Source organism: Vigna unguiculata, chromosome 7 (assembly GCF_037176805.1).
Source record: "Vigna unguiculata cultivar grain cowpea cultivar isolate G323 ecotype 2 chromosome 7, ASM3717680v1, whole genome shotgun sequence".
Classification (NCBI taxonomy): Eukaryota; Viridiplantae; Streptophyta; class Magnoliopsida; order Fabales; family Fabaceae; genus Vigna; species Vigna unguiculata.
This window is the reverse complement of record NC_140798.1, coordinates 2,114,004-2,186,092: the sequence shown is the minus strand read 5'-3', so window position 1 is coordinate 2,186,092 and position 72,089 is coordinate 2,114,004. Positions and strand designations below refer to the sequence as shown.

The following is a 72,089-nucleotide window of genomic DNA, read 5'->3' as shown; positions in this document are numbered from 1 at the left end:
AATTTTTTTTCATACAAGTATGGAGAATAAAAACTCAAGTCTCAGACTATTACATAATTTTTCCTATCATCATTTCTGTACTTTTTCTTTTTAAATAAAAACACACCATTAAACTTTTCGTTTTCTATTTTAGTAAATTTTTCTCTCTCTAAAGAACTCTCTCTCACACACACACACACACACACACACACACACACACACACACACACACACACACACACACACACACACACACACACACACACACACACACACACACACACACACACACACACACACACACACACACACACACACACACACACACACACACACACACACACACACACACACACACACACACACACACACACACACACACACACACACACACACACACACACACACACACACACACACACACACACACACACACACACACACACACACACACACACACACACACACACACACACACACACACACACACACACACACACACACACACACACACACACACACACACACACACACACACACACACACACACACACACACACACACACACACACACACACACACACACACACACACACACACACACACACACACACACACACACACACACACACACACACACACACACACACACACACACACACACACACACACACACACACACACACACACACACACACACACACACACACACACACACACACACACACACACACACACACACACACACACACACACACACACACACACACACACACACACACACACACACACACACACACACACACACACACACACACACACACACACACACACACACACACACACACACACACACACACACACACACACACACACACACACACACACACACACACACACACACACACACACACACACACACACACACACACACACACACACACACACACACACACACACACACACACACACACACACACACACACACACACACACACACACACACACACACACACACACACACACACACACACACACACACACACACACACACACACACATTATATGTACATAACTTATTTCTAAATTTATTTTGTAGGATATGATTAATTCAATGAAAATAACTATAAAAGCATATTGTAGATTTTTCAAAACGCGTAATATATATAGTTTTCTTTCACTTGTCAAACAAGTCGCTTTGGCCGAGTGGTTAAGGCGTGTGCCTGCTAAGTACATGGGGTTTCCCCGCGAGAGTTCAAATCTCTCAGGCGACGAATGTTTTTTATTTCTTTTTAATTTCTTTTACCTTTCAAAATTAAAATTAAAAAATAGATTAAGGCCACTACGAGAGAGAATAAGCTTGAGTTATCGGTTAACAAATTATTAATTACAAAACTAGTGTCATGTGGGACACATAATTATTTATCATAATATTAATTTACCCATAAATAAAATTTTAAGTATATTTTGAAGTTAAAAATAAAAGTAAATTATTCAACACATGACAAATAATCTACTTTTTTAATATCAGTAAAAACACGTACACTATGTGCTTATTTATTTATTTATTTTATTATAACTTGAAGAATAAAATCATTATTTTTATTATAGTTATAAAAGTAAATATGGATAACTTAATTTCATTGTAGATAACTTATTTGTTTCGTAGATAACTTTTTATTATAAAAATTTATTTTAATTTTAATACATGATTAAATTTAAAAAAACAGTGAAATAAAGAAAAAATTAATTTAAAACAAAGTATTCAAAATAATTATTTAAGAATAAATTTGTAAAAGAAATGTATAAGAATTTTCTTTACATAATATAATATAAATATAAATGTTTTAACAAGTTATTGTCCATATTATAAAAAATTATATCATGTTATCACCTTCTAATATAATTTGTCTTATGTTTTATGGAACAGAGACTTTACCATGCAAAATTTGTTACGTTGTTCATATTATTCGCAACTTTGTATTTCATGAACGAATCAAAAATACAGAAAAAAATGTTATTTTATTGGTCTGACACTATATATTTACCATTTGTTCCTTTGGATCTAATTGCAGATATATTTACACTTTTAGCTTTTATTTGTCAAATTCTCAATCGTACCATTATCAGTTTAAGGAAATATTAGCATAAGCTCATTTACTTGTTGTTAACTTTATGTTTATATATAACACATTTCTTATGATATTTTATACACAATTAATACTACACCATCTCCTTTATAAATATATATATATATATATATATATATATATATATTTTCTACAATTATATCATCTAATATGTCCAATTAAATACATGACTATTTTTCACGAAAGATATAATAAAAAAATTGAATAATTTGTACAATTTAGTTGAGTGTGTTAATTCAAACACATGAAGATAGATTGTTGAAAACCATGAAAAGACTCATGCAATTTACAAACTTAACGCACATTTGCTCCTCTCCCCCTAAGCAACAAATTATAGAGGTTATTATATGTAAATTTTCCTTTAGGTCAAACACGAAGAAAGACATTCTTGACATTTAATATTAAGCAGTAACTATAGCATAAAATAGTGAACATTTTTTTTGTAAAAGATAAAAAGTATGTATTTATATGTATCTTTTTAAAACCAATTGTATTTTAAACCAGACATATAACCCAACTTTGAAACATCCTAGTATTTTTTTCAACTTGCAATAGCAATAGACTCTCATATCAAGTTTTGGTCTTTCATCATTCACTACTTTTCATCAATCAAAGTTTGTTATCGTTAAGAATGATGAAATGTTTCACATACTTTTTAGAGATTTTAATAAAAAACACAAACAAAACAGAAGAACACAATGAAAGATTATAGATATAATAAAAAAATTTGTGGAACAATTATATTTTCAAATAACTATGGACAAGTAGGATCTTTGTTATTAAGAGTCGTAGTATGGATAGATAGCGTGTAAGACTTGAATTTGTGTCATTTTCTTGAATTGTGAGAAATGTAAATAACCCAAGTAATCATGCAAAAGTTTTAGGAGAATGAGATACAAAATAAAACATACAAGTTTGACGCCAAAACAGTAACACTGTAGAATCATGCATGACTTGATCGTTATCACACTCTTGTATAAAAACCAATTAATATCAGCAACTTACTAGACTAAGTAAAAATATTGTGCTTGATTACCTATTTTAAACTTAGATATTTCATGTAATTTTCATTATAAAACTTCTATTCACCTTCCAAATTTGGAGGCTTGGACTAACTTCTTAGAGTAACCATTTTAAGAGAACAGTTTTGTTTTAAGTATAATCGTTCTCTTACAGTAAAAACTTGACATATCCACAACTACCTATCCTCCTCTTTTTCCATAGTTTTTCCTTTAGATAGTACACATCGTCATCCGAACCACGAAACAATCGTTTGGATAAATCACACATGTTCCAAAATTGGGTTCAAGAAAATTGGGGGTGCAGGAAGCAATGGCCACATATGGGATTCAAAATTTCTTTTTTATTTTTTTTAAATCAACTTCTGAGAATATTTTCAAGCATTAAATCCTTTACAAATATACAATTAGTTTTTCTTTTTTCGTCAAAAGGAATTACAAGTTCTGAATGGTCCAAGTGTCCCTAACATTTGGGATTCCACATATTGTCACAGTTCATACATCTGTTCATCTTTGTCTGTTGATATTTTCCTGCAATTTTCTTTTCAACAATCATGGAAACTTGGCCCAGAATACAAAGCTCAACAAATTCATACTTAAGGCAGTTTCTTCTTGGACCTGTTCTAGATTATAGAAAGATTGTAGAAGCTGTAAGTCATTTTTTTTATTTTCGGATAGCTAAATGACTTCCAAAAAACCATTTTTTTTTTCGATTGTAGAATCCAAAAACCATTCAGATTGGAGATTGGAGGCAACTCCTCAAGAGGAATCTGCCTCCAAGACTGGTTGGGTTCTCCATTCCTCAGAAAAACAAGCCAAATCTGTTGCTTACTTGAGAGAACTACAAGAAACAACTGCAGACAACAATGGACGACAACGGCGTTTTGTGAAAATAGAGAGAATGCTTAGAAATTAATCATCTCTTACCCAAATAAGAAATTTATAAGGATCGATACTCAGGGAAAAAAAGGAATAATCTACACAGAAGTGACAAATAGGTAATACAGTAAAGATAAGTTAACATATTCTACCAAGCTAACTCACTCAAATATAAACAACCTACACATAACTGACAAATGGGAAATACAAAACAGACAAGTTCTAACAAGCTAACTCACTCAGATATGTTAAATAAATATGACAAGCAAATTCAAATTTTAGAACTGGCTTAGGATCCTAATAACTTATAATTCACGCTCCAAACATTACATGCATGCTTGCAATCTAAAAGTTCATGGAAGTTAGTTACTCTAAGATCCATTTGAGTGTCTAATTAAAAAACACAATGAAGCTGGAAATTAACACACATGCAACTGGAAATGTGTATACACACCAAGTATAGACTAATTTGAATATCCAATTTCAACTGAACAAAAACCACAACACACAGCTGGAAATAACAAGGAATTAACACATGCGACTGGAAATTAGCATATACTATGAAACTGTTTTGTAAATTGGGAGCAATCTAGCTCTATTTGAAATTATGACTGTTTTCATTGTACAACAAAAGCTAAAACAGTGACAAAAGATACCAATAAAATTAAAATAGTTGATGAATGATGATAAATCCCATTTTTAATTAAAAGATACAACCAGAAAGATCATTCAATCGAACAAAAGACACTTCGTCTTTTGCACTGGTCAATCCAATAATCTTTCCTTGTTTAAAAGTAAAAAGAAAACATAAATCCTTTGAAAGGAAAAAAAAAAAAAGAAAAATTTTACAACACAGATAGTATCCGGAAAACCTCAAATTCCAAAACCAAACATAGCCCGTATCCTTTGGAAAATGAGATCCCGCCATCCCCTCTCTGTGTTTTCCACCACAGTCGCATTCCCATATCTGCAGTTACAAGTAACCACATTACCTCGGTGCCAAAAACAAATTACAAATGAAAGTCAAAAGACCAAAACAACCAAACAGTGACTCACCTGTCTTCTTCAGGCACATCACTATGCGTGAGCTTAACAACTGTGACTCCACCTTCAGGCTCCTCAAACACAATCCTAACCTGCAAAATTCGGAACACACCTCAGAAATAAGCACTTTGTTCAAATTCAAAGATCACAAAACACCAGTCACAACACCTTCAGCATGTTAACTTCTGGGTACCTAATTTATGCTCATAACAATTACACACTTGATACTTTTTATAAACTCTTTCTAGTTTACTTCCATAAACTTCTTAATAAAACCTATAAAAATCTTCTTTTTCATTTCATTAGATCTCATGTCCAAATATGACAAGAGTTTATCATAAGCAATAAAAATCTAGCATCATAAGCTCAATCTTCTCCAAAGAGTAATGATATCTAAACGTCCCTCTATTACAAAGACTTCATTAAAACACATCATTTTCCTCCATTGGTCTCCTCTCATCCCATCACGTCATCATCATAATACCTACACACCTCTCAATTCTTTCTCTATTTCTTTGTCTGATAGCATTTCAGCGTCCATCCCTCATTTTCTTTTTTTTTTCCTTATAATAAAGAGAGCTATTTTGGTAAGAGATTTTGTAAAATTCATTGACACTTTTGAAATATCCTGCCCAGATTCATAAGAAAGCTCATCAAAATCGAATTTAATTGGACTTCTAATATAGTTATTTTAAATATCATATCTCACTGATGTCAGACCAATCACCATTAAACTGGCTGTGGCAGGCAGAAAAACTGTAGAAAAGGTTACTCAACGGGTGGATCAAAATTGAACTCACTAGAAAAGCATTTTTAGGATTCCCTACATATATTCTAATTCAGAGACATTTGTACATGACAGGAATTAGAACCTTAATTCCAAGTGATATGAATATCTAATCCCTTCCCCTAAGTCTACCTTCCGAAGGTTTTAACTATCAAACTTAGCTTTAGAATATGTTCTTATACCATTCTTACTATAAAATTCTGATTCCACGAAAATTAAATCACACTCTAAAACCAATCCTAAAAAAATAAAAAACAACCCTAAACTCAAATAAATCCACTTATTTCATAAAACTTACCGTGGATTGAATCCCATCAAGCCAGCTCCCGAACCTCCACCTCTGCACGATCAACTTCCCTTCCTGCAACTCCAAATTTCTTCCAGTCACAGACCCATCGAAAATACTAAATTCGCCCCCAACCTCCTTGCTAATCTTCGCATTGCTGTGTGTGAAACCCCTCCACCTATTCTCATCCATCAAAATCTCAAACAAATCCTTCGCCCTACAATTAAACCTCTCTGTCAAACTGATCGTTTTAAACCCCTTCTTCCCTTCACTCTTCTCATTCTTCTTCGAATCATTCTCATTATTACCATTAATATTAACATTACCATTACTATTAACACTACTAACGCTCTTCTGTAGCACCGCTTTCTTCGCTTCAAGGTCATCCTTCACGGGCCCACCCTTCGCCATGCTCTCCACCCAAACCCTAACCTTCTCCAAAATCACCGGTTTCACCTTCTCCACCACCACCTGCTTCAACCTCTTCCCAACCTCTCCGCTATCCTTCACCGTAACCCTAACCTCGGGATCCTCGTCGGCGTTCTCATCGGAGATGTATGGGATCTCGACGCCGCCATCGACCTTCTGCAGGAGCTTCCCGTCGGCGCCACGCACCTCGCCCTCCCACGCGAGCGTCACGCCGATCTCGTACCCGGGAATCACCTTCCCCTTGCGCACGTTAACGTAGGCCTCGCCGTCGAGTTTGTCCACCTTCTTGACGGTGACGGAGACGTCACCGTCAGCGACGTTGACGTTGGTGAAAAGCTTTCGGAAGAAGGTTCTGGACCATTCGAGACAGTTGGTCTCAGCCCAGTGCCAGTTGTGAACGTTGGTGCCGTCAACGCGGTCCGCCACGATCCAACGTTTATCACCCTCGCCGAACTTCGCCATCGTAACGGATGTACAAATAACGGAGTGTTGTTGCGTTGAAGGGAGGAGAACGGTGGTTTTAATAATAACGGTGGTGTTGGGTTCGGATCTAGAGGGTTCGGGTGTTGGAAGGATCTAGAATGCGATGGTGTTGAATGTGTTGAATTCCACCGAAGTGGGAAAAAAAAAAGGAAGAAAGGTAGAAATGAAAACTGAGATTGTTAAGACAGAAGAAGGATCTAGAAGACAGCGGAGACACGGGTTTGCAGTTAGAGGCCAGACAAGCCGCCAAAGGCCCACAACTTTCGGCCATCCACGTAAAAATACGAAAAAATGTATGTGATTTATAATATTTAAAATTTAAACAAAATATATATTTTTTAACATTAAATAAACCATGAGTGATGAATTAAATAATTAAAATTTTAATTTAACACATAATTTAATTTAAAATTTTTTAGATAGGTTAAAAGCTCAATCTAACACATTTCTTTAAGTTTTAGGTGAGTCAAAAAATTTATTTATTCTAAAATTTAGGTTAATTAGTTTTTTTATTTATTTTTATTATTATGATATTTTTTAATTTTTCGTATTATTTTCATTTTTCTTATTTTTTTAAAGATAAATTTGTATAGTCTTTGTCATGATAACAATGTTTCAAAAATAATATTTGACATAAACCATAAATAATATGCAAGTAACAAATGAGATTATATTGACTCAATTTTAGAAAGACTAAGACCAATTTGAAAACGTTGAAAATAGTAAGATGAAATTAAAAAAAAAAAAACTAATCATCACAATATTAAAATAATTAAGGTTATTTAATTTTTTTTCTTCTTTCAATCTAGTGTAATCCAAACTTGTGATGCTCAAAATTGATTGATCTAAAAGCTATTTTGAGTATATATATTATTTATTTATAGATAATATATAAATACACACGTCGATTTGTAATTTATACAGATGATCACTTTCATAATTTCAACTTGTATCTTCAATAAGTCAAGATATACTCAAATCTTCGTAAATATTTATAAGTTATTTCTTTATTTCCTCTAAAAAAAGTTAATCTTTTCATTTCAGTATTTATGAAACGAACACATGTTTCTATTTTTTTAATATAAATTTTATAACTATATTTTGAATGGCAATAACCATAATTTTTTCAAAATATTTATTTAGTTTTTCATTCTTTTAGACTTCTAATTTAGAAAAAAAAACATTAAAGTTAAAATTATATTTATTTTCATTAGAAAAAGGCAGTTTCACTAGTTAGATTAATTCTTCAATATTTTAAATTTTTTGAAAGTATTCTAAAATAATAATTTATAATTTTAATTTATATAAATATAACTAATTTTGGTTACATTAACTCATTATTTATTAATAGTTTGATAAAAATAATATATTTTATCGAAAACGTTATTGACATTACTAGATTTATATATCACTAGGTTATTTTTTAAACCTCGACCTAATTTAATTCAATTATTTTGAGTTGATTTTATTTATGATTATTAAATCCAATTCAATCCATTTTTATATAGGTTGGGTGGGTGATGGTTTAGTATACCCAATTTGAATCATAATATATGACTTTTCTTATTACTACTAGAATTTTTTATGTTTAGGAAGATTTTTCTTGTAAATTTATTATAAAATTTTATAAAAAAAAACTCTTTTTTTATATTTTTTTTATGAATTTTAATTGACAGATAATTTTTTGTAAATAATTATTTCATACAAATTTATAAAATTCATTCACAAGTATATTTTACAGAATTTTTTGCAAAAAATATTTTGTACAAAATATTTTTCAAAAAAATTAATAGCAAATTCTTGCAAACCCATTATTCATAATAAAATTTGCAAATATTTCTTAAAAAAAGTTTTAAAAAGAATTAGCAAAATATATATATATATATATATATATATATATATATATTTATATTAATTCGTGTATGCTTATTTCTTTAACCATTTATAATCTTTTATTTCAAATTTAAAAGATAGAGTATGTGTACATGTACCTAAAACTTCAAAAGTAAATACTGTACCTTTTATTAAAAGAAATAAATATATATTTATCGTCACAAATTTTTTTTCGTTTTTTTAACATTATTATTGACTTGATCTAAAAGGAAAGAAATTAGCATGGATAAAGTAAGTCAATAGAAATTATAGTTTTATATCTATGTAAGAAATATGTTATGTTGCATTGCATGAAAATGAGGATATTACCTTTTGATTTGTGGTGTGATGGGAAAAAATCATAGAGTTGTGCATTAAAATAGTAACAAACGAACTAAGTGCATCGTGGTGGTATATACACAAACTTCGGAATGTTAAGGTTAAAGACAACACTTGGTTCAAGTTATGGTTTTTTTGGCTAAGAGCCGACTATTTCGGGAGACATACCAACATGTCCTTTTTGTTCAGAGTGGAGATTCATTTGATTTGGAAGAAGTTGAAAGAAAAACAACATATTATGTTTTTTTTTTCTTCTTCTTCCCACCCACCTTTTCATTGTACATAATTTTCTCTATATAATCCTCTAGGTTTCATCATCGACCCATATTGTCTCCTTGGCATTTCTGGCTTGTCCAAGAACAAGTCAGAGGTAATGCCTTTGGTGTATGCTTTCTTCATCTTTTTTCTTTCTATAGATTTTAATTTTGTTTACGTTTTTTGCATGTTTTTTTTTTGCATGAACGCTTATGTAATGTTACAATGATAAGATAGATCTATAACAACATAATTTCTCCATCTTTCCCTTATACTTTTTTCACATGTTCTTGATAATTGAGAATCTTGCTTTTCTCATTTAGATCAATATATTTCAATGTTATGATCAGAACCTAAACAAGGAGCAAAAGTTTCAAATAAAAAAGACATAAATTAACATTCTAAGACGTGGTTTATATTTGAAATTGTTAAACACCATTTTTTTCTTTATGAAACCACACCTTTTACTCTTCTTGAATCTTACGTACGAGGAATTATGACAATTTGTGATATTATTTTACAGTAACACTCAATTCCAGGTATCTTGAATTTGAATTTCAAAGACAATAGCTCCCTCCTTTAACATAAACTATTTGGAAAATGAAAATTTGGGCTACAATAATTCCATATAATTGATTACACATGATTTAATTTCAGTGGCTTATTGAGAAACATTGTTTTTGGCAGACTATTTTAAGCTATGTCGTGTTGTGGAGGTGCTGAAGAGGATTTTGGCATTCCACCTGCAAACCAAAACAATGCATCACTCGACAAGGGTAGTGTATATGGTGGTGGAGGTATCACATTTATTACACCCTTTATAACATAAACAAGTTTTTTTTATAATAAAATTTTTACAATAATAAGTATAAGAAAATAATTGTTCTCGAAACTTGTTTGAGGTTGTTATTGGCACTCACATATTGATTAGTTTTTTTTTTCTTTCACAATTTATCTTAAAATAAACTATAATGTTATAATTTGATATCTTAATTGTTTAATATTATTATTTATCTTGATGAAATAATAACATATATTTCATAGTTTATGGATGATTCATAAACCTATGGCTTACTAATTATTTACATTATAGTGAGTTATTAACCTCTTTGAATATAGGAGGAGATAGAGGAGAGCCAAGGGGCAATATAGTCAAAAGTGGTGCTCCAAAGAAAGAATTACCAATTGAGATACCAGCCATCTCATTGGATGAGTTAAATCAATTAACAGACAACTTTGGTACAAATGCTTTGATAGGAGAAGGTTCATATGGAAGGGTTTACTTTGCAAAGATGAATGATGATAACGAAGTGGCAATCAAAAAGCTAGATACTACTTCTTCTCCAGAACCTGACTCTGATTTTGCAGCACAAGTAGGCCTTTTTTCATTCTAAATTTTGAAATTCAACGAGACATTGTTTTGGGTAGTGAAATTTTGGTAGTTTACATCATGTCATTATTGATCATGCAGTTATCAGTTGTTTCAAGATTGAAAAGTGACCATTTTGTGGAATTGTTGGGATATTGTTTAGAGGAAAATAACAGAATTTTGGTTTATCAATATGCGAGTTTGGGTTCTTTGCACGACATATTACATGGTAGGCCAAACAATACTAATAAAGAGGTCTTGTATTGGTGAAAACTTCTCTCTACCTTAATTAAACACTATGATTCTGGTGTTGTAGGAAGAAAAGGAGTACAAGGTGCTGAACCCGGTCCAGTTTTAAATTGGAGCCAAAGAGTAAAAATTGCATTTGGTGCAGCAAAAGGACTTGAGTTTCTTCATGAAAAGTGTCAACCTTCTATAGTTCATCGCGATGTTAGATCTAGCAATGTCTTACTCTTTAATGACTATGAATCCAAGATTGCAGATTTCAACTTGACAAACCAATCTTCTGACACTGCAGCTCGATTACACTCAACAAGAGTCTTAGGAACATTTGGTTATCATGCTCCAGAGTATGTTTCTACTCTTGGCCTTTCGTTTTATAAAATATTTAGTTATGTTAAGCCATGCATGTTAAATATTTTATAAGACACTAGTATTTTGACACCATACTTTTTTTATTATCATGTGAGAGTATCCTTTGTTATTCTAGAAATATAAAAGTTAATTTTTGTTAAGACTATTTTACTCTTATAAGAGTTGTCAGATGGTAATCAAATGGTGTCAAAAAACCTTTTTCCTATTTTATATAACATTAAGAACATTGAATATAGTCTTATAACATGAAGTAAGCTTAAGTAATCTTAATGCAATAAAAGAAAGTTATATAAACTCTAGTGAAAGTATTATTAAGTTTTATATAGATATCATAAATCATAAGTAGAACACAGTAACTTCTTAATCAATATTTAGGTTTGTGGTATTTTAAGTGAAACTCATCTTTTGTGTTAAAAATAATTTCACGTTTCCAAAAGGAATTAATTTCACTTTCAGGTATGCAATGACAGGACAAATAACCCAAAAAAGTGATGTTTATAGTTTTGGGGTTGTGCTTTTGGAACTTTTAACTGGAAGAAAACCTGTTGACCATACAATGCCTAAAGGGCAACAAAGTCTTGTAACTTGGGTATGTCTTGTTCTTCAACATATAATTATGGTTTGATGAATATACCCCTAATTTATTTATTTGACTTTGAATTTTATTTCCATTATTACATATTCTTATAGTGATGTGATTCTCAATTATTATAGGCAACTCCAAGATTGAGTGAGGACAAAGTGAAACAATGCGTGGATCCTAAATTGAATAACGAATACCCTCCTAAGGCAATTGCGAAGGTTAGCTCTTTTGTTCTTTCTCTTCATCAACAAAAAAGTTGAAAACAATAATAAATAGTTTGTTTCTAGCATTCATCCAATACAAATAATATTTTTCTATGATTTTGTAGTTTTCAAAAAATTTAAACTAATAATAAAGAGTTTGTTTCTAACATTCATCCAATACAAAGTTATTGATTAAGTGTTTTAAGTTGTCTTCAATCAAGTGTACTCCATGTTCAATATAATATGAGGTTTCTAACTAATGGTTAATATGGTTATGTAGTTAGCAGCGGTTGCAGCACTTTGTGTGCAATACGAGGCTGATTTCAGGCCAAACATGACAATTGTTGTCAAAGCTCTCCAACCACTTCTCAATTCTAAACCGACTGGTCCTGATCCTAACTCTAACTCTAACCCTAACGCTTAGCATTCTAACCATACTCAATTGAGTCTTGGAGACTAATCAAAATTTTGTGCTACTTGATACACGATGAAGCTAATCATAATCCAGTTTCCCTACTTCAAAGGTTGTACTAAGGCTAAAACAATATTGATTTTGTCTTATTGATCTCTTGTACAATTGGAAACATAGTATTGTGATCATAATGCATGAAAAAAAACCATAGGTTTTCTTTTGAGAAAAAAAAAATCAAAGTTACAACAATGGACAAATGAAGATCCTTAAAAAGGAAATCGAGAACTCAATTTATGTTCATTTTAGTCATGATAACTATTACATATTATGTGCGGGTTTTAATAATGAAGGTTTTATTTATGAATATAAAAAGAAGGACAATTTTATTATTTAAGGGTAATATATTTTCTTTTATAATTTAATTTTAAAAAATAGAAAATTATATTGATGATTTTTTTCAATTGATCTTCAAAAGTTGAAGTCTATGTTGTATATCGATTTTGGTATTTAGGAGTAACTAAACAAGGTATACAACCTTGTGAGGAAACAAGACATTTAATTTCATAAATATATTTTTTCTATCTTGTGTCAAACACAAAAACAGTTGTTGTATCTTGTTTTATTTGATATGAGTGGAAATGAGATAGTAAATAAAGAGAAGTTCTTTTAAGAACATATGGTATGAAATTAGAAAGAGGAGAGATATCTCAAGAGGTCCTTAGTCTAAATATGATCAAAAAAAAAAGAAACATAAAAAGGCTAACAAAGGAAACACGATTAGAGAAAGGAAAAATAAAGTTTAAAGAAGAAATTAATAAACATATATTATTTTGTAAATTAATATGAATTCATTGTATTTAAGTATGTATGAATTTTTTTCTCCTAGAATGTGTTAACACATAAGGGATTAAAGATGCAAATCTTTATTTGAAATATCTTATCTAAAACTTCCAATGATTTTGATCATAATAAATAATATAAAATTTTTACTATCTAACAAAGTTTGTTAATGTGAAATAATAGATAAAAGTTCACATGCGAGTAATACTAAACAAAGTTCTAAGATAAAAATACTACACGAAATCTAATAAAAACTTTGAATGTAAACAGCAGACCTAATTTAACAAGACTAGACAAGTATGAAGATGTGCTAAATGCTAGTTATCAATATTAGATGAGTTTCAAGATGCATTAGATGCAAGCTATCAATATAGCATGAATCTCAAGGTGAGTTAGATGAAATCCAGACATTTATAATTTCACAAGATAGCATTCAAATGTAATATCTTTACATACATTCTACATACATGATTGTCTTATCCCTAAAAAGAATGACACTCTACAAATAAATTTTTAATGGATGCATATGTGAAGTTTGTATGCACACTTTAGTGTTGTTATAATATGTCAAAAGTAGTTATAAAGAAAAAAAGTATCCTTCACTAGATAAAACGATTTCAATGATGAAAAATGTTAGCACAAAGTGTGATATATACTCTAAAAGACTTTGACATAAATGACAAACAAAGGGATTGTGTCACCAATTTTACTTTTGTGGCATCTATACATAAATGGAACCCCATGTGCAAAACAAAATTATTGAAAGTGTTGAAAAACAAACTTCAAATGAACTATACATGTCTTATATGATTCATATTTCCAACTTGTAAGTGTTGTAAAAGTTCATATTCTAAACAACATAGAAAGAGATTGTTCTATGTAAATTTTTCGTAAAGCAAGGAGAGTCACCATTTCATATCTTCTATGTTAAGAGTGAATCTTGTATTCTAAACAATCTTTGTTGTATAGCTCGGAGAAGTTTGAAATACTTGACTTTGACGAATATTATATACTTAGATATTTAATCTTAGAGAAAATTATAACATATAGTTAGAAGTGGTTTGTTGTACTCAACAATTTATAATTGTCAATTAAAAAACTTATAATAATTTATTAATTAATGAAATCCTTTATACCATGAAGATTTATGTGTCATTAATTTTAATTAACTTCTTTTATTAATTTTAAAAATCTAAACTATTTTCAAATATAAGATTTTTTTATTGTTTTTGTTGATTTTTTTTAAATTACGTGTTGGACGACATGAAAGTTTATTTAAAAGCTTGCCTTATATTAATTTTTATTAATAAACTCTACCCTAATCAAATTAATAGCCTCAACTAGTATAACTTTATTGGCTTGAGTTTTAGTTAGAACAATAAAAATAGAAAATCAAAGAAACCTTTCTAAATGAAAGTCATTTTTAATTTATCCTATATAATCTTTACGGTAATTATTTTCATGATCACAATTTCCTCTACGACCCTCCATGAAAACCTAATGAAGCCTCCAAAGTAGTGTTAAGCATGATTATAAATTTTGAAATTTTAACTATGTCGACATGACAAAATTTATTAATAATTTGTTATCATATTAAAATTTATTATAAAAAAAACCTAATGAAGCCTCGTAAATGGATCGAATGAGCTTGGCACCAATATTAAAACCTATTTTACACAAGCTAAACTAATTTTATGAGAGCTAAACTAATACAAAAAGATATATTATGCATTTTTTTTATTAATTTGCAATTGTACGTTACCAAAAACATAATTTACCCCCATATATATATATATATATATATATATATATATATATATATATATAATATAGTGATGATATTTTCTCCTTAAATGTTAGGACATTCTTATAATTTCATAACTATAATTTACAATTTTCATGAGAACATAATTAATGTTCGGCTAATAGGATTCATCAATTGAGCTTGATGAGCAACAATTGTGTTTATATATAGACACATCATATTTTGAAACTAAATACACAAGTGAATGGGAAAGAATACATAATCTATTTAAATATAGACACATATTATTGGAAACTAAATACACACTTCAATTGAGTGAATATGAAAGAATATTTTTAATCTATTTAAATAGAAGCAAACCTATTGCATCATCTTTCTATGTATTGAGTCATGATTTATTCCTCACCTTTTATGTCTTTACTTCAACATTATGTAATAATTGAATTATTGATTTTATTTTTCTCTTTAATGAATCTATTTTGATGTAGAAATAGGATGAGATCTTTTTCAATATGTATTATGTTTGTATTTTGCACCACACCTCTCATCCTTCCTTTCAAACTCTCCAAACCAACTTTCTATCTCCTAAATATTAGAGAGAGCTGAACCCAAAACCACTTTCACCCTCCTTTCCAACTTTTACCACTCGATCAACTTTATAATGATTTTATGAAGTGGATAAACTCTTATATTTTAAGCATTGTGTTCTTTCATATTAGAGAGTCATGAATAAATTCATATTTTAGTCATTGTCGTTCTTCGACACTACTTTTAAGCTTCCAAATTCTTAAAACAATAAATTTATCGATCTTTCTATTTATACATGGTTCATCTTACACAATTTTTAACCAAATTGAGACTTTTCATTTCTCTCGAATTCTAAAATTCAATATATGACTAAAAGTTTTTACATTAATTTTTGGTATCTCTATATATATAGGCACGTAAATTTAAGAAAACTTGAGAACGGTACAAGCACTGGCGGAACTAGGATGTGACAGGGGGGAGCCGTGGCTCCCCCATTTTTTTTTTTGAATTTTTTTTATATATATTTATATATTTTTTAAAATTATATTATATATTATTTATATTAAAATTATATTATGGAAAATTATAATAAAAGATAAAATAAAAAATTTTAATAGAGACATTAATTTATAAAAGAGATTAGAATTTTGTTCTGACTATAAGATCTTTCCATCATGTAAATTATCATGAAAGTCTGTGAAGAGAGATAAATACAAAGGTTGGGAAATAGAGGTTGGAAACACATAGATTGAGATTCATGTATACATTCTTGCATGATCTATCACAAATCAAGGTTAGTATCTTATTATGATTTATGTATGTTAGTTTATGATTCTTTTTAGGATGTTTCTTCCAAATTAAGTTTATCCCAAATTAATATAACCCCTAATTATGATTTTAGGGATTCTTTTATGAAATTGGTATGAACCCTAATTATAATTTTTCCTAAATTATTATAATCCTTAATTATGAAATTTAGAGATTTTGTGTTTTTCGCTACCTATGGTATTTTATTTTTTAAGTTTTGAATTTATACAGTATTGCTTATTTAATTAAAGTAGTATGAGTTTTGTTATGTTTTGCATTGTGATAATTGTGATTTGTGAATATAAATTTTATTTTTTCTAAATAGGTAAGAGGTGATAAATTTATATTAGAAAGATTATGATAAAAAGTAAAAAAATTGATTCCTTTTTTTCAAAGAGAAAGGTTTGTGATGAAGATGAAAAAGAAATGCATTTACGTTAACTAAGCTTGAGAAATTTAATAAGAACCAAGAATTTAAGACAATTTAAAACAAATATCTAAAGTTATCATAGTTACATATAATGAATTTAACAATTCAATAGAACGTGATCTGGAAAAAAACGACATCAAATCTGACAATACCACCAAATCAAATTGATGAGATACGAATGCCTTATCTAAAATGGTATTCATAAATTGGTATCATGATATAATAGCGAATGATAATAATATTTTTTTGAATTCTACTATTATATGTGTTTGTTATAAGAAGAGGAAATGAAGAGAAAAAAATGAATAGTTTTTCTTCTAAAAAAAATTATATATAACAAATCTAATTTGGCCTCCCTACAATTTTAGTCCAAGTTCCGCCACTGGGTACAAGAGAGGCTCGAACCTAAAAACATAAACTAATTTATAAAAGAAAACCCAAAGTCAAAAAACATAGAGACATAACTAATTTCTAAAAAAAAAACTCAAAGTTCAAAAACATAAATTAATTTTTCTTAAAAACTATCTTTCAAATGTGCTCCAAGCCATGATGATCTTCATATCCTTTAAAGTTTCAGTTGCTTGTAGTATCAAAAGTCTTGAATAGATTTGATATTTCAATCTCATGCTCTTTACCCTTGTCATAGGTCTTTTAAACAGTAAAAGTTTATCTTTTGAAGTTCTTTTTATTTTGAATCTAAGGATAATCCTTCGTCACAAATTCTACGATCTGTTTGATGCTTTCCTCGTCCCCTTTTCTCCTCCTTAAGTTGGTGAAAGTAGATCAAGTAAGAGCTGAACTTCTTTAGACAAGTAGACTGATTTTCATGACTTTGATATGATTTTTCCTTCTCTTTCGTAGTTATGATATTCCACTTTAACTACCGAAGAGTTCTTTCTTTTCTCTGTTCCTTTCTGTGATTTTTGTGGAATAATATATGTACTAGTTCACCACTTTCTGATAGATTTTCTTCCTCTACTGTGCACAAGAAGGTGCTCTTTTCTTTCGCATTCTGTTGTTATATTTTCCTTTCAAGATAAGAAGGATTGAACCATTGCTCATCCAAACAGTCATACATTGCAATTGATAATAACTCGTTGATGAAATATGCAAAGAACTTTGTTAGCCACTGCTATAATATTCTGTTTTGTGTTCATCATTTTTTAAGTATTCAAGGTTTCCAATGTAATTATTATTGACCAAGTGTTATTTTTATATATAACTCACAATGATTTTAAATACTTAAATATTTTAAAAACATAGAAGACTATAACTTTAACACAAGTAGTTTTTTTAATGAAAATTAATTTTATTCATTCCATTACTATTCTTTGGTCAACACTCAAAACTTTCTCATCTCATAAATAAACGCTTACAAGTGTCATTATATGTTGTTAGATTATTACCTACCTTTTTTCTTAAATCATTCTCATCTCAATGCTATTTAATGAAGGAACAAAAAGAATCTAAGCACAATTAGTTTTCTACATATTTGAATTTTCATGCATGTTGATGGCATATAAACCACTGTTTCCACATCAATTGCTTGTGTGGTTGTGTGGAATTCTAAATTGTGATCTATGGAAGGGGAACTTCTATTATGATTGCAGGCAAATTTCGTCCAAATTATTTTCCTTTTTTACTTTCTGTACAATATTTATGTTCATTAAAAATTTGCATTCCTTTTCTCATATTATTCATGGATTTAAGTATCTTGTTGTTGTTCATGTATTTTTACTTTGTTTTTCCCTTTTGGAAGGAATTAGATTCATCTTCATTGAATCGAAACAATGTAGAATGGTTCCAAACCAAACCAAGATCTCAATCTAAACTATAATCTGACAACACTTCCAATTGATGAGAGTATGGGTTGTGCAGTATCTTTGGGCATGAAGATTTAAGAGAGCCTATCTGCTTCAAAGATAATCAACATTTGGTTGATCATAAGTCAATTATTGAAATAACAAATGACTAAGTGTTGTAATGAGTTAAAACCAGTAGATGAAAATGACATTTCAGCAGAACCAACACCAGATAATTTTGAATGTTGAACGAGGATAGTTTTGAGTTTGATTTAAGTTTGTACTTTTGGAAATACAGCCATTTTGATTAGTTGTGTTTTAAAATAGGTTTTTTCATTAATTTCGCATAAATAAATATCAAAATTTTAGAATTTTTGTTATCTATTTCATATGTTTTAGAAATTATGTGTACTAAAAAAGTGCTGACAAATAAAATTAAGATGATTTAAAATATTAAATAAAAACATCAATAAAGAAGGAATTGTATTGTAGGCGTAAAAAAAATACTTAAAATAGATTTTCATTCTGTCATACAATACTAGGGATTTAAAATCTCTGGCAACTATTTCATCTAAATATTCTCTACTACTTTGAGTATTTGGATCTTATTCTTCACTTTAAATTATGTTTATGTTTGCATGATTAAAATAATTTAAAAATTATATTTTAGTTTACCATTTTCCTTACTTATTAATTGTATTTGAGTTTTAAAGAAGAATTTATCATCTTTATTTATACCAATATACAATTCTTAAAATTTATATTATATATAATTCTCAATATTTGTCATTTTTTAAATATCTATAATATATTATATTATGAGTTGGTAATATTTATATTCTTAATATTTGTAGTATTTACTTATTCTTCTTTAAATTTTGTATGAATTATATATTATCATAAAATTATAAATATTATCGACTCATAATATACTATATTATTGATATTTAAAAAATACAAATAGACACACTATCACTCATAATATAATATATTATAGATAAATTATAAAGATTATCGAGTCAAAATATAATATATTATATATATTTAAAAAATGCAGATACACAAACACGATCACTCATAATATAATTTATTGTATCTATTAAAAAAATATCGATATATTTGAGACTTTGATACATTTTAGTCTTCAAACTTAAAAAATGAGTAGATATAGTCCTTTCAACCAAATTACGTTACATTTTTTTGTGTCAAACACGTTGTATGCTAGCATTGAGTTGTCTACACCGTTTGACACATTATCGCTTTAATATCAGGTGAAAAACGTGTTTGACATGTAAAAAAAAATATAATTGCATTAAAAAAACTAGGGAAAAATATGTTTTTGTCCCTCAAGTTTGACCCAAATTTGAAAATGGTTCATAGTCAAAACTTGATCACTGTTTGGTCCCTAGTCGAAACTTGGTCACTGTTTGATCTATGTACTTTCAAAATCATTGTTTTTTGTCCATATTTTTGGACGACGTTAAAAATAACAAACGGCATAGCACATGTTATTTAATTTTTTATATAAAAAATAAAACTAGCGTCAGCTTAGCCGACGCTTTTCACAAAAACTGGAAAAAAATATGTTTTTAGTCCCTGAAGTTTGAACTTAATTTGGAAATGGTACCTGGTTGAAAGTTGGTCAATGTTTAGTCCCTACATATTGAATAATAATTATATAATAACAATAATACTATACTAATAATAATATTATACAATAATAATATATAATTAAATATTAATTATTATATTAGTGACATTTTTCAACTATAAATAGATATATTATATCTTTTACTTTTATTTAAAAAATCATAAAAAATCAATACTTATTAATCTTTAATTTATGATAATGTAAAAGGAAATGCACAAATTTTATCCTTACTGACATGAATAACCTCTTCTTTGTGATTTTTAATAGAATCACATGAAAAACCAACATTAAACCATGTGATTATATATATATATATATTTTTTTTTTTCCTTATAAATCCTAAAGTTAAGAATGATTATGAACTATTAATGTAAAGTATTTTATTTATAATAAAATAGTGGTTGATATAAAATTTAAAATAATTGGAAAAATAAAGTAAAAAGTAACTAATATGAATGGTGGTTTGTGATTAATATAAAAAATTATTTACGTTGTCATTACATAGTTTATGTATTAATACTCTACCTTTTTCAAATTTTATAATAAATATTAATGTATTTTGAAATCAATGCATTACATAATATCCATTAAATATTTAATTAATTATTAAAACAATAAATCTTAAAAGCTATTAAAATCTCATTTATTACTTATAAATAATTTTATATCATCATTTGATTATAAGTAAAAACATTTAAACGCTAATTTATTTTTATGATCATTTATTATCATAGTTAAATTATGAACAATAACTTTTATAGCATTGTAAGAACTATTATTTATGCTTTAATTATGATAATAAATATCTGATATTCATAATCTAAATAAAATTCATAGTAATCTATAGGTATATATAAAGGATTTTTCTTTTTTATGTTTATGTTTGCTTTTTAATTTACCTTTTAAATATATATGTTTTTAATTAAAATAATTATTTTATAACTTTTATCTTTAATTTTATTTCAATTTAACCTTTTTTTTGTTTGATATTTTTTTAAATTCAACTATTTTTTTTAAATTATGAAACTATCTTCAAAATAAATAATATTTTACTTTTAAAAATGATTAAATTTTAAAAAAGGTCAAATAAGAAGAAAAAAAACTATTAAATTAAAAAAATAATAATTAAAACAAATACTTAAGAGTAAAATTGGAAAAATGTGTTTTCACCAAAATTTATAATATATATATATATATATATATATATATATATATATATATATATATATATATATATATAATTTTATTATAATTATATCATTCTATAAAGAGGGATTCTCATTTTGACGTATATTTTCCTTTTCCAATTTTAAAAAATTAAAAAATTATCTATATTTATTTTTACAATTATAATAATAAGAATAATAATTTTATTATTCTTTATTATCATAAAAAAAGACGAGGGTAAAAACATGCATATATCTTTATATAATAAAATTACTATTATTATATAGATAAATAATTTTAAAAAAAATTATTGTAAAAGGTTTTTTATTTATTTTGAAAGTAGTTTTATAATTAAAAAATATTAAGTTCAAAAAAATTCAATAAAAAAGGTCAAATTTACATAAACTTAAAAATAAAAATGATAAAATAATTATTTTAATTTAAAAATATAAGTAAAATTAAAAAAAACAAATATAAACATAAAAAAGGAAAATTCCTTTACATATAACTTGATTACCATTTAATTATATGGTAGTACTTATCAGGTATTTATTATAATAATTAAAGTATAAATAATAGTTTTTAATGTAACATCCCAATTTCAGCAGCTTAAAACTAATAAAAATAGGGAGTTTCATCATAGTTCCAAAATAGATAATCCAGTGTACCCAATATATTAATACAGTCTTACAAAAGGTATGACTATAAAAATATATCACTTATACACTTAAACTAAACTAATAAACTCTATACTAGTGACCACTGCTAAAGCTCCCACTGCAAACCTCCTCTTCAACACTAACACGATGGCTCTTCATCCTCCAGAAGTGCCTTTGACACTGCAACCGCATCTGCTCCCACCGAATAGGTGATCATCGCAAAAGGAAAACGTACAACACGAGACAAACACACAACAAACAAGGGTAAGCTAATATGATTAAAAGAATCATACAGTTCAATTATAAACAGAAATCATGCAATCTTTCTCATTTTCACAAGAATCACATAGACCACCACAACCACAATGCAAATATATTACTCTAGACTCGATATCCGGATTATATAAGCGACATTGGATCTCTGGGTGGCTTGCACCTGTGACGGTTCCCAAACTCTGCAGAGTTGGACACAAGGAGTTATCACCCGACCGCTCACAGGGTAAGTCCCCTTCGCGTCTAAGACTTGATCAAGTCCAAAGACTAGGACCTCCTGCTACTCCTCACGACATAATCCATTATGCTCTATCTGAGCGTGAATTATTGGAGTTTCAGGATACCAACCCATACGGAGTCCTTATGTCCTTACATACACTAAAACATTCCTCTTAGAATTTCCCTTGAAATCCTAATTCAACCACATCTTCTCATATTCCAACTTCATGCAATTTCACTCCACATATTACCAGTCATAACAATTCATGCATATCATAACTAAGTTCACATTTTAACATTTAAACATAGCTTCATCCATTAGAAACAGAGAAATAACACTCAGTTGCAGAGGTTCTCGCCCAAGCTAGAAGGTCTCGCCCAGGCGAAAAGGGCTCTCTCGCTTAGGCGATCGCTTAGGCGAGTCATTCTCGCCTAAGCGAGGCTCGAAACAGAGAACAACCCAAACTCTGGGCGAATTCTCGCTCAGGCTAAGCTGTCTCGCTTAGACGAGAGTGACTCTCGCTCAAGCGAGACTGGCTCGCCTAGGCGAGATCTCGCGCATAAATAGGAGATGAATTTCTGGTGTTTTCGCTCAGGCGAGAGCTGCTCGCTTAGGCGAAAATACCAGATTCCCAATCTGTTCTCACATGCAACAGTAAAGAAATCTAGCACAATCCAAGCATACACTCAATTACACAGTTCAAGCACTCATACAACAATCAATCATGCAATTCAAAGTCATCAGAATGATTTCTATACGAAATTCAAGTAAAACAGTTAGCTTCCCTTACCTGTTATCCTGTTTAGACAACTTTATAAACATCAACGCCTTAAAAACGTCAACACCTCTAACTCCACAGGATGCTCTATCTACACATAGAAACATCACAAGAACTATCAGGACATACCGTTATGATCACTGATCAACAGAGACTCATACTGATGATTAAAACGTCGCATGCAAGCGGAAGAGGGCCTGCATGCAACAGAAAACAGGAAAAGACTAAAATAAAGAGTGAAAACTCAACTTACGCGAACGGAGAAACTGATCGGTCCAATTTGAAGAGCTCGCCGAGAGGATCAATCCTACGATCTCGGTTCTTCAATCAGATGACCAGAGAGACAGAACCTCTAGAGAGAAGTCAGAGAACTCTAGAAAAGTGGTTTCTAGAGAGATGGTGTGTTTTAAAATAATGAAACTCGTTTATAACAATTCTATTTATACTAAAACCTTTTAATATTAAAATAATCGAGTCTCACTATTTTTAAACCACTATCACTTTTAAAACGCCATTTTCTAGGGTCTTACATTCTCCCCAACAAGAAAAATTTTCGTCCCCGAAAATTCCCTCGTCAGATAGAAAGAAAACCATGCTATCCTCATGTTCTCTACAACAACCACCTAGACATGACTAACTTAACGATTGCAACAGCTAAACTGACTGAAAACTCTGCCTCTGTGCTAAGCGATATATGTTTAACAGTATAGATTGGATTAGTCACTACTTTCAAAGTAACTTTCCACCTTCCACCTTAAAACTTGAATGATCATTGACACCTAACCAACCCACTTATGTCTGATATGCTGACCCACCTTGCATATGTTCTCCATTACTTCTAGTAGGTGTTTACCAAAATGTAAAGATTTGCAACCGATCTCAACCTAGAACGCGATTGTTATCACTTCTCATTATCTAGTTTCTTCCTTGAGGTACCACTCATCTGACTTGGTCACACACGACTTCATAACATTCTTGACCACCCTATCCACCACCATCCTCATGACATCATGTTTCTCATACTGACTTTGACCAGGGCAGCAAAGTCCATAATAATGCTATCCCACTTCCAGAGTAGACCCTTCACTTGCGGCAACAACGACCCCAAATTCTGACACTTTCTCAGCATTTTATTAAACCCTTTAATCTTCAACCATCTCTCCACCAATTCTTACTCTTCATTGTCGAACCAACCACTGCAATTCTCTTTCCGCTTAAAACATATACTAGCACTTTTCCACTTCTACGGTGATAGCACAACTCAATAACTTGATTTTGCTCTCTCGTTTCCTATCCATTTCCCTCTATGCAACTCCATACTTCTAGTTGTTGATGATCACTAAACATCTTTAACAAATCTTCATAACACTGACACATCTGTTGTTTTAGAGAACTCACTACCACATCAACCACCAGGTTAAGAGTAAGATACCCCCTCTTTTTTCTGTTTTCCCACTATTGATAAGTATATCCCACCATTATTCCGCTGCGTCACTCTGATCAACAACCATTTTCACATATGATGTGTTTAACCACAATAAACCGCAAAAGAATAATCAATCATTAAAGCGCTGATCATGTTTTTCTTCAACGTCTTGACGACTCTCTTCACACTTGAGAAACTTGTCACGAAACCTTGATAATAATTTGCTTGTAAAACCTTACTTAAAGTCACTCTTAGAATTTCCTTTCCCTCAACACATTTTCCACTCATCTTAACCACTTACAGTCGTAGATCTTAACATATAATTACTTCTCTTTCCAAACTTTGTTAGACTAGATTACTAAAGATGATACACTGCGATTAAACCATTGCTTTTCTAAGGACTCCTCCACCTGTTGTCTTGACTCCACACTTTTAACAAAACCATCCAATGAAAGCTATTGATACTGATTACGTTTCAGATATCAATGCCACAATGAATCCCACCACTTGTCGATGATTGCTCTAACATCTGGTTCATAACATAACTAAAACTGCTTTACCATTGAGATCCCTTACATATGTTCTTCACGCGCCTTTACTAGATAAACACTCATACCGGTAACATTCTGTCTTCACCTTTCAACTTGTTCCATACTTGATGCACAACCATTTACTCTCCTTCTTGAAACAAGGAACATCACTTCCTATGCTACCACATTCCATAAGAATGAGCTTAGAAAACAACCAAGTTACCCCTGAGATTTATTCTCTCGACCAAACCTTGTAAAGGAAGTAATTCAGGTTGACTTTGAATTTGAATTCTTTGATCACCCCGAAACATACCACGCATCCAAGAAATCTTCACTTGTCCGCCATAAAAGAAAAATTACCAGCTCAAACTCCAACTCCTCCTTGCAGTTAACCATAACTCATTTACCATATTGACGACACCAAGGTTTTATGATCACGAACGAAACCAAAACTCATATCCCAAACACCACCTTCTGAATTTGATAATTTCCATTAATAGCTTAGCACCAACTATTGTAGACACAATTCCAACTATTTAGGATTTCTCTTCTCCTTTCATTATTTACGGTACTATGCCTTCTCTAGCTTTTATCGTTCCCACAAGATCGAACTTAACAGTTCACTTCTTCCTCCCACATTTGAATTTCTCTACCTCAGCCCAAAGTCAATGCTTATGCTCATGAATTACTTTTCCTTGAAACATCCTGCTATCTACTAAAAAGATCCAAGCATCTCCTTCTGATTATTGAACCTAATATGAAACCTTTATGCCATTTCATCCTTATGCACATATTATTTTTCTACTTAGGAAACATCACCTTAGCTAACTGATCCACAAACTCTGATATGTCTTAACCTCCAACTAGGGATTTGTCGTCTTTTTACACTTCACGATCTTTATCTTTATTAGCTTGCTCGATGCCAAACAATCTCATTATTTTCTGTAACCTAGGATCTACCAACTGTTTCTTTTCCACCAATCCAATAAAGCACTAGATATGGTCTTACGACTATATCTAATGACACTTCTCCTAACATTGCATGTATCTGGATAACTCTGAACCTCAGAATCGCCATGATGTAGAACCAAGTTAATTTTCCCCAAACATTGTTGCGCTGACATACACTGATATCTTCAATATTTCTAACCTTTGAACTCAACTCCTTTTGGAAAACTTGTGATATTTGATCTCGTGAGCCTGCCCTTGAAGCTTCCTTAGTCTAAACATTGATGCTAAATTTTAACCTCTTCATCCAGTCTACTAACCCAAAGCTTAACCTTCCTCGCTCATCGATCTACTTCATACAACAAACCTATATCCTTGAGACAAAAAGTTATCTCAAAAACTATATCCAACCCTCACAAAGGTAAGCAGTTAAAGTTGACGTTGAATCTGCATTCCTCTATCACTATAAACACTAAACGCAAACCACAGAGGTGCAATAAAACAAACATGGACACAGAAAGCAAAACTCTAACATCTATTGATAGCCAAAACTTTTCTCTATCTCTCTTATTTTCTCAAACCAGTAAAATTAAGAAAGGAAAATAATCTTTGATCTAGTCATGAGTGTGCACCCTCATTACTTTATCAAGACATTTTCTGTTCTTAATACTTTCGATTTCGCAGACAAACTCTACTGAACTCGAACTCTAACACAAACAAGACATGACAAACCCACAACCCTCAGGTCATCCTAAGGACGAACTGCTCTGATACCATAAATGTAACATCCCAATTTCAGCAGCTTAAAACTAATAAAAATAGGGAGTTTCATCATAGTTCCAAAACAGATAATCCAGTGTACCCAATATATTAATACAGTCTTACAAAAGGTATGACTATAAAAATATATCACTTATACACTTAAACTAAACTAATAAACTCTATACTAGTGACCACTGCTAAAGCTCCCACTGCAAACCTCCTCTTCAACACTAACACGATGGCTCTTCATCCTCCAGAAGTGCCTTTGACACTGCAACCGCATCTGCTCCCACCGAATAGGTGATCATCGCAAAAGGAAAACGTACAACACGAGACAAACACACAACAAACAAGGGTAAGCTAATCTGATTAAAAGAATCATACAGTTCAATTATAAACAGAAATCATGCAATCTTTCTCATTTTCACAAGAATCACATAGACCACCACAACCACAATGCAAATATATTACTCTAGACTCGATATCCGAATTATGTAAGCGACATTGGATCTCTGGGTGGCTTGCACCTGTGACGGTTCCCAAACTCTGCAGAGTTGGACACAAGGAGTTATCACCCGACCGCTCACAGGGTAAGTCCCCTTCGCGTCTAAGACTTGATCAAGTCCAAAGACTAGGACCTCCTGCTACTCCTCACGACATAATCCATTATGCTCTATCTGAGCGTGAATGATTATTGGAGTTTCAGGATACCAACCCATACGGAGTCCTTATGTCCTTACATACACTAAAACATTCCTCTTAGAATTTCCCTTGAAATCCTAATTCAACCACATCTTCTCATATTCCAACTTCATGCAATTTCACTCCACATATTACCAGTCATAACAATTCATGCATATCATAACTAAGTTCACATTTTAACATTTAAACATAGCTTCATCCATTAGAAACAGAGAAATAACACTCAGTTGCAGAGGTTCTCGCCCAAGCTAGAAGGTCTCGCCCAGGCGAAAAGGGCTCTCTCGCTTAGGCGAGTCATTCTCGCCTAAGCGAGGCTCGAAACAGAGAACAACCCAAACTTTGGGCGAATTCTCGCTCAGGCTAAGCTGTCTCACTTAGACGAGAGTGACTCTCGCTCAAGCGAGACTGGCTCGCCTAGGCGAGATCTCGCGCAGAAATAGGAGATGAATTTCTTGTGTTTTCGCTCAGGCGAGAGCTGCTCGCTTAGGCGAAAATACCAGATTCCCAATCTGTTCTCACATGCAACAGTAAAGAAATCTAGCACAATCCAAGCATACACTCAATTACACAGTTCAAGCACTCATACAACAATCAATCATGCAATTCAAAGTCATCAGAATGATTTCTATACGAAATTCAAGTAAAACAGTTAGCTTCCCTTACCTGTTATCTTGTTTAGACAACTTTATAAACATCAACGCCTTAAAAACGTCAACACCTCTAACTCCACAGGATGCTCTATCTACACATAGAAACATCACAAGAACGATCAGGACATACCGTTATGATCACTGATCAACAGAGACTCATACTGATGATTAAAACGTCGCATGCAAGCGGAAGAGGGCCTGCATGCAACAGAAAACAGAAAAAGACTAAAATAAAGAGTGAAAACTCAACTTACGCGAACGGAGAAACTGATCGGTCCAATTTGAAGAGCTCGCCGAGAGGATCAATCCTACGGTCTCGGTTCTTCAATCAGATGACCAGAGAGACAGAACCTCTAGAGAGAAGTCAGAGAACTCTAGAAAAGTGGTTTCTAGAGAGATGGTGTGTTTTAGAATAATGAAACTCGTTTATAACAATTCTATTTATATTAAAACCTTTTAATATTAAAATAATCGAGTCTCACTATTTTTAAACCACTATCACTTTTAAAACGCCATTTTCTAGGGTCTTACATTTACAATCCTATAAAAGTTATTATTCATAATTTAACTATGATAATAAGTGATGACATAAAATAAATTAGAGTTTAAATGTTTTTACTTATAATTAAATGATGATATAAAATTATTTATAAGTAATAAATGAGATTTTAAGAGTTTTTAAATTTTTATTGTTTTAATAATTAATTGAATATTTAATGGATATTATGTAATGCATTGATTTCAAAATACATCCATATTTATTATGAAATTTGAAAAACAGAGAATATTAATACATAAACTATGTAATGACAACGTACATAATTTTTTATATTAATCACACACCACTATTCATATCAGTTACTTTTTACTTTTATTTTTCCAATTATTTTAAAATTTATATCAACCACTATGTTATTAATAAAATAAAATAATTTACGTTAATAGTGCATAATCATACTTAAATTTAACCGTTATATTATATTTATAAGATTTATAAGGAAAAAAATTTATATAAATATATATTTATTTCAATCACATGGTTTAGTGTTCGTTTTTCATATGCGATTCTATTAAAAATCACAAAAAAGAGGTTATTCATGTTAGTAAAGATAAAATTTGTGCATTTCCTATTGATTTTTAATGAATTTTTTAAACAAAAATAAAAGATATAATATATCTATATCTAGTTGAAAAATGTCACCTACATTATAATTAATAATTTAGTAGCAGATATTTCGAAATATTAAAATCTCCTTTTTCTTTTTTCTTTTTTAAATATGATTTTAGTCTTCAAATTTTAATATGAAAATAATGTTTAAAATTTTGATATATTTTTTTTCCACATTTTAACCACGGATAAATATAGTCTTTTTTTTCTTTTGACATGTGGGATGTGTTTTTTATTTGACACAGAAACAAAAATGTGTTAAACGATGTAAATAATTCAAATATTAATATACATAGTTTCTGACACGTCAAAAAATTTAACATATTTGGATTAATAATATATTCATTAATTTTGTAAGTTTGAACTAAAATATATCAATGTTTCGCAAATATACTAATTATAATTCCATATCAAAGTTTAGAGACTTAAAAGAAATTTAACTCAAATAAATTCACGATTAGGGACATTAAAATAAGTTAAATACTAATATTTATCATATATTAAAAATTATAATTAAATTAATTTTTTATTCTTTAATTTTAACTAAAAATTAAAATTAGTTTATTTTTAAAATCTTTCTCCAATTTAGTTTTTAACTTTAAAAATACAAGAATTTAGTTATTTTAACTCAATTTTATTAAGTTTATTTAAAATTTAAGATACCTTTAATATATTTCCATTTAAAATTTAAAATACTGTTAGTTTTTTTTATAATAATTTTTTACAAAATAAAAAAATTTGGTTACCTTAATTCCAAAATAATGAACCCAATGTTATCAAAACCAATATTCTCTTCGTAATAAAAAAAAATCATATTGAAGATTTGATGATAACATTAACATGAAAATAAATGCAGAAAAATAATTAATTAATTAATATTTTACTTTTTATATTTTTATTGATCTTAATGATGTGAAATTATTGAATATGTAGGAGAATTTGTTAATGTTTCAACCGACAATATCGTTAGGATCAACCACCTTATCTTGGAGGTATTATCTGTTTTGAAGTGTGAAGTTTTGTCACAATTTTTCTTTAAGATGCATATCAAAATATAGAAAAAGAAAAAGATATTTAAACCACCTTATGCGTTGACAATTATGCAACGTAGAACTATTAAACATGATAAGAAATATATATATATATATATATATATATATATATATATATATATATATATATATATATATATAAATTAAATTAATATTATAAACTTTAAAGTAAATACAAAATCTTTTAAAATATACAACGGCTTGATAAATATTAGCGTTATTTCTTTCTTAAAACTATTACAACTTTTAAATTAAATTATTGCATTTATGTTGAAAAGAGAGATAAACATTTTAGAATATATAATGAATAAAAAGATGTTATAAAAAGATATTCTGACAGCTTTGTGTGAGTTCATCTTCCTTTTCCCAATGTAAGAGGTTTAAATTTAAGACTTTCACATGTTCATTTAAAAATATATTTAATGCTAAAAATTAATTTAATGAATAAATTTAATAGCCATGTAACCGTAATAAAAAATAAATTTTATAAAAATACATGGAGGTTCAATCAGAAGGAAGTAAGAGTATGTAATGTGTAGAAATTCTTTTGTAAAATGAATGCAGTTTTTGTGGACCTGCTGAGAATTAAAATTCAATAAAAGATCTTTGAATTAGAATGCCACATCTCTCCATAGAAATATTCATTCTACCTACTCTAATAATTGTTTTGACAAAAAATAAATATACAACTTGTTACTTTTTTTTTTTTTACAAGGAGTAGTTTTGCAAAACCAAAGAACATTTTCTCTTGTTTTTATCAAACAATTTATAACTTTTAAAAAAGTTGTAGATGGATACAGGTCTATAGATAAGTCATATGATCCTAAGACCGAATTTTGAAGCATTAACTTTTTCTATAAACTAAAATTTTGATCAAGTTTGTGCATTAGGTTTTACTATTTATCATATTAATATTTAATTTAATAAAAAATTCATCATTTAAAAAGTAAATAATTAATAATTTATGTATTTAAAAAATATATTACAACATTATAGTTAAAATCGATATATAATTGTGAAATTATATTTAGATTTTAAGTATTAAAACAATTTCTAACTTATACTAATGAAATAGGTATATGTTTATCTATATAAATACTACATAAACTACTGATATATATATATATATATATATATATATATATATATATATATATATATATATATATATATATATATATATATATATATATATATACCAATAAAATATATTATATAACAATGTATTCAAAAATTAAAAATATTTTTCTAATTTTATTTACCTACTAATAAATATACACACTAATATAAACTAATTATTTTAAACTCAATATACAATATAATAAAGAAAAATAATAAAGATTTATAATTTTATATTTTTTATAATTTAAAATTTATTTCCACTAAAATTTTCATATCTTATAGGAAAACTTAGTCATCAAGTAATCAAATAAATCCTTATGTTTTTATGTATACATATATGGCAATATATTACATTATTTTCTTAAGAAAACCAACCAATAATTTTTTTTTATATATAATGAATATAGATAAATAAAATTCTAGTTGAACTTAGATTATACATCATTAATAAGTTTAACTGGTCTATATATGTAAAATGTTTAACTTATAAATTAAAATTTTCAATTAACATAACCAATATATAAGGTAGAAGATTTAGCTTATATGTTGAATATTGAATAATAACATCCATATTTGATATTTGATATGTTCAAGTCATACTATAAATCAGAGAGAAGAATCTTATGTTTAAATTATTTACTTTTCTTAAAGAAAATCTAGGGTATTAACTTGTATGAATCCATGATACCGTAGAGAATAGGGTGTGTATATTATATGTTTCTCTTTTTCATGGAAATAAAATAATAGAAAACCTAGTTGTGATAACAATATTGAAGTAAGCACAATAATAAACATTGAGTTAATAGTGAATATTTTCAATTCCTAATTAATGTTTATAATAGAGTTTATAGAAGATAGAGGATTGATAAAAGTTCTATTTATAGAAGACAAAAATTACATGTCACTAATGTTAGTAATGTTGCTTCATCTTCTAGAATATAATAGAAAGAAATTATTTATAAGTTATCGAGGTAGACAAAAATATGAGTAGAGACGAATAGGAGGACTTATCTCTCACTTATCTATATATATTTTCTTTTTTATTCTCTATCATGTAACATAAAAAAGAAAAAAAAATAAGAAGGTTTTTTTTTTTTTTTGCCTCACTAAAATTAAACCTATTGGGTTCAAAAGTATAAAATTGAAATGTAAGAACAAAAGGAAGAAACTACTTAGTTATAGAAGACTATATACACAAATGACATACATGTATTATTATGTATTGTAAAAAGTTTAGCATGACTTCATATATAAGAACAAAAAATTCATCAAAACAAATAAGATTATGAATAAACATCGTGTGAAAGTTTATAAAAGGTAGACAATCTAGTCATTAGATGTGCTAGATAATAATAATAAAGTGTTTTAGTTAGCTAGATGATAGACCATTATATAATTTTAATACTGACACATTTTAGTATATGATTTTTGTGCTCTTCATAAAATGATTAAGATTTTAAAGTTAAAAGATTACAATTCTCTATCTTAAACTCTAAACAATAAAAGAACTCATGCTTCTTTATTCTTAAACAAATGTATGATTTTCCAAGGTAAAAGAGCTCTTGACCAATTAGAAACAAAAATAAATAGAAACAAAGTTCCAATAAAAGGAATCCACGGACCATATTCTTCTCCAATATAAGTTTTGCTCACGTCTCGAATGAATTCAAGAACATATTCAAATAAATTCTGACCGAAAGTGGGAATGGTTTGCAGATTTAGAATAACTAGAATGGCTGAAACCAATAAGATAGCAATTACAACCCAAGAAGTAATAAGTACTTGGACATGTATTAGGAAACCCCCTATTTGCCAATAGAAATGTTGACCTTCAAACAATGTTTGAATTTTAATCTTATCAAATACTCTATAAATACATATGCATAGCATTATTTAAGTTGGTATGAAAGAGTGAATTTTTTTAATGTAATAAATTGAAGTTAGTTTGGTTATGGTTAACTAGTTTTATTATAAGTATAGTTAAAATTTAAATACTAAACTAGAAAATGGTGCAATTTAGCTTTTAAAAAAAGTTCATTTATTTTATAACAATTTAGTTTAGTGTAGTATTAACTAATCTTAATTTCAATCTATTTGAACGACTAGAATCCCAATTATTTGTTTCACAATACTTACATTTTTTGTTTATAGCTTAATCTTTTAGTCATTTTATCTCAACTTTATACTAGTTGACTATAAGGATATTGTCTACATACAAAAATAAGAACAACATTATCTCTAAAGTTGTTACGTTTTGAACCTTTTATCTCTCCAACTGTACTAAAGATATATCAAATGAGATAAACAAACTTTTTTGTTGGTTTTACCATCATCTCTCCTCATCAAGTGTAAATTGATAGTTGAAGCTCAAGTTTGTATGTTTAAACCTTTTCAGTGTCATTTAACTCCTTTAGATGATCCAATCCAAAGCTAGGAGACTTCACTTCAATTTGAGTTTTCTTTTTGTTTTTCTCTAGATTTTTACACATTATAGTCATTTGAGTTTTATTAATGTGGTATCTCTACTTATGAAATATCTAAATTATCTAGGTTTCAACCTCCACAACTTATATCTTTACATTCCTTCAACATATCCAATGAAGGTACAATTATTTATTCATGCTTCCAATTTATCATTCTTAAGATGTGCAAATGTTGATGAAGCCAACATCTTAAAATTAGCATAAACCATTGCATTCCACTTCACATCTACATGAGAGTTTTAAAATTTAAAGCAAATGATGGATACCTATCTATCCAATACATGACAATATTTTTAGCTTCACCCTAAAAGGATTAACCTATATCTTACTCCTTCAAAATAGTTATATTTATCCTTTAATGAAGACCATTTTGTTGAGGTGTATTAGAAATCGTTTTATGCATCTTTTTCTTTTTTCCTTATATAATACAAAATTCAATTCATTGTTAAGTGTAAGCACTTTAAGTTTGGTTTCCTACTAATTCTTGATCACTTATGCCATTGCTTAAATACGTGAAAAGCTTATGTCCTACTTTTCAATATATAAATTCATACTCTTGTTCAGTAATCATTTGTGATATTAAGGAAATAAAACTTTTCACTCAAAGTCTGTTAGATTCCAAGATTTGCATGAACATATTCGAACAATATATTATATTATTATACATATGTGTACCAACCTCAAGCTAAGCTATGAGACTTTCCTAATATGCATTGATAAAAAAACTCCAACTTCTCTATATTATTTTCTCTTAACATGTTTTGATTACACAACTCCACCATCTGGAATGTAAAAACTATTCCCTGTCAACCCTCAATAATTATAGATGGTCCTTTTAAATTATTTTTAGTACAATTTTCAATCTTAGTTATCAAATCCAATATATTAAACTTACTATAATAGACAACAATTTTTTTTTTTAAGTTCTAAAGGATACCTCACATCTTACAATAACATCTCTTGGTTGCAAAACATTTTCATTCTGATAAACTTCATACCCTACACTTCTTTTAGTTTTAAAGGATCAAATACCTATTTTATATGACACATGTGGTAAGTGTAACCTAAGTTTGTGACCAACTCATGTATATATAAAAATGAGGTTACCAACACTTTAGCAGACTCGTAATTATCATATGTAACTACAACATTTGCATATTCTCTTTGAAAACGGAAATTCCTTCACCTTTCATTTCTTTCCTTTTACATGTAATCTTTCTTGTAGTGACGTCTCTTATGAAAATTGTAACACACTGATACCTCTTTTCTACCATATTGTTTGATGAATGTTTGGACTTCTTCCTTCTTGTTCCCCTTGTTTTATTATTCTTTGACATTGAGACAATTAAACTTGGCCCATTTTCATATGTCTTATAACCTTGAAACTTTTAAAACCCTAACGATAAGATGTCTTTAAAATGCTCAAACATACAGTGCAAAACATTAAGAAACAATAAAACCTGATCTCTATCTAACATCATCTAAATGTTTTCAAGACCATCAGAAATCTTATTAAAATATATTAGTTGGTCCACCATTGTGCTTTGCTATGTCCTTCTAAAATAATATAACTACTATTTCAAACAAAGTCTATGTGTAAAAGATTTTGTCATATGCAATGATTCAAGTTTCTTCCACATTATTGATTCAATACTCTTCTCTTTTGCAACTTTCCTAAATGCCTTATCTCCAAGACATATAATTATATCACTTATGGGTTTGTTGATCATGTAAATTTTCTTCTTCTGAGAAAAAAATGTTCACATGTTCGTCTACCCCCTTTGTCATTGCAATACATCCTTGTTGTATCAAGATAACTTTCATCTTGATTTTCTATAATTTGAAGTCATTCTCATCAGAGAATTTCTCAATATAAAACTTGGTGGTCATGTCTTGAAAAGAAACACAAGAACACAAGAAAGAGCTGAGCCCTTGAGCTATTGAAGATTCTATACACAAAGAACATATACTGTACAATGTTCTTCAGATAGTTTAACATGATATAGTACTGATACAATAGAAAAAATGTTTAAACAATTAAAATAAACATCATCTAGGAGTTCACATAGAGGTATATAATTTAACTATTAGGTGTGTTCTACTATAACGACAAACACACAGTAACTAAATAGACATGTTATAATCCATTTTTAATGCTACTAAACCCATTCTAATAAACAATCTTCTATACTCATGATCAAATGACCATGACTTTAGAGAACCAAAACATCACAAAATCATTGTTATTCGACAACATTGATTTTATATGTTGAGGTGGATATATATACAAGGTCTATCTCCCTCTAGTTTTAGTAAATGAAGACAATTCTCTTCTAACATATCATACTTTACCATTACCAAGTTCACATTGTTGTCACCTTTGTAAATAAAATTATCTATCAAATCAATATAAGTTCCATCTTCTTCAAACAGGTAGAAATTACATATCACTTGTTGAAACTCATTTGTAAGATTTGTTAATATGATGATTTTTTTGAAAATAATAAATAGACACAAAATTGAATTTAAAATGGAGAAAAGAATTAAGATTAAATATTTTATATTGGCACAAAATATAACTTATCTAAAATTTACTTTCTAGATCCTTCTTCTTTTTTTAATTGATTTACTTTCTTTTACCTAAGTTATTTTACAAGCAATATAAAAACTACAAATAATTGTTAGATAAATAAAACTGACTATTATTCTTTAACCTAAAAATCTTTTCCAACCTACTAGAATCGTGCCATTAGGTTAACCTTGTCGCTTCCATGGAAAAACAATAATATATAGTTTAATGCTAAAGAAAATACATTCATTTTGACACAATAATAATAAATATCTTAGGATAGAAAAAAAAAATTATAACAGTATTATATTATAATTAATATTAATTGAGATTTGGTGGCATTTGTTTTGTATGAGAAGTGAATGAAGAAAGCAAAGAAAGAGGCCTGGTTAAGTTTTAAAGGTGTGAAGCCTAGTGCTCTATTGGTACCACACCACACTTTCATTCATTTCATTACCATTACCGTTTTGCAATTCTCATCCTCCTCCAAGTGTGTTTCTTCTCTCTTTCTCTACAATTTTTATATATATTTATATATATATATATATATATATATATATATGTGTGTGTGTATATATATATATATATATATATCTCACACACATATACACACATGACACAGCACAAACACAGGTCTCACATAACACCAAATCTCATCACCATCATCATCATCATCGTGGTCACAATCATCATCAACCATAACCCCCTCTCTCTCTAAATCTCTTCCAATTCGCTCTCCCTCGATCTGTGAATTGTTAATCCGTTTCGGATAAACGAAATTCAATCGACCAGGTCGGATCCTAAGGGAATGAGAGCGTGGTTAGTGGATGAATCTTGTAGAGTCTGAACGGGAAAATGCCTGCGTTACCGAACGGGAATCACCAATTCTGTGCGAATGGATTCTGGTCGAAGAATCGAGACGATGTTGGCTACAATCAACTTCTCAAGGTACTGGATCCAATTTTTATTTTATTTTATTTTTATGTTAATGTTCTTTTTAATTGGTTTCGAGGTTTTTGTTTGTTTTGTTAATTGGTGCTGGATCACTGTTTTGATATTGGTTGAGTTGTGAGTGTGGTGTTGTTAATGGGGAATGGCTAGACCGTGTATTGGATCTTGCGGGCGAAACATTTCGGTGATTGAATTTATTTTTTTGGGGTTGGGATGTGTTATGACTGTTGGATGCAATTGTTTTGTTTTTTCTGATTCGGTTGTTGGTGTTTGACGAGTGGAAATTTGTTTTGATTCTTTATTCACATCACTGTGTGTGAGCGTCTCTTTGCTTTGTGGAGGTATATAAAAAAATTAAAATGATGTTATGTTACTTGTGTTTGATGTTTCGAGTTGAGCAATATTCTAATATGTGCCACTTTGTAAACATGCATTGGCTTGGCCGTGGTTGAGATTCCTGATACTTTTTAAACTGATGAAATGACGTATGAATGAGTGTACGCAATCACTGAAATTGTGGGAACAAAGGGAGGAAGCAATGAGTGTCCACTAGAACTAGATACTCTTGTTTTGATAATTTCTTTTAACTTATTCATCGGAGAAGGTAGAAAGAATTGAGTTTCTTACACAAGTTCATTTGTACTTATGAGAGGAACTCAATTTTACTTTCTTGTTTTTTCTTAACAGAAATTCTCATGGAGAAATTTATTCAAACACGACCTTAATTAAAGAGGGAATTTGGCCTGAGGATTTTTTGTGCATGTTATCAGTTTTATTTTCTTTATTTTATTTTAGGGTTAAATTGCAATTTGTAATGATCTGGATGTGTTTTTGCTTTCTTGTGATGTAGTTTTGGTGTGAGCTGTCACCGCAAGCTCGGCTGGAGCTCTTGAGGATAGACAAGCAAACCCTTTTTGAGCATGCACGAAAAAATATGTACTGCTCCAGGTGCAATGGGTTACTTCTTGAAGGATTTCTACAGATTATTACATATGGGAAATCTTTGCAGCAAGAGGGAGCAGTCGTTCATTTTCCTTGTAGCAGAGCTGGAGGTTTGAAAAATCAAAACAATGGTGGATCATCCATCTGTAATGTGGTCCAGGATGAAATCCAAGATCCAAGTGTCCATCCTTGGGGTGGTTTGACCACAACGCGTGAGGGTGCACTAACACTCCTGGACTGCTACTTGTATTCAAAGTCTCTGAAAGGACTGCAAATTGTAAGTGTTGTTACTTTGTATTTTGTTCTCATGCAGTCCTTTTCCCTATCTGGTAGATTAACTTTTCTTCATTAGGTATTTGATGGAGCACGGGCTAGGGAGCGGGAAAGAGAACTTCTTTATCCGGACGCGTGTGGTGGGGGCGGCCGTGGTTGGATAAGCCAAGGAATTGTGAGTTATGGTAGAGGGCATGGGACAAGGGAAACATGTGCCTTGCACACTGCCAGACTCTCATGTGATACACTAGTGGATTTTTGGGCAGCACTAGGAGATGAGACAAGGCAATCTCTTCTAAGGATGAAGGAAGAGGATTTTATCGAGAGACTAATGTACAGGTGTTTTTGTTTACTCCTCATTCTGTGTTAGACTTAGATAAGTGATAGCTTGTTATCAGTGGATTAATAGTAAAAATTCTTGTATTAGAGGTAGTGATACAGTTGGAAGTGAGATACAAGTGATGAAAATATGATACATGCATCAGAAAGGGCTTAAATATCCTGAACATGGCATCTTCATCACAATCAAATATTGTGTTCGCCCAAAAATTCGGGGAAGAAATTCTTGCCATTGGTACGCAATTGATTTGTAACGGATTAGCTGTCTGCTAGATGTTAAAAGGTTGAATTGTGAAACACTATCCCAGACATGGAGTTGAGTTAGGATAGATTAGAAGCTTAGATCAAATTGGTCCTCGAGCTCACCATCAAGGGGGCAGCCAGTGGCTGGATCAGTGTTTCATTAGTTATCTAAGCCTGTCTCCATTTGAAGGTTTTGTCCTGAATCTTGATTAGGACAGATTAGTCAATAGACAATTGTAAAATGAAGCCATTACCGCCAATGATTATAGTGCAAGCTAGAATTTTGAGCTTGACTTCAAGAACTCTCAATGAAGAATGATTTAGATTGTTTTAAGGAAAGCCATCATTTATGATATAACTGAAGGTATTCAGTTGGATTCTAGGGATTTTCTGGACTGTATAAATGAGTGATTGGGTAAGAAATGTGACTTTGTTAAACACTTACAAATCTAGAAAAGTATTAAGTAAACTCTAGTGGGTTAGGTGAGGAAACTTTGACCTTAAAATCAAGGGGGATTAATTGGGGATTGATTCTTTAGAATATATTGGAGCTTGGATGACAAAATATGCTTGTAATATTCCTCTAGTTTTAGTATAAGTTGACGTGTAGGCCAGGATAGTGTGTCATCTAACAGCCTTTTTGCACTGTCTCTCTTGTATGTCTAAACTTCCTACTCTTCCTGAATTCTTATAATTCTAACCAACTTTTCATCATGATGTTAGTGTTTCTATGACCAATCAGTTCGGAATTCATGCCTTTCTTCCATTGTTCCTCATACCTAAGTTGACTACGTGCATACGAATGAGTGGATTTCTTTTTTTCCTAATAACCTGTCTTCGACATCCATAATTTAATCAGAATATTAATAATTCCTTAGAAAACTTGTCACCTCATGGGTTCTTCATGCTATTAGACTTAGAAAAAAATAAAATTTTTATTCTTGAGTGAGCTCTTTCCCATCTGTTCTCTCATACTAATTAAAATACATATTAGCAATGCTTCCTTAATCCTGGATTGAGTTTATTTTAAGCTATTTATGATGCATGCTTTAGGGCTCTGTCTGTGTAGCAAGTCATATATTAGATTTGACTAAAAGGTTACTCTCTGTCTGGCAGGTTTGATAGCAAGAGATTTTGCAGAGATTGTAGAAGAAATGTTATTCGAGAATTTAAGGAACTAAAAGAATTGAAGCGCATGCGAAGAGAACCTCGATGCACTAACTGGTTTTGTGTTGCTGATACTGCTTTTCAGTACGAGGTGAGACTTCTATATTTATGTGTCGTGAATTCTGTTATATTTGGGATTTCAATGAGAGTTTATACCGACATTCTTTTGAAAATGTTAGTTTTCAAGTTATTTGAGGGCTAAACTCAATACATTTGTTCTTGTCAGGTATCTGATGACTCAATTCAAGCTGATTGGCGCCAGACATTTGCTGATACTGTGGGATTGTATCATCACTTTGAGTGGGCTGTGGGGACAACTGAAGGAAAATCTGACATTTTGGAATTTGAAAATGTTGGAATGAATGGATGTGTACAAGTTAGTGGCCTAGATCTTGGTGGTTTGAGTGCATGCTTCATCACCCTCCGAGCATGGAAGCTAGATGGACGCTGTACTGAACATTCTGTTAAAGCTCATGCCTTAAAGGGTCAAAGGTGTGTACATTGCAGGCTTATTGTTGGGGATGGCTATGTTACAATTACAAAAGGGGAAAGTATTAGAAGATTTTTTGAACATGCCGAAGAGGCAGAAGAAGAAGAGGTAATTAAGGATTCACTAGGGAAGCTCATTTTAAAATCATGTATGAGGGATTGTGTCAAAGTTCATTTGTTAATTATGCAACATTTGTCTCTAGGATGACGATCTCATTGATGAAGATGGAAACGAGCTTGATGGAGAATGCTCCCGACCCCAAAAACATGCAAAGAGTCCTGAACTTGCTCGAGAATTTCTTCTAGATGCCGCTACTGTTATATTTAAAGAGCAGGCATGTTTTGCTTTATTGTTGCTGCTTAATAGTCTGTCTTGATTTCTCCTGCTTGTGATATCTTTATATTAATTACTTAAGGATAATATGGTGTTTTTAGTCGTCTGGCACATAATAGTATGATTGGTGCAGGGAGGTGGGGGGAATTAGAAGTCAATATGACAAATGAATGAAATGTCTGTATTGGTGGAGTAATAGGATGGTGTTAAGTGTGTTTAACTTACTATTGGACTCTTATCTTTTTGTCTCCATAACGTGGAAAAAAAGTTAATGCTTTCCATACACAATGTTTTCTTTTCTTCTTAATTTTATGGTCTGATATTTTAGCTTAAGTAACAAACGTATATAGTGACAGAAAATTTGAGTATTCACTAGTTAATGTTCCGGAGATTTTCTTCTATAACTCCCGGTAGAAGTGGAGAATTGTGGAATAGTGAACGTTGAAGTCCCATTGATTTTGCTTTGCTGTGCATAAGTATTGTTTGGCTAAATTTCCCATGGAGATAATTTGGTACCCCAACTCTAAATATAGAAAATGAACTTGCCATTTAATGAGATAAATGTTTAGATTAATTAATTACAACGAAAGGATGTGTGGTAGGGTTTTGAGGGATCTTGGGTTTAAAATCTGTGATGGCAATGCTTGAAATTTAGCAGTCTACCCGAGAAGGCTATTTGGAACTGTGAAAGTATATTCTTTGGTTGTTTGGATTATTTTGCAATTTGCGGTGACTTTGGTTGTCAAACATGTGCTGTATGTGTGTGTTTCTGTCTATCTTGTTTAATTGCTAACCAGGGCTTATCCTTTCAGGTTGAAAAGGCTTTCAGAGAAGGAACAGCACGTCAAAATGCACACAGCATATTCGTTTGTCTTGCTTTGAAACTGCTGGAAGAACGAGTTCATGTAGCATGCAAAGAAATCATTACATTAGAAAAACAGGTCTTAATTATTATGCTTTTATTAGGAACAGGCTTTGATAAACTGAACTACATTTTGAGATTTTTACTTCCAAAATCGTAAACACACAATATCTTTGCAGATGAAACTTCTTGAAGAAGAAGAAAAGGAAAAACGTGAAGAAGAAGAACGAAAGGAGAGGAAAAGGACAAAAGACAGGGAGAAAAAACTTAGGAGAAAGGAAAGACTTAAAGGAAAGGAGAAAGATCCAGAAAGGAAGTATTCTGAATCAATTGATGTTCCTGGATCTCCTGAACTCTCAAAGGAAGAATTGTCTCCTGCTGCTGATGTAGAGCAAAATAATTCTATTATAGGCAGTAATTCACTCATTGTAACAGGGGATGATTATCCTAAAATCCAAGATGAAGACTTCACTCGAGAGGGTAGTAATTTGAGAGTACAAGACTGCTCTTACGATGACTGTGAGGGCGACATTGAAAATGTGCAACACCACTCTTACGATGATTGTGATGGAGATATTGCAACTGCACAAGACAGGAATGATACTTCTACCGTTGAGCAATCAAAGTTTTATTGTCAAAGACTTAGATATAGGAAAGAATTTCGACTGGATCCGACAACAAAGTGGTCTGACAGACGCTCTAATACAGTTGTTTCAGAAAATGGTGTGGTGGTTGGAAGATCAGAGCCAGTACACTGTGAAGATAATTTTGGGATGCATTTCAGAGGAGTCAATGGATTGAACAGGCAATCTAGAATAAGTGCTGCAAAATCCAATGGTCGAAATATTGGCCATAAGTGTAGTGAGAGGTTTTATAGTTCCAACAGCTGGGTGAACGACAGATATGATTTTCATTCATGCAGTTGTAATAATAGAATGAATAGGGTTAGTTGGGAGACAAAACTTGTTAGTAAGTCTGAATCCACAGTAGATTCATCTAAGCAATTTTACCGTGGTAGCAAGTATAATCATGTAGACTTCATGTCCGAGAGTAATGGAAGAACCAAAAGCAGGGTCATCTCTGGGAACTATTCTAGTAGGGATTTGCCTCACTCAAAGAAAGTTTGGGAGCCTATGGAGTCCCACAAGAAGTATGCTCGTAGTAATTCAGACTCTAATGTTACTCTGGGGTCCACAGGTCAAGTATTTCAGTTCGATATGGTAAGGTCATCTATCGATGAAATTGGTGGTACAGGTGAAGTTGATTATGTGGATTGTAGTTTGAAAAGAAGCGGAGTGGATGAAGGCTATCAGAATGATCTTGATGCTGAAGCTGGAGGATCTTGCAGTTCCACCGAAATTACGTCTGAGGAACCTGGAACATCTCTGATGGGTGGGTCTTCTTTGAATAATTCTTCTGATCCCAATCAAGGTAGCACTTCTAGTTCTGATAACTGTTCATCATGCCTAAGTGAGGGTGATAACAATACCACCTCTTCAAACCGTGAGAATACAGAATCCTCAACATCTGATTCAGAAGATGCCAGCCAACAATATGAAGTAAGAGAAAGTTCAACCTGCATTGACAATGGATTGTCTGGTTCTCATGAAGCTGGAATGGAGAAAATTCATAATGCAAATGATGAGGGCTTGACCAGCATGTCAGCATTTGGTCCATCCTTGGATGCAGCAAGAGGTGATGTATTGGGGAATCCTGTGGTTAGAATGGCCCATAATTTTGATAATTGTTTTTCCCCTCTTAATGTGTGTTCTCAATCTCAAAGCATGCTCCCTCCAGTGCCAAACCAAAACATACAATTTCCGGTGTTTCAGACTCCTTCGGCAGTGGGCTATTACCATCACAATCCAGTTTCATGGCCAGCTGCTCCCACAAATGGGTTGGTGCCTATCCCGCACCCAAACCCCTACTTATATAGTGGCCCTTTTGGATACGGCTTAAACGAAGATCCAAGATTCTGCTTGCAATATGGTGGCTTACAGCAACCAACACCCTTATTTAACCCTGTTTCTGTTCCAGTTTATCAGGCAGTTGCCAGAGCTAAAGGCTTAAATAATGAGGAAGCGGCGATTCGAATGTCTAAGCCAACATCGATGATGCAAGAACATCTTAATCTATCTGCAGTGGGAAGGGTTTCACAAAAAGCAGCAATGAATGGTAATTCTGGTAACTCACAAGACACTGGTTTCTCCCTGTTTCATTTTGGTGGCCCTGCAGACCTTTCAAGTAGTCATAAATTGGCTAATGCATCTTCAAATGACGGCGACAATGTAGGAGATTTCAACACAAAGAGTTGTGTAGATCAAGTTCACAATGAAAACGAGACGACTGTGATGGAGGAGTACAACTTGTTTGCGGCAAGTAAATCCTTGAGGTTTTCAATTTTCTAAAAGGAAATTTGAACTACAAGAAGGTGGCCGTTGAGGAATTCACTGAACAATAAGCTTCCTTCAGCAACTTCTTTTTAGCCCATAGTTTTATTAGTCGATTGTTACCAAATTTGTGCTTTTCTTTGATGTAGAGAAAGATTGCGAGTGCTGGTTTCTTCAAGGGTTTTTTCGCCCTTGCTTGAGATCACAAAATTTCCCCTTCCCCAAATACCTTTCAACCAAACCTGCTTCATAATGGAAGCTGTAATGGGAATTTTGAGTGGACATCATGAATGTTGATTCGACTTTGTTAAATGCTCTTTCTGTATCATCTTTGCTTTTATATTTTAAACTTTCCCCTCTTTTAACTATCTATTGGACGGATCATGTTTTCTAAATCATCTTTTTAAATTTTACAAATTATTTTTAACTAACCCAGAAAAATTTATCCTACACTATACATCTCATTGTAAATGGCTATAAAATCGACTCTTTTTTTTTTTTTTTCATCCAGAAGCTCTTTCACTTGAACATAATCAACACTTGAACACTATACATCTCTACATCTTCACCTTTTTACTCTTTACAAACTTTTTTTTTTATAATTTAGTCAAGGAAGAGAGTGAAAAAAATTGTGATCATGTAAGAAAATGTTAATAATGCACTCTTCTATTAATCAAAGTGTAGTAAAAATCCCATTTTCTTTTCACAAATCTAACTTTATATATAGTGATTGTCTCTATGATTTTATAGTTTATAAGATAATTTTAATTAATGGGTAATTGTTTATATATATGACAATGTTTATGCAAATTTAATGGCATATTCTCCATTAGCAACATTGAGCTCATCAACAACACTATTTCTTATATCGTCATAGTCACTTCCAATGAGGAGACATTTCATCGCAGTTCTTGCGAAACTTGACGCAAACCACAACACCAAAGAGATAAAGGGTGAAAAGTAGTTCAGAAGAACGCAAATCCACCAAGTAAAATTAGTTTTAAGCACACGTCAACACCGATCTATGTTATATCACCACTTCCGTCTTATGCAACTCAACGGTATCGTGGTCAATCAGCCAAAAGGCACCACATTAATACGTTCTAGAAAAAAGATGGACCTAATAAAGCATTTTAAAAACAATGGGACAAATTAAAACCACATCAATAATAGTAGTGGAACAAATTACTATCATACTAAATTCATATAAAAAACAACATAGAAAGTAATCACGCCATGAAAATTTGAGCATGCACATATCACTTATTTCTAATTTTTCGCCTTTTTTCAAAGAAAAAAATTTAAGTTTAAAATGTTCATTGTTTAAATCTTTAAGTATCTCTTTTAGACTAGGTTGAAGGATCCTGAACGTCTTAGCTAGTGATGCCACGTGATAAAGGATTGTTCTTTCTCTGACAAATCTTTACTTATATGTGTGCTATGATTGTCTTTTAGACATTGATATAAGATATTCCCTTCAAACCCTAATGAGCATTTTCCGAAAATAACATTTAATCATTGATAAAAAAATAATTCTGACATTATCAATTACAAAATATCCTCTATTAATATTGATTGACAACTCAAATTTGCTTAAACTAGAAATGAAAAACAGTAGCATCAATAAAAAAAAAAATCAACATTGACTAAAATATAGTTTACCATCATTAGTGGAGCTATATTGGTAAATAAAAACTTTGATAACATGAACTAAGAAATATATTTTATCACGATACATTTTAAATTTTAAATCATTAAAGTTCTTTTTTTTTTTTTTTATGAAAACGCAGGCTACAATGTGCCAAAAAGAAATTATGGAGATGAAAGTAAAACAATTGCTTTTGTTTTAAGAATGGTGGAAAATCATTAAGATAGCTAGGAGGGAAGCAATCATCATTCGTATACACAAACTGGGTTGGAGACTTTCCTGATTCCAATCATTGCGCACCTCACTCACTCTCTCTCACTCTCTAATCCCTCTCAAACATCAGTTTCAGCTCCCTGTGACTTTTTTAGCTTAGCTACAAGAACCCACATGTTGGCAAGTTCATTTTCCAGGTATGCTTCTCTTTGCTTTGATTCTTCAATCGTCCTTTGAAGCTCGGCTTCTTTATGATCCCTCTCTAAAAGAGCAGCTTCGTATGAAAGTTCCCTTTCTTTACTTAACTCCAGTTCTCTCTTTATAACAGAGTTTAATCCACCACCCTGATCATTTCTTCTAACATGACTTTCTCTTTTTACACTTCGGACTGTTCCACTTCCACTATTTCTACGTTGGGCAGCAGAGTTCTTCAATACAGCCTGCTCACCCAATAATCTCTCATTCTGGTTCATTAGTTTCGCAACTTCTTCTGACAACGCCTTAAGCTCAACGGCAGCAGCAGAAGCTAGTTCTTTAGCATATGAACTCTCTTCTGCCAGTTTCTGATTCCCAGCTTCTAGCTGTTCTTTTAATTCTGTTAGTTCCGCCAACTTCTGCTTCAGCTCTTCTATCTCGCTTGCCTAACCAATTGTACAGTTAAGTGGAAATAATAGCTTGAGTATATCACAAATACTAAATGTAAATGTTAGTTGATTTTCATATAGTAGACGCTTCCTATCTGCCTAATTGTATTTTCTTCTCCTTCACTGTAAGGAAGTTCGAAGTGAAAATTTTAAATCAAGTCACGAGTTTAGTTTGCTCTTTGATGTTAAAATTCCTTTGGATCAGATGACTCGCAAACAAGGAAGTAGTTCCGCAAGTATAGCGGTTCAATGATAACTAAAACTGTGGGATGAATTTCATTACCAAAAACGGAAAGAGGAAAGAAAACTGAAATGGTATATAATAACTAACACACGCATATTTTGCGTGGAAGGTTTTAGGAAACCTAAACAAGATTGGGTGCTCACTACATGGTCAATATTTCCATTCAAAAACACATTTATGCTAGTTTTAAGATGCTTATGGAATGACAAATGGTTTTGGAATAAGGTTAAATTATAGTGCTAATTATCACACTCCCAGAGTGGAATGTGACACTAAGAAATCTAATGGGATTAGCCTGTCCAAACTATAATAGCACCACTCAATGTAGATCCCACAAGGAAGTAAATATATACCTGCTGTTGCAAAAGAATTTTTTCATTAGAACTGGTTATCGTGGCAGTTTCCTTTTCAAGGTAAGGTTCAAGGTAGCCTTTGGTTACAGAGAAATGTTGAGAATGATTGGATATAGGCCTTAAGTTTCTCAACTCCAGTGCATCTGCAAGCTGCTGTTTCAGAGAGCCAACTGTTTCTTGAAGGCTTTCACATTCACGGATCTGAGAATGCCAAATTTTTTGCTTAGCTAATAACACAAAAAGAAGACTGCAAGAAATTTCGTACAAATTTATATAGGCATTTTCACCTTCTGATTAAGCTGTTCTTGGATTATATGGTTATCTGCTGTTTTGACCTGAATTAGCAAAAGGTTAGGTGACTCAAGACTAATGAGAAAACAATGTATGCTCATTGTGGAAGTTACACTGCATATGCTAATACTATAATCAGAGCAACGCCTTCTTGTGTGATCAGACCATGGCTTTTACAAAAACAATTATAACAATTAACTTAATTATATCTACTTTTTGTTCTGATTTGAACAACACTAACTCTGGTTACATACCAAAAACTGATTTAAATTTATACTATCAAAAAGCTCCACAAGAAGACATATTGATGCTGAATACTTGAATTTCAATTAAAGACTAAAATATAGCAAGATTTATATATGGTCACCTCCAGTTCAAAGGATTTTTCATTTAATTGTGTCATTAGCTCGGTGAGATTCTGCAGCACAAAACAACCAGCATTGAATTGGAGAAGTAACAAGTGAAACAAAAGCAACAATGATGTCACAAGAACATACTAGCGATACCCCTGATTCATCCAACTTATCTGAGGCAATGATAGAATCAGCAATTTGCTTTTGCAGAAAATTTATTTGTTCCTTCTTAGCCTTAATTTCATCTTTTAACCTTTCCATCTCCACCTTGGCATAAATTAACCACAAAAAGATCAACTCTCAGATATACTGCCATATTAGTGAAAGCTATCATACTAGTCAAGACAAACATTGATTTTGAAATAGTAACGTACATGAATCTGATCCATTTGAGGGTTTCTTGCAGCTTCCTGAGACAATCTCTTCAAAGTGCTTGAATGAAGAGCTACTTCTTCTGACAGAATCTTTTGTTGCTCCCTCAACAGATCAATCTCATCAATTGATTTAACGCTTATCTAGAAAATAGAAGAAAACAACTAGAATAAAAAGTATATATGGCCATAGCATACAAAAACTGATCACATCTCTAGCAAGAACTTCAATAACTTAAATGTACATATCCATATTTCATCAATTTGGATTACGACAAAAAAGGGACAGGTTCCCACAAACAAAAGAAGTACTTTAAGAAAGATTCATCAAACTGGACTTAACAAATGACTACTATACTACTCTTTTAGCTAAGTCTAGCACTTGCCCAGATATGCAAAAGGATCAATAGATAAAAATCATTACAATACTAGAATCTGGCCACAAACCAAATAAACAATATTTGACAATACTCAACACTCAGGAATAGAAAATAATAATTTACTTTCTTTCTTAGTTATATAATAACATTTTAACAGAGTAAGAAGTTGGATACTAAAAATATGTGATTCTGCCTCTATATGTGCGTGTGCGCATTGCTACCAAAACTGAGATATGTTTAGGTGATTTCAAATGACTTATAAATAGCTTAATGGGTTTTGGCAAAACAAAGAGAATGTGAGATTTTTCAAATGCCTGTTCTGTTAGCATTAATTTGTTTAGATTATAACGAAAATCTCACATCAATTATTTCACCAAAATAATCAAATTCAAATGACATAGGAAATAGCATTTTTCTCAAGATGCAGAAAGAAACAATAAAAGCAGTCAAGAAAATACCAAAGGTGTCTCTTGTCCCAATACTCTATCCTCATGAATTTCTTTGTCCTCTCTTGTTGCTGATACAAAATCTACCGATGGAGAGCTTTGTGCAGGTAGAGAATGGGAATGTCTGGACTCCGCACGATTACTACTTTCTGCAAGAGGAGTAGAAGGTGTGCTAACAGATTTTGTTCCACATGATTTATCACTGGTGCCTGAAAAGGCACTTAACCCAGTATCTCGTTTCTGAATAAAAGAAAAAATAGTGAAATGCAGGAACTTGAAGAAACAGGACTTTAACATATAAGAATACAACAAAATAAATCCATCATACCACTTTGAGAAATATCAGTTGCACAAAGAACTTCCAAATGTAACAAAGAAAAGTTATATTGGTTAAATCATGATTAAAATATTTGCTAGAAAGTTAAACTCAGGTTACAAATGCATGGCTGCACAGAAGACTTAAACTCTTGCATGATTATATGCAGCCAAGAAAGTTCAGGAATGATGATTAAAATTCTCAATTGTGAAGTATAACCGATAAAATGAACTTCAAACAAATTCCTGATAAAGAAAAAAGAGCTTCCAAAATTTTAATTAGAATGAGAAAAAACAAACATGAAACTAAGGCAAAAATGATAAATTTGAGAAGACCCAATGATGATTTCACAACTAAGGGGAAACCAAAGTAAAAATGGATAGGAGAGTATTATTACCTAAAGTAAAGAAATAATAAATCTAACTGAATCTGATTTAAAACTGTTGGATATAATGACTTATTAATATTTCTATGATATCCTCATACAAACCCTAAACTATATTTAGTTAATAAATATTTGTTACAATTTTACAAATACTACTCCAACTCATTCACAATTAACAATTATATTTCCCAAATTTTTTCAAAACAAAAATCACGCACCTTAAAAATGAATTAAAAAAAGACACATTCAAACTCGTGCCAGCACTGCTCGATTTTAGGCACATATGAATCAGTGAAGTCCTGTGATGATCTCACGACTTCAGTACAAAATTAATCACCAAAGTCATCTCATCCATGAACAACTTCAACTACATGAAAAATACACTAAAGTCGTCAGGACCTCCATGACTTCAGTATTACTCAAGTTTTGAAGAATTTGCCATGACTTTAGGTCAAACAAAGATGCACCGAAGTTGTTCACATCTTGCACGACTTTACTTAATCGTAATTAATTATAATTGAATATGTCGTTGACCTTCACAACTACAGTTTCCCAAGTCAAAAGTCGTGTCATTTGTTGTCACGACTTGCTTTTGTCTGTAATTTTTTTAAAAAGTGACCCATATTCGTAATTTACAGAACGAATTGCCCCATATCCGTAAAACAACCGTATCAATTTAGGCACCCTGCCAGATATCTTTCTAGCAATACACATCTATCATACTCTAATATTGACTTTTCTTTTCATCATGTTTTATGAAGCCACTTTATAGTTCTTTATTTTCCTTTAAGAGCGCTAATTTTTCATTAGTCACAAGCTTAAAGCTTAGTAAGCGTGAGAATCAGAATATTCACCACAGATTAAGATAATTCTTTATTATTTTCTTTATTTAGTCTTTACATAGCATATATAGGTGGTTAAGTTAACATAGGAATCAAAAGACAACTTACCCGCATCTTCAACCAATTTAGTAACCCATGCTTCTTTGTCCTTTTCTCCTCCTTATAAGAATCATCAGCTGTTTCCACATTCCCCTCTAAATTAACATGCAGATCAGTGTTCTCGTCATCTGAGATTAAATCCCTTCTTTTGTATGGAAGGTATGCCAACTATAGACAGAGTTGATAATTAGAAAAATGTATATACAAGTAAAGAAGTAAGCAGCATATCGTCTTCTTATGTTAATTGTAAAACAACAATTTAAATTCTTGGTATTAGAGAAGAAAAAGTTGATAAAGCTAATCTATAAAGAGAAATACCTCTTCTTCCCCAAAAGAATGTCTTCTACGATGACCAGGACGGTTAGAAAATCTAGTTGAGTGAGATGATTTAGTGGAGACCAAAATTAACTTAGTCAAGCGTTGAATTCTTCCTAATAAAGCAGCTTTAGCATCTTCTTCTTCCTCCAATCTTGATTGCAACTTGACTTGACCATCTTCTAGCTTTATACATCACACAAGAATTGGTAACTATTTAAATTCAGAATGTTGAATTTCGTAGAATAATAATGAACTCAATATGAAGGAAGTTTACTTCAAAATAATTTCCATAGTTAATTACAGCCATTTCCAATTCCACCTATAATTATGATATCATTTAGAGCAAAAACAATTTAAAAATTAACTACCTATATTAACTTTATGATTAATATCTAGAAAATATTTATAGAAAAATCACATTCTGAAAACCATCTTTAAGCCAAAAAAAGATACCAAAAAAAAAACAAAGTCTGATAATATAACATCATCTACCTTTTGTTTTAGGAGCACAAAGTCAACTTCACCAGTTTCTTTCGGCTGAATAGAGACAACACCCCGCTTCATTTGTTCCAATTCATCCTTTAAGCGTTGAATTTCATGCTGGTATTTCTTGATAAGTGACTTTTCATCAATTATCTGTAGACTCAATTTAACATGTAAATTAGTTAAGGGAGCAGAGATGCTACGAGATTACAGGATGTGATTCCCAGATAGAAGGATTTCATTAAAAGAAAAACATCAAATAAAAGAGACTTCTAATCTTTTTAAATATTTACAGCGTATAATTCCTCAAGAAATGCCAGAGGCAGGTCAACAAAGTGAAAAGTCAAGAAAATGTTGTTTCAAAACTACATGAAATGGCTTACGACTGAATTTAAAGCCTCTCATTCCAACTAGATACTCCTTTCAACAACATAGAAAATCTTCTAAAATACCATCCCACATAAATTCTTCATGTTCAAATTACTTGCAACCAGTTTCAATTAAGCATTCTGGGATGCAGCTAAACAGGTCTAGAATGGATAAGGTTCCCTGGACATGTGCCCACAGCACAGTAGGTAATAATACAGGTAATATTCAAGTAATCCACTACTAGGGGATAGCCTAGGTAAACTTTAATATTCGACTTGACAGAAACTTAATGAAATTATTTTCCTATTCTCAAGAATAACTTCATCTTAAGGTTGGCTTTGATTCAAAGATTGACCACCACGGGGAGAGATCACACCAACAGGTTTACAAGTGGAGCGTTGCATGTGTGAGTGTTTTACTTAGTAGGCTGATTGCAGGTTTACGAGTGGAGTGTTGCATGTGTGAGTGTTTTACTTAGTAGGCTGATTGAATAGAGTGCATATTGTACTTTGCATTGTACAAAGGGAGCGTGGTAATAATACCCTGATTAGGAGCAGCATTTGTATTTTGTACTGTGCAGTTATATAGAAATAAAATTCTAAAAAAAAAAAACCTTCAATATACCGTGTTTTGAGCTGCTTGTATTTCAATGTGCTTTGCCCGGTGAGCAAACTTCAAAGTATTATGTGTCTCTTCAGCATTACTTGATGAAGGTGTTACTGTGCAAATGAGCTGTATTTTAAATGACAGTAAAATGTAAGAATAGCCATGTTTCATATTTTGTGCCACAAAAGATCAGCATAGTAATATTTATTTTAATAAAATAATCACATTTCTGAATATCTATACAAAAGTAAAGCCTTACAGATATACGTCCATGACCACTGAGAGAAGACTGAAGTAGTCTAGTCAATTTGGAGTCCCTGTAAGGTATATGACTAGGTCTGCCTTCAGTCAATTTTGAAATAACCTGCACAACGAAATTAATCACACTTCACAAAGCTATAATGAAGTGCACATTCAGGAAAACCATATATATATGTACAGGTTTTGGATGAGAAACATGTACAGAGTAAATTTGTTGAAAGGATGAGAGACAAAACAACCATGGAGGATGATATTGCTCTAGTACCATGTTGATAAGAGAGAAACTAAGAAGGAATGTAATGAATTTCGTGTCTTAGATACAGACATGAGTATTCTCATTTATAATGAAGAAGTGATACAGTAAGGAACAAAATCAATATCTAATGATGCAAAATAGTTGGTAAGATATTTCCCTATCAAATCATATCACATCTTCCTATTTAATGTAATCAAATCATATTTCTAATACATCAATGCAAAGAAGAAGTCCAAATTCTAGTAGAATATAGAAAAGGGAAGTGTATGAAGGTAACCGGACCAATGGTAAAAGAAAGAAAGGAGGATGTATGATACATCATCTGATGAACTACACACACAAGAATCCAAGCCAAAAAAGGTAAAGAAATAGGGTAAATGAAAATAGAGTAAACGCGAGAAAGATAGAAAGAGCAACATAAATAAGGGAGTAAGAGAGTGCAAAAGTACTGGTTGGGGGGCACTCATTTATTCATTCTCTCCTATGTATCTCTATCCTACCCAGCAAACCCATTTAATTCCATCATCCTTAATTACATCCCCTCCCCTTAAACCAAACAGACCATTGTTGTTGCTCCAGATTTCCTCTCCATATTTGCAATCAATCCAATCGAATCTTGAGGATATTGTTTGGGAAAACAGGATCAAATGATGCTCATGGTTGCAATCATCTTTGTCATCTAAGATTCTCATGCATTTTAGGTTGCATGCACACCTACGAACTTTGAGAAAAATTTCATGACCGTTTTCAGAAGTGAACTCCTCAGCAAACACAACAACTGCAAACATGATGATGACCTAATAGCCTAATCTTGAGAGAGTTAGTTCAAGACATGGTCTCAAATCCTTAATGTCGAGGCGATCTAGACTTCAATACTCACTTTCCTTGTTCTTCTAATGAAAACTTAAATTTCAGCATAAGTTAGGTGAGCCTATGCATTATCAATTTTCAAGTCCAACAAGGGTGTGTTAGAGATGTAATAAAAAGCCATTCAAGTATTTTCACCCAACTGCTTAAAGGGGTAGTTGATTCTAGACACGTTATCTTTAAAATTGTCAAGTTTTGGTGGATTAGATATTTAAACATATGGCTGATTTAACTTAAATTCTGATATTTTTCTATCCCCTTTCAGTACATTGTAGTCTAGTTCATGATTGACAATAACAAATGAATAACTAGACAACAACAATAAAGAAAGAAATCCAACAGATACAGAACATGCAAAATTTGGTGAAAAAACACAGGTATCTCAAATAAAACAGAGAGAATCTGATAGGACCAGCTAACAGATTTTGAGATCTCACACTTCCGAGAGTTAGAAGACTTTTATTGATGTAAGATCCTTCTCTCCTTCTCATGCCAGTTGTTTCAGCCCTTGAGCTCTCAGAACCTGCCAGATCGATGAGGTTCTGCATATATAAGTAAAATATATTTTTCAAAAGAAAAGTAAGTTACAGTAGCAAATTGTAAAGCATGAATAATAAAAAGGTTAAATATTGCAATATAACATCTCTGCAATGAGAAGGAATTGGAAAATATTTTTTAAAACACAATTCAATAATTACCAATTGAGACAGTGCTACTGCTTCTCCTTCACTATTTTCACCACATGGACTACTCTCTACAGTCTGTCACAAGACAGCCAAAAGTTAAAACAGTAAAATTATCTCTTCATAAAAACAACTCTTAACATATGAAGGAAAAGCAAATGTCAAGAATAAGGAGGATTATAAAAAGGCTTTCGAACTTGGATGAAAGATGGTCATCAAGACTTGCTCCAATGTAACTCGATCAAGTAATATGTGCAGGAACGGAATACTAATTACAGGGCTGCATTATATGCTTACATGAAAGTATGTGTCAAGATGTGAACACACACAGAACATGTATCAATCTCAATATAGCTAGGACACTATAAAAGAAATTTGATACCAATTAAATAAAAAAATTATATATTATCAACCCTTTAATGTATCACAAACTCACCAGGGAAAATATTGTATGGCTCCTGCTGCTGAGTAGGTTGAAGTTTGTGGACCCAACATGTCTGTGCTCTGTTATCAAATTAAATAACATAACTCAGCAGTGGCACACCAAGTAGTGTTATAGAGGAATCCAATTCACAAGATCATTAACAGGAAAGGTTAAACATGTTTGTTTAGGATTTACAAACCACCCATCCATAAGCCTCGTGTGTTGTATGCAGCTACTTTGTGTTAAGTGAGAATATCATATTAAAAATCGTCCATCAATATGCTTAGTATTTTAAATGCATAACAAATTTTCCAAAAGAAAACTTCCAAACAAAGTGATGGAACAGAATTTACCATGGAATATTAATAGGGAAAATTAGAGAAAAGTGTTCTGGTTACAAAGGGAAAATGCAGTAGATAGAGAGCTAGGAATAAAGATGTAGAAGAGAAATTCGTTTGCCCATTTGCAAAAACAACCCAAAACTACCCGCATTGATTGCCTACCTCTCATTTTCCCCCTCTTCCCATTAACCATCAGTCAGCCTCTAGCTTTACTTCAATGCCTCCCACACTTCTCGCCACATGAAAATTTGTTACAGCCTGTGTAAGTCTCTCTAGTGCCCTTACCCATATTTTTGTCTATGACAGAGCAATGAAAATGTGTTCTCTCTTATGGGTCTTAACAGTGATAATTCAAAAATTACATAAACTCCAAAAACTATCCACTAAAGAAACAAGCAGAAAACAAAATATGACTTCTATATATTATGCAAACCAACAAACAAACTAGAACAATTCAGAAGAAAAAATAGCTGGCATATATACCTTCTCCGGCTGCTATAAGGGACAGTGCATGAGCAGGGGAGAGTACAACCTCTTCCTTTATTCCCTCAACAAAGGTTCCCTACATTTAATCAACATGTCGAACTTAGAGGGGGAAATTTAGAGAAAGAGAGAACAGAATCTTTCTAGAGAGAATATGCTGCAGCTAAATGTTTCTCATTTGCTCTTATAATCAAAGTAGCACAAACAACATTGAAAAAGAAAACTTCAACGACCAACAATTATTTATAAGATCAAGAGAAACCTTTCCTGGAATTCATTACTGCATGCACTACTAAATCAGAAAGATACAGTGATATGGTATCCCTCTAATATCAAGGAGAGATATAGAGAGGGAGAGAGACGATAAGATATTTAGAGAGTATTTAAGGAATGCTATATTATTCAGTAAAATGTAGTGCACAAGTAATGCAAGACATCCATATACATAGGTTCTTAACTTAATGGACTATTTCCTATGCTACTATTAATTAAGTGCAACTTCCTGAACACTAATACCAATGAGTACTAAATGCATCATGTGCAGCATGGACATACTATTTTCTATGTGAATTAACAGAACATGTAAATGTCACAAGGTCTCTTTCAAAATACTCCAGTTTTGTATTTTGCATAACTTCTACTAAGCATTTTAATAGCCATATGATTGACTAGTCTTAATATTATGATGATTCATGTTAGAAAGTAGATTTTAAGTTTAACTCAACCTCTAGCTTGTAAAATAAAGTTTGCATCCACTTATATACAATAATTTGGCAATATTTCAAGTTGATGTGGAACCTACAACACACTCGCTCATGCTGTGAAATGAACACCTCGAGCACGAGAGTAGATATTCATAGGTGGTCAAATAGTGACCCATAGCAAGTAGCATGATAGAACCTTGTTAGTATAGGCCCTAATAACATCTAACTCAACCTTTTAACTTCCCCCTCAGATTCGAGTAGGGTAATAATGTCTCCTTCTCTCACGGATTCTTTCACTCTCCTCATGATGTGAGGATCTTAATCATCCAAAAACTTCACTTTCCAATAATTAGCAACAAGAGTATGCTTCACATGAGACTCCATCCTCATATAGATGAGGAGTGAAGAAAGTAGATTCGGGTCTTAAAAAGTGTACCTACTTATATATCATAATTTAATCATATATCTAGTCGATGTGGGATCTCCAACACATCCTCTCATGCCAAGGACGGTACATCTTGAGTGTGGGACCAAACACTTGTAGGTGGTCTGATAACGGCTCGATGGCAAGAGATACAATAAGTCTGACAAACTTTGCTAAGATATACTTTGGTATCATATTAAGAAGTGAACTTCACATCTAACTCAACCTCACAAAATTTTGGTTACTTCATTTCTTCCAAATATAGAGAAGATATGGACAACTTCTGACTCAACAATTATGCTCATTACTATTTTAGTCCCTAAACCTTTATCTACCATGAATATACAACTTTTATGGCAGTTCATGGAAGAAAAACAAAAATCTGTCACACAATATGATAGACAACACTGCAGACAAATATGTAAGCATACAATGTAAATTGAAAAAATAAAACAGAAAAAAATTGCCAAACATATTAAGAAAAGTTAATAACATAAAGATAACAAATTAGAAATATATTATATCAATGAGATTCATCAATGTGCTTAATAAAGTAAGCATAAAGTCTCATAACAACACTAAAAAGAAAGATACAAGCTACAAAGCTGAAATGTCAAGACATGACATAATAATAAGTTAAGATCTGCTCCTTCTCCTCCCCATCCTCCCGGTAATGATGATGTTTGGAGATGATTACCAAAGTTTAAATCAAATTCCATAACGTAAGTTTATTGAAATTCTTTAGTAACAAACAATCAAAAAAAGAATATCAGTGTCTAATCACTGAAGTTATGCAAGGGAATGATATGACAACAAAACAAACCACCGATATTCAATGCACAGTGAAACACTTATCTACCCGCCTAATGCCCATGATGCTATATAGAATCCATCTACATAACAAATTGATGTCACTGCCACAATTTGAAGTCACTGATTCACATGAATGGACCCTAACTCATTTATGGTTAATATACTTGATTATAAAAATTTTGGACTAGAGATCACAAACAATCAATCAAAGGAAATCAAAATAACCTAATCCATCCTTTAATCTCAATTAGTTATCAAGAATAAAGACAGAATATGTTAAAATTAGGTAAGAAAAAAATAAAATCAGCACCTGAGCATCCTCTCTGATTCTTAAGTTCTGTCCAGCTGGATTTAATAAATCATTAACCACCTGAAATCAAACCAAAGCTTTAGGGGTAGAAGTAACATTTCATTAAATTTCATTTTATGCACAGCACAGAATAAAATAACTAAGTTTGAGGAAGTCAATATCAACATGAAGACAAGCAAGAAGATAGAGAACAAGAAGCAGCCTACCTCATTGTAGATCTCCAGATATGAAACTCGAAGAAGAAACTCTCTGTTTGGAGTCTGGTGAAAGGATCATCCGATTTATAATGTATAGAATAAGAAGCACAATAAACAGAAGCAACAGAAAACTGGCATTCAACATACCTCTTGGATAATGCTAAAAGCATCCTTCACAGCAAGAGGTATAATTCCCGGAGATCTTTGATCACCCTGGGAAAATACGAGTTTATAAGCATATTGGGTGCTTTTAGGACATACTTTGGTACAACATCGGCATTTAAGTTTTAGAACAAATTTCTATCTTGTGCATCATTTGATGAACAATGGACGGCACAAGCAAAATAATGTAAAATACCATAATTCACTTGTTTTCTTTTAATACAATTTATACTATTGTTCAATATTATAAAATAGTATATTATTATATATTTAATTATTCATTATAAAATAATATAGCATTACATATTTTAAGTAGTAATACAGAGCTGTTTTATGTTTGTTGATCAATTATCATATATAATAGAGGAGTGAGAGTGAGGGAGAGAATGCATAATTTTTTCTTTTAAGGATCTAGCACTTGGAGCAAAAGGTTGCCCCTTTTTTACAGAATAACAAAAAGTTTTTGTTCTGTCATCTCCAACGCCTGTTGTCTTGTCCCAAAACTCTTAAAATTCAAAGGTTAATCAAGTACTTTTAGGTTTGTCTTTTTGTGTAAATCAAATGGACCCAGAGTTATACACTGTATCCCAAATTCCTATCTTACTAAGTGCTATCATCGTGTAACACAATAGCCAATAAGATCAATCAAATTATTTATTCTTATTTCAAAAGATAAAAATTAAATTATATCCAAAATTGTATTGTGATATATTATTAAGAGGCTACGAAGGAATACAAAAAACTTATCTTAGTTTTAACTTTTAAGTGTACTATGATGTTACCAGTCTAATTGTAACGTACATATACTAGTTGTACTACACTAGAGACTGATGAGATTATTAATGCAAGCACTAGTGATGATGATGCGTGCTTACCACAGACAATCACCATTGTAAATTATGTCTGTTATATAGTCATAGTGATATGGGATTTAAGTGGGAAAGAGGGTGAAAGTTCCCGCAATTAATATTGGTCATCATCAATTTCTATACACCATATGCAAATACCTTGCCATGGAAAGGCCATATAGAAATAAGCATATAAATAAATTTATTATACATTTCTTTTTTTTATTTTGGTAGAGACCACATGTATCCTCCACTGGAAACAATTCCAGATAGTGGTTTTACCTGACTCAGTTAGGATTTCTCCAATGCAAAATATATTTGATCTCTACCAATAAAAGATCAAAAAGATGAGGGAAGAAAACTTTTGAAGTGTGATCTTACATGCATTGTATGAGTCTTCCCACTACTTGTTACACCATATGCAAATATTGTACCTGCAACAAAATCGAAGAATGGTTCAATTGTAAGTTACTCAATAAGCCAATATGCAATTGAAAAATTCTAGTTCCTTGGAGACATAAGTCACTATGCGTGATTGCTTTTAATTGAAATGACCAACTTAAAGAAGAAAGAACCACTATAAAGAGGTTGTCATACAAATGAAATTGCATGTGTATCACCCATAGGGGGAATGCTCCATGGTCCAAATGATCAAGTTACCTCACTTTCTTTCTGCATTGATCGTGTGAAGGTCCAAGCCAACTGGTTATTGTATGCAACGACAACAATATGTGAAACCAGTTGCTAAGATCTTGAATCTCAAACCTCTAGAGGTTACATCATGATCTGGCCTACCTCCCTAAGCAAGCATTTGAGCAGTTCGCAATCTTATTTTATCAACAATCATAAGGTAAGTGAACAGTTGAAGCCAGAAAATATATGGCTTCTACACATATTGATCAAATTCTTATGGATGGCAATTCTTAGTAAACTTTTGTCAATGGTCCATCAAGTGTCAATACCATTGACACAGTTCCAAAGTCAAAATATCAAACTTGATTTTTAAAGAGCATTAGTATCAAACAAACAGCTGATTGCAAATATCAAACTAAACAAATCAAATTATAGACTCTAAATTAGTTGACATAACAGTGTTTAGTGTTATTCTACAGCATACATTCGCAAACTAATCTGCATAACAAGGATAATTTGATCATAGCAAGACCATATTTATAGTTTAATCTAGCCAATCAAATAGAAGCAATAGGTTCAATCTGCCAATTACCATTGATGCCCTCCATAGCACCACTAATAATATGTTGAGCAGCAACATCATAGACCTGCCTAGTTGTAGTTGTGGGACCAAAGACACGATCTACAAGTAACAGGAAAAACTTAAATAAATACATAGGATTGACATATGAAATAAAGAGAGGGAGAGAAAGATAATTTCCCAAGAAAAAATCCATATGATAAATTATTTTATTTGCAAAAATTGTACAATATCATGATATTTAGAATCTTTTCTCAGAGGATCATGAGAGGTTTATTATATCATTAACCTTCAAATTACGTCAACTATTCTTACTTGAAATTAACAAAACCAAAAGTGGGTCAGTTAGAAATAAAGTAGGGAATCAGTTTCTCAATTCCATGACTACTATGGTCAGGTGGTTCCCACTGCTAAGTCCTCAGTTGGACTCATTTTCTTATTTCAGGATACTTCTAAGGAAGAAAATCCTCAAGTGACACTATTTTAAGACCCTACGATCAAAATAAAAGATCTAAAAGAGAAAAATAATGGATAGGTGCCTTTGTTTTTCATTAGGAAGTCAGATTAAGATGATTCAGGCTTGTTGTGCAGTCCCCCCTTCTCTTTCTAACGTCTTTTGATAATTCCAGAAAGGATAACACGGGATTAAGCTTAGGTAACAGTTTCTTTGGTTGGGCGACAAATATAAAGGAAGGTTAGGGCAAGTTTGGTTTTTCTGTTTAAAAAAACAATTTTGCTTTTCGTTAGAAAAAATCTACTTGTTTCCCACATTCAATAATTAGTACAAAAATAAAGAAGAGTAGGAATCAGTGAAACTGCAATAGATTTTGGAAGAATTGACGTAGAGCATATTTATTTCTCATGTTTTTCCTTGCCTCTCCGGTATTGCTTCATTTGATCATCACCATATCATTGCAGTCACAGTAGTCAGGTCCCCATCATTTCTAGGAAATGTATTTATCTAGGATACAGCAGAAGGCTTCTGAATTTGAGTCCTTTATGAGTTTATTGATCCCCCAACCAATATCGCACATCTCAAGACCTAGAAGAAAGAAAGAAAAAATCTCTTTCTTGACATACCCTTTAGAAGCCCAACTCCTTAGATCAAGTCCTTTATTCAGCAGGCACTCGACAAGATAAATGCTAAAGTTATGTTACAGACTACCATGTGTCTGATTTTAGTAAAAGTCTCGAAAGAAATAGCAATAAAAAACAATATTTATTGGAAAAATGGGAAGATCTCCCTTTGAGACTCCAGATATTTTAAGAGGTCTGGTCTACTCCTCACAGCTTTCTATTTCTAAGAAGTCCCGTGACAGTATTCCATTATTCCCTTTCTATAAAGTAAATGGTTACAGTTCATAACAGAAAAATACCCCAAAATGGGCCCTTCCAGCTGAAGCCCAACTACTTCCTTTTAAAATACACTTGCTTGATCCCAGGTTTGCAATCAAATGTCTTGTTCTAATTCGAAAAAGTGGAAAATATTTACTACATTGCCTAACAGCATGCTAAATTTGGAGGCTTGCTTGGGAGCATATACTGATAATTGGGCATGTGATGTGTCCTGAAAAATTGTCATTTCCTAATCATTAATTTCGGATGTCTCAGTAGTACAAGCTCACTGTACTTTGGTACCTGTCGTTAATAACCAAAGCTTAGAATGTTAATGTATCATATATTTTATCTGCTTAGCCTTTCTTTGGTGTTCAATACACAGATTCTTCCCAGGAGTTCCCATCATACATTTCGAAAGGAATTGGAGAGCTATTGTGTATGACTAGTTGTTTTGCTTATGTATAGTGTCTTGCTTTCCTATTAGTTTTGCCATACGATGAGTCTCATCCTTCCTCTCTTAATACTAATATTCCTTTCTTTCTTCTTATAAAAGTTTATTCCTCTTATCCCAAAAAAGATACTAATACTTCTAGCTTTGGTTTCATCAATTAAACCAACGTGTCCGCAATAACCTCACCATTCATTCCTGCTACCACCTTCAAAAGCTTATATTCTAGAAAATAAATCGAAGAGAAGTTGAATACCAAATGATGTACAATATTTTCAACTTCCCAAATTACAAACACATAACATTATAATTTCACAGTCCATACCAATCAAACGAGAGAAAACAACAAAAATCATATTCATGAACGTCAAATTTGCATATATTTACCGTAAGCATACGCTAGGGACGGGTTATACTCGTTCCGCACCACGGTTTCTCCATCAGCATACCACGCTATCTCCTCTCCCTGACGAATTTCCCTGGGACTAACACTCCACAAACAAACCACAATCAAGCTAAAACCCAAACAAACTCAAAACCACGACGCACAACTCCGAAACGCAAACACTTACTTCAGAGGACGAAACCGCACCGTAACGGTCACATTCTCCTTCGCGTCCGAAGGCACGCTCTCGGAAAACGAATACGGCGTCTTGCTCCGAGCGGAAGAAGACGCCGGCGAGCTCAGACCATCCACGGAAGTTTCTAGAAACTGTTTTGAAGACGACGTCGTTGAAGACGTCGGCGAATTACCAGCTCTGGAGCCGCTCAATCGTAATCCCTTGGACTTCGCGCTTCGTTTCGACGCCATCGCTATAACTCCAAGCCACAATTCACAAACTGCGCAAAAACAAGAAGTTAGCTCAATGAAAGCATTGATTTCATTCTAATTTGTAAGGAGAGCAGAAAACGCAGAAACGATAAAGAAAAAAATAGGAGAATTAGTGAATTACTTCAAGCTGTTGTCAGTTACAGTCAGAAGACGAAGACGCAGCAGAAAATCCAGAGAAACGATTTCGCGGAATTCTCGAAAGAGAGAGAAAATCAGAAGCGCATTGATCGGAGACGGATCCGAGAGGGGAATAAATAGGAAAAGTGCTCTGAAGGAATTCAGAGAGTGGAGAACAAAAAATCGAGCATCAACTTCTTAAACAAAAGGAAAGAGAGAGAGAGTGTGTGAAACGGTGAGTTTTATTTAAGAATGGGTTAAGCTACATTAGTCTTGGCTTGGAAGTGATGAAGCGAAAAGGGCATTGACATTGGGTTAAGGTTGGGAGGTAGGATAGGAAGTCAACGTCAAAGATGGATTATAAGAAATGGTTCTTTTTCTGTGACAGATAGGAAATGAGTGTTTAGTAGCCGATAAAGTGTGGTGGCGAACTTGCAGCACAATAGAAAGTGGGAACTGGAAATATGAGACTGGTGGGGCTTTGTTTTGTCTGGGTTCTATGTAGAAAATGATGGGGCTTTTCTTTTTTTCTAATGGTACATAGAACGTGTGGGTCGAGACATATGTTTACTAATAATTAATTAATTAACTAACTCAGTTCCTTAAATTTCTCATAATTAAGTCAACTAAAATGGAGAAAAAAAATATATGTATATATATTACACACATAAACTTACATGAAATTCCAAAAAAACATATAGTTTCATTTAAATTTTTATTAGATTCAAGTAGTGACGATAAGAAATTACTACTTACCAATTTTAGTGATTAAAAATATATCTAAAGATCAATTGTGACATTTCACTTAATAGAAAATTTCTAATAAACAAAACATTACATTTTACAATAAAATAGAATGAATGACAGAAAGTATATTCGGATTAACCATTACAATTATCCAAAATATACTCGAATAGAAATATCTTGGGAACATAACAATGTCATAAACACATCTTAAGACATAAAACAGTTTGGCAGAAGATTGTTCAATAGAGCAAAGAAATATATAAGACAAGTTTTTCAAAAGATGCTCTAAAGTAACTAGTATGCCTAATTTAAAGAGCATATCTCCATTATCTTAACGATTACCAGGGCTCCCTCATCTCTCCACACCAAAATTGGTGATCATTGCAAAAAGAAAACACCACAAGAAAACAGAGCACAAACAGTAAAAGGGTAAGCTAGTGAAAAGAATTTTTAACTAAGCAAGTTACAAAGCATAAATAACATGTGATAGAAAACAATAGATGACCCTTTAACTCAATTATCTTAATACATATAATGAGATCGGATTCACTAGAAAATTGCACTTTTGGTGGTCTCTACTGCTCTGTAGAGCCATTGTCAATGGATCTCACCCTACCACGCACAAGGTTAATCCATGATCATCTAAAACCATTATCCTGCTAGAGACTAGGACTTCATACTACTCTCACCACATGAACCAGTCTACTCTATGTGGGTCTGACTGACGGATCCATTAGAGTGTCGAAATGTAACCTACTTAAATCCTTAAATCATTACATACACTACTTTATCACCAAAGGAATTTTTCAATGAAATTCCCACATATTCCACATTTTATCTCATGATAATTCATCATCCCAAGTTAAAACACATCGTATACAGTTCAACATATACATGGATAATTACATACATCATGCTTTTAAAAGGAATTCAACCAACCACAAATTTAGAAGACCTCGCTCAAGTGGCAGGGTTCACTCACTCAAGCTAGAACCTTCTCCCCTAAGTGAGACCTCAAACAGAAAGCACAGTGCACCTCTGTGAGTTCTCGCTTAAGCTAAACTTTCTCGCTTAAGTGACAACTCACGCACCAACAAATGGGAGTTTTCTACTATTCTTACTTGGGTTAGAGGTTTCTCGCTTGTGCGAGAACAACAAATACTCACTTTCTCGACAAATACTCACTTTCTCGTGCATGCAACAACAGACATTGATACCAAACAACACACAACTCATTTCTATGCGAGCACAAACATCAAACAAGCATTTAAAACATTAATCAGGACCAAAAATAGGCAAGGTAATTCAAAAGTTTTACAAACTCTGACTTCCCTTACCTCAAAACAGATATTGCTCTAGACGGGAAGAAAGTCCTAGGTGGAGATGAGCACCACAACCCCAATACAGCTTAAGAAACTGAAATCCAAGGGCACATGGAGACAAAAAGTGAGCTTCTAAACAAGAACAACGAGGAACCATAGCTCCAGAACAGGAGAACAGAAATAAAACGAAGGTTGGAAATCACTTACATGGAGGAGTGATATGTTCAGTTTGATTAGTGGAGTATGTCGCAGAGATCCCAGTTTTCGCCTCTGTTTCACAAAATGGTTGTAATTGAGTTAGAGGAGGAGAAAAAAAGTGGCTTAGAGTAGGAGAGTTGGGAGAAAAGTGGAGTGGAAAAGGGAGGATTTTTGTAAAAAGTGGACAAGTGAGCTGGCTTGTCTTTTTTATTGAAGTGACCATTTAAAATTTAAAAAAAAAATTATTTTTGCTTCAATTTTCTAATTAAAAATTAATTTAAATATCAATTATACTTGTAATCTTACTGATTTTTTTTAACTAAAATATTGATAATTAATATTAGTAATTAAGTTAGAAATCAATTCATAATAAAAATATTGATGAATTCTAATTTTTTAAAATTATTTTAGTTAGCAGTAATTTTTAAATTTTAAATTGATATCTAAATTAGTGACTATTTTGTCACTAAAAATTGTCATTATATAAAAAAATTGTCGTGAATAGTTTTTTAAAAGAGAAAATTAACTCTTTAACTTGATTAATTTAGTAGTTAAGGTTCATCTATATCAATAAAATATATATATATATATATATATATATATATATATATATATATCAGTCAAACAAAGAGATTTTTTAATATGTTTTTTTGTTCTCTCAAATTTAAAATTATATTTTAGTTTCATAATTTAGAAATAACTTATTGTATTAATCACAATTGATGTCACTAGAAATTTAGATAATGTGGGTAAAGATGATTTAAAAAATATGATCTGTAGTAGTGGTTTTGAAGTCCAAATTTTCGATTCACAACCTAGTAATAAAATAAAATATAATGTGCATTGGATCTCTAAATTCCCGTTCAAATACTACTATATTATCTGCAAAAGGATGGTATGAAGTAACAATGTTTTAGAAATGTATAATATCCCTAAATTTAAAACAATGTTTGTTCTCATATATACAGTAAGTTTGGATTTCAAAATTAATTCAGTCAAATCACGTCTTGTTTTATATTGTAGCCGGAATCTTCATTTACATTAAAGGGAACGACAAAACATAAATGAAGTGTTGTCCGTTTAGATATAATAGATGCTAAACGAGTCTTTCCATATAAATATTTTAGGTGTCCTGTAGAACCAGTGGCGGACCTTAAAAGGATGGAGGGCATGGCACCCTCAACTTTTTAATTTTTTAAAAAAGTATATGTTATTTTTCTAAAAACAAATTTTAAATTTTTTATATAGAAATATTTCTTTTATAAAATATAATATTTAATATTAATAAATAATTAAATATAATGAGAGTAATAAATTGTGTTGAAATTATTTTTTTCTCTGTCATTATCTTTTAAGTTTCTTATATATTATATTCATCTTCTAGCATAATTTTTTGTTTTTGAGAAAAAATAAATAAAAGGTTACACACGAATGTATTATTTATGCTCTCAATTCAGTTTTCTTCCATTTAAAAGAAAAAAAAAGTAACTCTTTGTTGTCTAGCGATAATAATTAGTTTGATATTTTTAGTATTTTTCTTTGCATTTTATGAATTTTTTGTATATATTTTTTTTAATATAGAAGAAAAATTATGTCCTATATATTTGTTCATAATATTTTTTAATATATATTCTTCTTTTAGTAATTACTCTCTCAATTTTTGATTAAATTTTGATAAATTATATTTTATTTATTTTTTAAATAGGTATTTTGATGAAGAATAAAATAATACATTCATTTCTTTTTAAGCATAATAATAAGGATCCAATTGTTGAATCGGATAAATGCTTACTTAAGATTCAAAGAACTATAGGTAGGAAGTTTCAATGTTAATTCTTTGAAACTTATTTAAAACGAATATGTTCTCAAATATGGAAATATCCAATGAGAATAAAAGATCAAATTATAGTAATAGTGTGTTCTTTTGGAGGTGATATAAGGTGATGTGAGGAGATGATCAGAGGGATGAACTGAAAATTCAATCTCATGTGACATTAGAAGGTGACACAATTGTATTTACCAAATTACCCTTCATTATTTAATTTTTGTTACATGTGATTTAGGGGTTAAAATCAATACACGCAGTGATTTTAGTTCACTTTCTTAATTCTATGTTAATGGTAATAATAATTTATTATGGTTATAATAAAAAATTATTACTTCTAAAATTACTATTAAAAAGAAAAAAAGTTTTTATGTTAATTAATTATTTTTCACCTTATATATTAAATTTATTTTTATACAAAATATATTGTATTATTAATTTTTTATAAATATTTTTTATATTTTCAATCATTCAATAAATTTTATAAAAGAATTTTAAATTATTTGTATATAATTTTATATTACCTATAACAATAGGACATTTTGGTAATCTAACTTTTTTTCTATTAAAAGTTTTTAATATATCACATCAGTCGATCCAGTCACAAACTTTCACATACTTCACTCTCTAATCCACTCTAAAATCACATATGAATCACTTAAAAGAAACAACATTAACTTCACCCTCTAATCCTTTCGATATCTTCCTCTTCCTCTCCCTCTAATCCTTCTTCTCAAAAGAACATAACCTAAAACTTATTTAAAATGAGTTTCACATTAAATATAATTTCAAAACTATTATTTTTCTAAAGAGAAACATACAAAGAGAATTTAATAATAAATTATATATACTCTTGTTATATAAGTGATATGATTAAATATATAAATTGAGTATATTGTTTTCAGTATATTTTATTCTATCAAAATAAAATTTGAGCCAATTTATATATGCAAATGTTAGAAAAGTACTTTTCAAAAACAAGCATCCTTACCTAGTGTTCAAAAAGTACTTTGCAAATTCCAAATATTAATACAATCATCCTTACCTAGTGTTCAAAAAGTACTTTTCAAAAACAAACATCACATGCCTCCTTAATACCATTCCAAATTGAGGACGAATTAAATAACATATATTTATGTTACTTAGACTTAAAAAATGGAATACGCACGAGTTCAATCCAAATTATTTTGTCTTAAGCAAACTCTCAAGCTTAATGTAACAAATAAGTTCTATTTTTCAGCTAAATATTATAGTAACCTGCAAACCATTGGCGGACCTTCTACGTGACATAAGGGAGTCAAAAACTCCCCCAACAAAATTTCATTTAATTTTTCATATATTTTTTAAAATTATATTTATATATTATTATATTATTTATATTACCTTTTTTTTAATTTTCTTTTAAAACCTCATACACAGTCCTTCCTTTTCTGCTTTTTTCTTTCGTTTCTCTCTCCCGTATAGGGATGGCAACGGGGCGGGGCGGGGACGGGTTTCGCTATCCCATACCCATCCCCGCATAAAAAATTCATCCCCATCCCCATACCCAAACTCAACGGGTATCAAACTTTTTTCCCATCTCCATCCTCACCGGGTAACGGGTATAATCTCGTACCCATACCCGTACCCGTGTTCTAACTACTTCAATATTAATTTTTATAAAAGAAAAAAATTACGGTAAAGAAAACATAATATTATGAAATATTCAATATTAGGAGGATTTTCTTCGATGCCAAATACCTTAAAATAAATTATAATTGTTTACATTTTATATTAGAATACCAAATAAAATTTCATGTGAACCAAAACATTTATTAAATTTGCAAACTACAACATTGATGAACTTAGTTGATAAAATTAAAAAATATTTCAAAAAAATATAAAAGGAAAACAAATATTCAAATTAAAATATATTTTAAATGTTTGTTTACTTCAATTTTTTAAATTCTAATGAATCTCTTTTTTATACACTAATAAAAGTTATAATATATCACTTAATCAAAATGATACAAAGAACAAATAATAAACATAATAATAAAAGGAAAACAAATATTCAGATTAAAATATATTTTAAATGTTTTTTACTTCATAATAAACATAATAATAAAATTTTGACATAGATTTTGTATCTTTTGAACTTCAATATATGTTGGATAGTGACAAAAAAATATTCATAGCAATTACATTAAATTTTTATATTGTAGTAAATAAAAGTTATTTATACAATTAAAGTGAAAAAAATTACAGTATGATTAATAGTGAGTTATAAAATAACAAATAATTAGATATAATATATCGAAATATTATTCTACATAATGAAAATAAGCAATAAATAAAAATATTAAAAAACTAACAAATGTGTGTTTTAAAAATAATTTGAGAGACTATCAAAAGAAATCGCACAAAGGAAATCAAATGTATAATTAAGGTATGATAAAATGAAAAATACCTTAGAGAACTAATTATTAAATTATGTTTGAAGTGGTTAAAATTAAATAGAAATATCATTAGTGACCAAAAAATTTGTCATTAAATTATAAATAAATTAGTAATTAAATTGGTCACTAAATCAAGTACCGATTCAATCATTGAATCGGTCACTAATTTAGTCACTGATTCAGACAATAAATCAACTACTACCACCAATGACGAAAAATAGTGACTGATATGGGTTACTGACTAAATCAGTCACCATTTCATGTTTTTCTTGTAGTGAATTATTATATATTATTCCTAAATATCATTATATATATATATATATATATATATATATATAATTTTAACCATTTCAAACAGAATTTAAAGTGAAAAAATTACATTATGATTAATAATGAGTTATAAAATAAAAAATAATTAGATAGAATATATTGATATATTATTCTACATGATGAAAATAAAAACAATAAATAAAAATATTAAAAAACTAACAAATGTGTGTTTTAGAAATAATTTAAGAGACTATCGAAAAAAATCAAATCAAATGTATAACTAAGATATGATAAGACGAAAAATATCTTAGAGAATTAAGAAAACTTTTCAAATATCAACATATATACTTAATGGTTGAAAAATAACGAAAATTATTTTAATGAAACAAAAGAGTTCTTCAAATTAAACAAAAATTAATAATATTAATAAGTAAATAAATTTTTTTATATTACCTTAAATTAAGAGTATAAACATTCTCGTGTGAAAGAAAAATTTATAATAAATAAAAATATTAAAAAATAATATAAATATTCAATTGTGAGGCATAATTTTTTTTTAATTAACATACATCATTTTAATATAATTACATAAAGATTATGATAAGATAAAAAATATATTGGAGATGAGAATGAGTTTCATGACAAATGAAATAATTAAAAGAAATAAAAGATAGAAAAAAAAAAAAAAAAATATATATATATATATATATATATATATATATATATATATATATAGGGGTTACTTGATTAATTGTGAATATTTTAATAATTTAAACGAGAATGGAGATATGGCGGGGACGGATATTATGGCGGGTATATGTACATCCCCATACCCAACTGAAAAAGTCGGGGATTCCCCATACCCATACCCATACTCAGTCAATGCGGGGATTCCCCGTCAAAACGGGGACGGGTTCGGGCAATACCCACGGGGACGAGTTTATTTGCCATCTCTACTCCCGTACCTTCATCTATTTGTCACCTCTCCCTTTCTATTTCAATCTTCACATTCAATCTTCCATCCTTTTCAAAATAAAATTTTATCACGGTGAAATTGAGGAGTTAAAGAACATTTTGAACCGACAAATTTCTTTTTTTGAATAAGTTCATGTTCTACTTTTTTTAAATAATCTATTTTTCTCTTGTATGTGATAAATTTGTCTATTGTGTATCACTAGACG

At 31.1% G+C, this 72,089-nt stretch overlaps 4 protein-coding genes and 1 non-coding gene across 9 annotated transcripts; 3 read left to right on the top strand and 2 right to left on the bottom strand.

Annotated features, from left to right (window-relative positions):
• The first annotated feature begins 1,171 nt into the window (after window positions 1-1,171).
• TRNAS-GCU (transfer RNA serine (anticodon GCU)) lies at window positions 1,172-1,253 on the top strand. Its single transcript has one exon. It is a non-coding gene; the product is annotated as a tRNA-Ser (tRNA).
• A 3,417-nt stretch (window positions 1,254-4,670) lies between these two features.
• Window positions 4,671-7,239, bottom strand: LOC114191577 (uncharacterized). Its single transcript, XM_028080827.2, has 3 exons — window positions 6,157-7,239; window positions 5,084-5,163; window positions 4,671-4,994 (listed from the first exon to the last, which is right to left on the bottom strand). The coding sequence occupies exons 1-3, from the start codon at window positions 7,033-7,035 to the stop codon at window positions 4,901-4,903; spliced, it is 1,053 nt and encodes a 350-aa protein (XP_027936628.1). The 5' UTR covers window positions 7,036-7,239; the 3' UTR covers window positions 4,671-4,900.
• Window positions 7,240-9,473: 2,234 nt separating this feature from the next.
• LOC114192500 (protein CYTOSOLIC ABA RECEPTOR KINASE 4-like) lies at window positions 9,474-12,853 on the top strand. 2 transcript variants are annotated; one of them, XM_028082240.2, is made up of 8 exons: window positions 9,474-9,637; window positions 10,210-10,319; window positions 10,642-10,895; window positions 10,994-11,120; window positions 11,208-11,481; window positions 11,963-12,095; window positions 12,221-12,307; window positions 12,573-12,853. In XM_028082240.2, exons 2-8 carry the CDS (start codon window positions 10,223-10,225, stop codon window positions 12,714-12,716), a joined length of 1,116 nt encoding a protein of 371 aa, XP_027938041.1. In that variant the 5' UTR covers window positions 9,474-9,637; window positions 10,210-10,222; the 3' UTR covers window positions 12,717-12,853. The 2 variants fall into 2 exon arrangements, with proteins under 2 accessions (XP_027938041.1, XP_027938042.1); XM_028082241.2 differs by having other exon boundaries at window positions 9,475-9,651.
• A 24,629-nt stretch (window positions 12,854-37,482) lies between these two features.
• Window positions 37,483-45,338, top strand: LOC114190853 (uncharacterized). Of its 2 annotated transcripts, none has more exons than XM_028079905.2 (8): window positions 37,483-37,984; window positions 38,838-39,206; window positions 39,282-39,535; window positions 40,901-41,042; window positions 41,178-41,549; window positions 41,644-41,775; window positions 42,587-42,715; window positions 42,816-45,338. In XM_028079905.2, exons 1-8 carry the CDS (start codon window positions 37,892-37,894, stop codon window positions 45,042-45,044), a joined length of 3,720 nt encoding a protein of 1,239 aa, XP_027935706.1. In that variant the 5' UTR covers window positions 37,483-37,891; the 3' UTR covers window positions 45,045-45,338. The 2 variants fall into 2 exon arrangements, with proteins under 2 accessions (XP_027935706.1, XP_027935705.1); XM_028079904.2 differs by having other exon boundaries at window positions 37,484-37,984; window positions 39,282-39,541.
• Window positions 45,339-46,865: 1,527 nt separating this feature from the next.
• On the bottom strand, window positions 46,866-66,530 carry LOC114190972 (kinesin-like protein KIN-7K, chloroplastic). 3 transcript variants are annotated; one of them, XM_028080074.2, is made up of 25 exons: window positions 66,385-66,530; window positions 66,193-66,271; window positions 63,732-63,999; window positions 63,547-63,644; window positions 61,386-61,475; window positions 60,542-60,594; window positions 59,298-59,363; window positions 59,160-59,213; window positions 58,954-59,013; window positions 56,703-56,781; window positions 55,891-55,958; window positions 55,470-55,532; window positions 55,209-55,313; window positions 53,647-53,751; window positions 53,406-53,513; window positions 52,422-52,565; window positions 51,930-52,112; window positions 51,621-51,779; window positions 49,982-50,209; window positions 49,147-49,287; window positions 48,917-49,039; window positions 48,787-48,837; window positions 48,416-48,463; window positions 48,129-48,329; window positions 46,866-47,528 (listed from the first exon to the last, which is right to left on the bottom strand). In XM_028080074.2, exons 3-25 carry the CDS (start codon window positions 63,968-63,970, stop codon window positions 47,007-47,009), a joined length of 2,988 nt encoding a protein of 995 aa, XP_027935875.1. In that variant the 5' UTR covers window positions 63,971-63,999; window positions 66,193-66,271; window positions 66,385-66,530; the 3' UTR covers window positions 46,866-47,006. The 3 variants fall into 3 exon arrangements, with proteins under 3 accessions (XP_027935875.1, XP_027935876.1, XP_027935874.1); XM_028080075.2 differs by lacking the exons at window positions 66,193-66,271; window positions 66,385-66,530 and adding an exon at window positions 64,113-64,551 and having other exon boundaries at window positions 48,926-49,039; XM_028080073.2 differs by lacking the exons at window positions 66,193-66,271; window positions 66,385-66,530 and adding an exon at window positions 64,113-64,550.
• Between the last annotated feature and the right edge of the window lie 5,559 nt (window positions 66,531-72,089).

Bases quoted from the DNA above. Each gene is read 5' to 3' on its own strand.
- LOC114191577 (XM_028080827.2), bottom strand. From the start codon at position 7,035: ATGGCGAAGTTCGGCGAGGGTGATAAACGTTGGATCGTGGCGGACCGC. The intron at 5,164-6,156 runs GTAAGTTTTATG...CGAATTTTGCAG, and splicing joins TTGATGGGATTCAATCCACG to GTTAGGATTGTGTTTGAGGA. The intron at 4,995-5,083 runs GTGAGTCACTGT...TTGTAACTGCAG, and splicing joins GATGTGCCTGAAGAAGACAG to ATATGGGAATGCGACTGTGG.
- LOC114192500 (XM_028082240.2), top strand. From the start codon at position 10,223: ATGTCGTGTTGTGGAGGTGCTGAAGAGGATTTTGGCATTCCACCTGCA. The intron at 11,121-11,207 runs GTAGGCCAAACA...CTGGTGTTGTAG, and splicing joins TTTGCACGACATATTACATG to GAAGAAAAGGAGTACAAGGT. The intron at 11,482-11,962 runs GTATGTTTCTAC...TTTCACTTTCAG, and splicing joins TTTGGTTATCATGCTCCAGA to GTATGCAATGACAGGACAAA.
- LOC114190972 (XM_028080074.2), bottom strand. From the start codon at position 63,970: ATGGCGTCGAAACGAAGCGCGAAGTCCAAGGGATTACGATTGAGCGGC. The intron at 61,476-63,546 runs GTAAATATATGC...TGTTACTTGTAG, and splicing joins GTCCCTAGCGTATGCTTACG to ATCGTGTCTTTGGTCCCACA. The intron at 59,364-60,541 runs GTAAGATCACAC...GTATTTTCCCAG, and splicing joins GGAAGACTCATACAATGCAT to GGTGATCAAAGATCTCCGGG.
- LOC114190853 (XM_028079904.2), top strand. From the start codon at position 37,892: ATGCCTGCGTTACCGAACGGGAATCACCAATTCTGTGCGAATGGATTC. The intron at 41,043-41,177 runs GTGAGACTTCTA...TGTTCTTGTCAG, and splicing joins ATACTGCTTTTCAGTACGAG to GTATCTGATGACTCAATTCA. The intron at 41,550-41,643 runs GTAATTAAGGAT...ATTTGTCTCTAG, and splicing joins AAGAGGCAGAAGAAGAAGAG to GATGACGATCTCATTGATGA.